Source organism: Homalodisca vitripennis, chromosome 8 (assembly GCF_021130785.1).
Source record: "Homalodisca vitripennis isolate AUS2020 chromosome 8, UT_GWSS_2.1, whole genome shotgun sequence".
Taxonomy (NCBI): domain Eukaryota; kingdom Metazoa; phylum Arthropoda; class Insecta; order Hemiptera; family Cicadellidae; genus Homalodisca; species Homalodisca vitripennis.
The window spans coordinates 25,068,646-25,129,593 of NC_060214.1; the positions used below are offsets into that span (position 1 = coordinate 25,068,646).

The 60,948-nt window shown below is 31.8% G+C and overlaps 3 protein-coding genes across 3 annotated transcripts; all 3 read right to left on the reverse strand.

Annotated features, from left to right (window-relative positions):
* Positions 1-13,721: 13,721 nt before the first annotated feature.
* LOC124368083 (gustatory receptor for sugar taste 43a-like) lies at positions 13,722-17,677 on the reverse strand. Its single transcript, XM_046825358.1, has 5 exons — positions 17,188-17,677; positions 15,003-15,277; positions 14,271-14,339; positions 13,985-14,074; positions 13,722-13,790 (listed from the first exon to the last, which is right to left on the reverse strand). Exons 1-5 carry the CDS (start codon positions 17,675-17,677, stop codon positions 13,722-13,724), a joined length of 993 nt encoding a protein of 330 aa, XP_046681314.1.
* Positions 17,678-28,480: 10,803 nt separating this feature from the next.
* LOC124368084 (putative gustatory receptor 28b) lies at positions 28,481-30,150 on the reverse strand. Its single transcript, XM_046825359.1, has 5 exons — positions 30,084-30,150; positions 29,390-29,664; positions 29,035-29,103; positions 28,752-28,841; positions 28,481-28,549 (listed from the first exon to the last, which is right to left on the reverse strand). Exons 1-5 carry the CDS (start codon positions 30,148-30,150, stop codon positions 28,481-28,483), a joined length of 570 nt encoding a protein of 189 aa, XP_046681315.1.
* A 7,371-nt stretch (positions 30,151-37,521) lies between these two features.
* LOC124368086 (gustatory receptor for sugar taste 43a-like) lies at positions 37,522-43,294 on the reverse strand. Its single transcript, XM_046825360.1, has 6 exons — positions 43,254-43,294; positions 39,602-40,146; positions 38,644-38,912; positions 37,983-38,051; positions 37,720-37,809; positions 37,522-37,590 (listed from the first exon to the last, which is right to left on the reverse strand). The coding sequence occupies exons 1-6, from the start codon at positions 43,292-43,294 to the stop codon at positions 37,522-37,524; spliced, it is 1,083 nt and encodes a 360-aa protein (XP_046681316.1).
* Between the last annotated feature and the right edge of the window lie 17,654 nt (positions 43,295-60,948).

Sequence of the window (60,948 nt, forward strand, 5' to 3'; positions counted from 1 at the left end):
AGGCTAACCTTTGTACTTTTGTAAGTGTAGTCAGTGCTGTCTTTACATTTTATTTGTTCCACCATCCCACTGAGGCGTCAGGTATATTTGGCCTTATTATTATCACGTATGAGCAACAAATCGGTAATAGTTTAAGGAGCCATGTTTCGTCCAGGGCCTACGGCAGATAAATGTTGTTGTCAAAGCCTTCTTCTATATCCACTATAGATGTGGTTTCCATGTGAATTTCTGTTCTAGGAGTACCTTAGACTTAGACATCTTTTGAAAAATTGTGCATGTACCATTGAGCTTTGAGGCAGTAAAAACTACCTTTATTCTTCTGGCGAACGGTGCGATTGCAGATTTCTCTGAATTCATCCAGAGTCTCGTGATGTTGGACCAACTCTAGACGTGGTTCAAGACATTTTGAATGAGGCTTGAAATTCTATTCTATATACCTTTTCTTTACCATGATTTGTAGGTTATGTGCGTTCTCCTGGGCGTAAAACCTCCCGGGTTATGAATTATCAACCAATGGCGACTAGAGGAGAAGTAACAGTTGGGGGCAGCTATACACTCCATATAACTGTTGTTGTTTTAGTTTTATGTAATTCGACCTGAGTAACAACAGTGAAGTGAGAATCTGAAAATCTTTTCATAATATGAACAAAGTAACACTTACATCATGAATGTTCACTTCGCAGAATAAATTAATCACTGAATAAATTGATAAAATATTAACGTTGATATATTACATGTGATATGTCAAACTGTATATATATATATATATATATATATATATATATATATACATATATATATGTATACATATATATGTATATATACATATATATATACATATATATATATAAATATATATATATATCTATCTGGTTCTGTATTTTTACTGAATAATAATGTACCACTTTTGTGTCTTTTACACTTTTACAAGAAAAAAAATTTTTTACGAAATTCAAATTTAGTGCATTAATATAAGTTATTTCCGAATGCCTTGTTTCAATAATTCGTATTGTTAAATTGATTAGTTTAAGGTGAGATACTTTTATAACCCTAAAGGTTGAAGTTTCTTAGAGGAAGCTTATTAAATTAATTTTTTGGAATCCTTTGTCAGTCCATTCGTGAGATTTCCTGCGGACAGATAGACAAACATACAGAAAACAAATGTTCACATTTCCCAATAAGCAATATCGACATTAATCCAGCCTATTGAGTGGTGGTGCTCAGACAACTTCCTCGACTGGACGTGAACTGTAATCGATCTTAATCATGTCTGTAAAAAAAATAATGATTCATGCATAATTTCAAAAACAAATTTTGAGATATCTTACAGATAGGCTAAATGTTTTACTCGTATTTAAAAGTCATATGATTGTACTCGGTTTGTTTAACAACTTATTTAATCTGCGATTTGGTAGTTGCTGTTATGGTCACCCATAGTCCAATATAGAACTGCACGCAAAAATTCATCTAAATCCCATAAGGTGACGTGCACAATTACTCGGTATTATATGTAAAGAAAGTAAGGTTTACGCAAAGTTTCAAGTCTATAGGAACGACCATTCTCGAGATACCGTGAGAGCGGACAGACAGACAGGCATACTGACAAAAACATCGTTCATCCCCTCGAGCGATAGGCTTCACTGAGGTTCAGCCAAAATAGTATTGAGGGCTTCCGTAACATTTTTCTTAATTTGATGCTAACAGTATTTTTTGCTCAGTAAAGTTACCAAAGCACATTTATAAATAGTTCATAATTCTATTAAGGTTTCCTAGTGATAAACAATGATCAACGGTAATATTAAATATTCTTTTATTCAGAACAATACCTTAAAATACTAAATAAATTACAAAAAACTCATAGAAATACAGTTTTCTTTTCATTCTCTAATTAATTAAGCTATAAATCCGACTCTATCACGCATCAGTACAAACCTAATTGTTGATTCTTTCGGGATAATATGATAGATCCAATTAACTTTGGGCAAGGGTGCATGTTCAATGATCATATATTTATGACATTAATGTTGCATTACGACTTTCGGATATTGAACTCTATGCAGGATGACTGATCGTGTTTATGAAGTAGCAATGCCATTTGATTGTCAATTACGTAAAAAATATGATAATTCATATATTAAACCGAACAGACTTAAATTATAAAAATATTAATGCATTAAGTTTATAATTTAATTTCAAATTGTTTAGTATAATGACCTAACTACGTTGTAATTCGTCACTGAAACATCAATATTATTCATTATATGTTAGTATCCAGTTTTGAACATGAAATATTATTTTTTTCTCGGTGAACACGTTTTATAAATCTCAGAACTAAATTATAGCTGAGCGTTAGCGAAGGAATGAAAAGAAAAAAAACTGAAAAATGTGCCTAACAATGCCTAAAATGGCAGATAAAAATGATTAAATAGTTAAATCTATAACAAACTGTTTAGAAAATTAGATGACATAACTTTTTTTACGTTGTCTAGTAACACATGTGTATATATATATAGTTTACATGATTATTATATGAATTTTGCATCTATTTATATATTTAAAATGAATGTATTCAAGTACTGTTATTTGACTGTATATGATATCAGGTTTAGTGGTGAAGAGAGCTTGACAGGCATAACTCCGCCTCTTTAATAAAGACATGTTTACATGTGTTTTCAACGTTCTTAATTTACTTGAAAATAAGATCAAAAATACACATATTCTCAAAATGAAGCAGCTGCTATGAATTACTGCTATTTTGCATTCATGCAAGTACACAGTTTGGAATCAGGAATAATTGCAATTACTATGTATCTCTCTATGATTCTGGTTTTACTCGTCTTTTCAAATCTAGTTACGAAACAGTTTCCAAAAAGCCTTGCATAAATATGTTGTTTAAAAAGGTGGTATTTGGCCGTGCTTTCTGCTGGTCTACTGTGGACAGAGTTAATGAAGGGTAAAAGCGAAATACTGTTGTATAATCGTAATAAGTCGTTAAGGGATCGATTGCTCTTTTCGACAAACTGGAGGATTACCAAGATGGTCAGGTATCTGCTCTGAGGATAATACATGAGTTTCTGACATGAAGGCGAAACTGGCATAAAAGAGGAAAGACAAACATAAAGGAGCTGCACTTTCCCAGTAACATAACTCGTCTCACCTGGGCCACTGAAGATGGTACAACAGGATACTCAATCGTAATGATAACTGCATGTGCTGTATTTCTATTCAACTTCAACAAGGACGGAGTTTTACAATTAGACATGTTTTTATGTTTATTTTTTGTACGTCCACCGATTCCCCCCCCCCCCCCCGAAAGTAATGAGCCGATTCTCAGAGTGGGCCCACATTATTATTTTTTTATCATTGAAAAAAGGAAATCACTTTAAAGTTTTGCATACAAAACCTTTTGGAGAAGCAAAATAATACAATTTTTGAAATTAAAATAGACTTGCACGATATTCGAGCAACTAAAACGTAAAACATAATTATAATTAAAGAAAATAAAAGTTGCTCAAAGCCGATATACGGCATTTTTAACTGTACAATGACGTTTTATTTGTAGTTTATCGATTTCAGTGTATGATTTTTAAATTAGGTTATATATTTAAAAAGTTATATTTATTATTAATTTAAAAGGTCGTTTCCTTATATCTCTCTTCATTCTTATGGTTTCTATCAGTAGTGCAACAGACAATAACGCTAAGTTTGCAGTCAGGAATCACCCTAAGCATTCGTCTACTTCCAAAGACTGAAAACGCTTAACTGTACTGAAAAAGCAGTGACACAATGCATTAGAAATATATTTCATAGTTCTGTTTAAGTTATAGTCCAGTTCGATGAATAATTATTTTTTATCTTATTTTGTACGTAAGAAATATCCAACAAATATTAGATTTGATATTTTATTATAAGATTGAGCCACAATATACTACATAATAAGTGATTTTATTTATCCATATGATGAGTAAATTTACCCAAGAACGTAACCAGGAAATAATTTTGGAGGGGTGCAAAGTTGACTGATATATTTGCATAGTAAGGCAAGTGCTCATTCTCCATTTTGTTTCTTACACAGTTCTTGACCCGTTTCAATGTTGCGAACGATATTGCAGCAGTACATGTCAGTAATAATTATTTAAATAATAATCATTTGCTAAAAACGTTATTTAGGAAAATTAGTCATTTGGGAGGTTCGTACCACTTGGACCCCTTTGCTGGCTACGTCCTTGTATTTGCGCAGCCATTAGAATTTTTTAGAGAAAGTGAGTTGAATGGAAGTTGTTGGGGTGTAAAAGAAGGGAAATTCAATTAGATAAGTGAAAGGGAAGCGTCAGGCCTGTTGGCTTGTTGACAGTTTTGTAACAGTGACCTTCTCGCTGTCAGAGTCAACATCTGGAATACTCAGAGTAAGGATTTTATAACTTTCTACCGTGTCCCTTATGTGGTGCAAAATATCCTTTCGGACATTGACCGTACAAATGTAATACACAATTTCGTTTCTGAATTGGTTTACATGACAGTATCATTTTGTCAACATTCTTCCTGAATAGAGTTTAAAGAGTTGAAAAACTACTAAAATAAAAGAAAATACTACTTTTAACTCGGAACGTTTCTATAACCATCCCATTACTACTACTTTGGGCTATTCTTCGTCATACCAAAATGACTGATGACTACCAATAACATAGCTGGTAAAACAAGGCACGTCTGGGCCCGGCCGCTCGGTCGTTATGTGTTGTTATTTGCTCCGCTAACTGAGATAAATGGATTTCTCGTCGTCAATACATAGTGTATGCCACTGAAGTATCCATTTTTCCTCTTGGATAAAATAAGCAATGTGTTATTTCCAAAATAAATATTAAATTTTATAAAACGTAAAGAACAAGTTTTAATCACTCTATTTGAGAAATAAATTATCGTTTAGTACTTGTTGCTGCCCTCTTATAACAACCTCCACGAAAACTAGCACGGAAGACGATCAATGCCTTACCTAGGTAAAATGGTTTATCTACGTTACAATCCTGATAAGAAGATTTAGTTCGTTTCCTTATAGAATTCAAATTGACTCTCTGCTACTACAATGTTTCATCTCAATGAAGTTTAGAAAAGGCCAACATAATGAACATATCAATGATATTATTTTGTTCTTTCACTGGATTATATTTTGACGTGACAACGTCTTAAATTAGGTTGCGGCTCGGAGTCACTCATGAAAAAGTGTAACGCCCGGTAACGTTACGATGCCCGTCCAGTGGGTCCGCCGCACGGGATCCGCACGGGATAAAGCAGATAACTGTGGGTCCGCCGCACGGGATAAAGCAGATAACTATGTTTATATTCGTGAAAATGTGGAGTGCTTAGATTCGTCATTTACAACAACTACAACAATAAAGGTAAATAATTGTACACTGATATATCATTATCGTAAACTATGATTGATTGATTAATTGTTAGATTGACACAAAAGTTGAGAAACTGAGTTTATAGGTTATGTCATACCATTGACAAATGTTGATAGTGTTAAGTAAATTATTAGTTTAAATCACTCTGCAATCAATCGTAATTCAGTCGATTGATAAGAAACAGCGCGTATTGCTAGTCAAACATTTAAAATAACAAATTATAACCTCTAACCTGTCATAACAGTGCGACCAAACAAACGAACTAAACCGACCAATCACCACGCGCGGAGTTAGAATTTAACTGTGTTTAGCAAGAATTTCAAATTCCAATTTTAGTAAATGTTTTATTCAACTTTACCATTTAAAATAACAAATTTTAATTAATTTCAAATTATGTACAATGTTTTAGTAAACAAAATATATTTCTATAGTTAAAATTTGTGCAATTCTTATTTTCATTCAATTCCTTGTTCCTATTGTGCAATTTAATAATATTCATATCAATAAATATTCTACCGAGAAAAAGACGTTGTCACGTAAAATCTTCGCCCGTAAAACCGACTTTACAGGCAACCATAATTTTTTTTATTTAATTATATACACAGATACTATACAAAGTAAAATTGACCAGAGTGTTAGAGGATTTTTGTAATTTTCACCTATTAACCCATTTTGCAAAATATGTTCGCACATTTTTTAACACTCTGTATATGTGTAAATAAAAAGCACAGTTCTACAATTAAAATAATATTATCTGTAATGTGGTTTGAAATTAAAAATTGTCATTTTAAATGTGTTCGAACGTTTTTGAAGAACAGTAAAATTATTTTTTATCTACTGGAAAAGTTAATATAACTGATAATTTTGTAATGAATAACAAACAAATTTATAGCAGCCAATTAATCAAAAATGCTAGCCAAATAACATTCATCTTGTATTACTAATAACGTAGAATCATACACTACATGTGGCTTCTCAAAGTTTATTGACAAAATATCTCACTTCGCTATTCCTGAGGGTATGTTTGTGAGAGGTTAGATTAAACTCCGTCTTTAATACTGTTCCACAAGAAACATCCCAGGGATATATTACGGTTTTTTTTAGCTTCGATCAGGGCTGAGATTAAAGACGTGCTTTGGTACAAGAGCGGCTAATATATGTACGTACCACATCGTTGTTTTTTGCAATTCGATATCATGTTTTAAATATAATTTTAAATTTTTAAACTCCATTATTTATAAACTAAGAGAAAGATAAAGTGGTCTGGAATGATCATAAAATTTCCAAACATTTAGAAATTTATAATAAAAAAAACTTTATTTTACAATTATTTAGGCCATATTCGATAACTAACGTAAGCTCTCCTGGTAGGTTGACGTTGACCCTCCCGGAGGCCTACACATTCACCGATATTCCTTACAAAACAAGCGAGACTTATCCAAGTGCTCTTAAGTGGAGAAAACTCATTCCCTTAATAACTCTATTGGCCAAACAAAACATAATATGTTGAGGACTGTTTTTCTGAGTCCACATCGCAGTCCTGGCACGGACTTAATCTTCTCCAAGGGCTCAGGTCATGTTAGCGGCAAAAACATTATTTCGTCATTCTCGGTAATAACAGTTAGTTACGTTATATTGCGTTGCTACTTGTAAAATAATCTCCTGTGTTTGTTGAGAAAAGGTTCATCTTATTTTTTAAGAAACCAAACAAATACAATCTGCTCTAATACTTACAATATCAATAAGTGACGGAAGAAGAATGCCAGCTAAATGTATCAATTTCATTATATTCTAAACACCAAATGTCATTACTCTCCTTTCATTTCATGGATTTTCACTCTCCATGGATTCTTACCAATAAGTTTTGGAGTTATCTTCCGACCGAGTTGCCGATAATTAGTAAGGTTTGCATACTAAATCAGTCTATTGTAGTTGTCCGTTACCGAAACTTCTTCAAACACAATTACACACAAAACACGACATCCAGAGCCTAAAACCAGTCCCAAAAAACCTCAGCAAACGTGGTACAAACATTTATCTCATAATATCTCAGCTGTTTATTGGCCAATTAGGTATGTTATTTCGTTTTAATATAGCGGCCGACATAACTGTAAAAACTAAGATCCGTTATTTATAACCACACAAAACACATTTCTAGAATGCATGTATCATTTAATACAATTTCTTTAAGATACAATATTTTGTATTTTTAGCCCTTTCCTAGATACTGATTATATGAAAATCTCATAGCAAACAAAAATAAATGATTTAACAATTACATACAATTTTACAAACTGTTTGAAGAATAACCGTCTCCAATTAGTTATTCTTCAATAGCTCCAATTAGCTTCCAATAACCGTTCGATGCAAATTGGAAACTATTTCTGATTCAGTAGATTTTATTTAATCATAGCTGACTTCATGTTTTCCTTAGATCAGACTTCTTCAACTATCTTAGACCTTCAGCATGTGAACCTGTATACAATATCCTGCCCTTCAGTTCTTTCTTCTCCTTCTCTGGACTCCTGTGAAATATTTGGATTTGAATTTCTTGTATCACCCTATTATTTTTTATAATTACTAATTTTTTGCATTATCATTGTTGATGTTGTGAATATTACATGTTTATTTTTGTTCTTACTGTTTAATTTATTGTTAGAATTACAATATTGTTATCTAAGTTTATATTATTATTATTATTGTTAATATTTATTTAAATTTAGTCACATTTATTTGTTGTCATATTTTACTGTTATTTATCCATAGTCTGTGTAATTGTTAGCGTTTATTCTTATATTATTTACCAATTATGTATCTATGGTTGATAAATGTGATGGGTATCTTTTTGGCGTTTTTAGGCTATAATTCTCTATTTATTGTACATAATATTGTTTTGTTTAAATGGGTGTATGTATTTGTTATTTAAAAAGACATTATTGTTGGTTAAATCATAAATAATAATAATAAATAAGAATTTTTCTATGGCAATAAACTGGTGGTAGAAATGCTGAAACATGTTCAAACTTAGTAAAAACATTGACTTATAAACATCATTGGCCAGCTTGGTACCATTTATTTTCAACAGAGCCACAACTCTGTTATTTATGAAACTAGAAAAAAAAATAGTTCTAAAACACTTATAACCCTTGCCAAATCTATTTTTTACAAACAAGATTTTGTATCTAGATTGGTTTTTGAGATACTAATTATGGCCAGACGGATTACCGTTGTACTCTACAATAATACTCATTTAATTATGAATCGATAAACAGTTTACAGGTCCGATCAGAATTGAAAAGTAATCTTATTTTATCATTAACATGTATTCAATTTAATATCTTATAATCTTCAAAGTATTTATGCGATTGGAAATATATCATTAACCCAAGGTTGTAATACAATCGTTATGTCATGGATATATATATATATATATATATATATATATATATATAATATATATATATATATATATGTCTAATTTAAATTATATCAAGGCTTACCCAACCTTTCTACTGGTGTGCGATCTGTTTTATAGCTCACAAGGTTAGTGGTATCAAATTAAAAATATTCCTGGCTCAGTGGAAAGAAGAAGTTAGATTTCGTGACAGCTAAAATATTACAAATGTAGTTGTCATGAGATTTACATGTAATCTACGATGAAAACTGTTCATAACACAAAAATATTGTTAATGCAAATGTTAAGAAAATTTCACAATACCATTGTTAAGGATACAAGGAAACTGTATTTATTCTATAAATGTATAACTTTGAAAATTAAAAAAAAAAAATAACTGCAGCCATATTTTAATTAACTGGGGTACAGAGCTGGCTAATTAACGTGACAGAAACGTATGCGAACACATTTTGTCCCAAGTATTAGCATTTCCTACGCCAGATCTTTGTTATTGACACATTGTTGTAATATTTACATGTAAATAAGATAGGCATGGAATTCATACAAAACAATGATTTATTCAACAAATTTTGAACATTTTCAAAGGATACCAGAAGAACGCTTATATTTTCATGTAAGTCCAATAACGGAGTAAGTTGAAATCGTTATTTTTTTCGTTTAAATGCCGATATATTGGAATAAAAAGCTCCATAAAATAACGTATGTTAGAGTCGATTAAGGTCCATTTGGTAGCTCAAAATCATTAGCTTAAAAAAGCGTTGTAAAATTTTGAATAACCCATAATTCTAGTAACCCTTTCTAGAATATACTGTCGGTACAACTATTGTGTGAAATTTCCAAACTGTGTCATTACCGTACACCACGTAACCAAGTAGGTTGAGTGTTTATATTTTATAATAACCTTAAGGTGACAGTAGATCTTTTCATATATTAAATTACAACCCGTTATCAACAGTGCCATTGGGCTCACTATACAATAAACATCCATGTGTTTGCCTGTGTTATTGGACGACATCCAAATTATATCTAAGATAGAGTAACTTGAGGTTACAAAGGAGGACATAATTGGCAACTTCACTGGGAAGGCAGAATGCTTCTAATTTGTGTGAGGCAACAATGAAATGAAAGGAGAGCGTGCCTGCATGCAATGTCACAGACAGAAGACAGCTTGTTATAAACTTATAATGTTTGTGATAGCAGTTTAGTGTGGTTCTTGTTATAAATTCTCTTTCAGTTCCATTAGTTCTGCTGACATGTAAAAACAACAATGACTCTTATAAAGAGTAGATAAAAATATTGAAATTAGTCGAAACAGTGCATCCAAGCATGTTACGGACAGTTTGTTTCAATATATGTAATGGTGACAGAAGTTTTATGTGGTAATCGTTGTAAATGTCACAATAGTTACAGATTATGTGGTAGATGATGTTACTCTTAGTTCAGTTATTTATTATGACGATGTTGTTTCGTTAAAATGTATGTTTGTACAATTGACGTGAAGCAATCACCACAAATATACCTGTAGTTTTTACGGCCATGTCTGACTCTGCTCCGAAGGTTATGGACAGCGAATAAAACTCGATAAGACATGTCTCCAAGGAGAAAACATTACAATCAAGTAACATCTTACACCATTAAAACGATCAAAAAGCTAACCACGTGAGCAGCTTTTACTGATGCATACGCCATAGTTCATTCATCCTCTAATATATGAAGAGAAGAAAGAAAAATAAATTCTTGGGTAGCTTGATTTATTGAATATAGCAATAGAAGTAATGTTTTACCATTCCATTTTAAGATCTAAATAACGTTCATCTTTCAAAATAGTGGCCACAACACAATAGATAACGACTGTCCTATATTATTCCTTCAAATCATTAGAAGTTTCGAAAATGCTTACTCGAAAATACTTGAAATCGCTCTAGTAAGAATTTATTGATTTCGCTTGTCAGGTTAGGTTTACAAAAAAGTAACCCACTATTGGTTTTATCACAATGCATCTTTCCGAAACGTTTATGAAAGGTCTAGAATGAAGAGAATATCTGTTTCCACATTTCTAGTTCTTTCCAACATTTGCGACTGTGAGACATTTTGCGGGGACAGTTAGAAACAATTAGCATCCGAGGAATGCAATCATGTTATCTCAAAGACACAGTGCAATGTGTAAAGATGTCAAATGCTCTGCAAGTAAAAATAAAATGACGCTTGGAGTCCCTCAAGGATAGATTCTTGCGCAGTTTTTGTTTCTTTTATAACTAAGTTGACCCTTAGCGGGAAGGTGCTTCAATACACGGCTGAAACGAATATTTATATTGAGCCTTTTTGAAGAGGACTTAGAAATACTTAGGACAGTCACATCCATCACCAAAGGTCGAGAAGGAGGTACAGTTTCAGAATATAACATATATTACCAGCTTTCGAATGAACTATATCGGTTTTACTGGATTATTATGATTCCTTTCCCTTCCAAAGCTTCTAGTTTGCGTGAACGTTGAGTTTGAAAAATAAAATGACGCTTGGAGTCCCTCAAGGATAGATTCTTGCACCGTTTTTGTTTCTTTTATAACTAAGTCAACCCTTAGCGGGAAGGTGCTTCAATACACGGCTGAAACGAATCTTTATATTGAGCCTTTTTGAAGAGGACTTAGAAATACTTAGGACAGTTACATCTATCACCAAAGGTCGAGAAGGAGGTACAGTTTCAGGATATAACATATATTCCCAGCTTTCGATAGAACTATATCGGTTTTACAGGATTTGTATGATTCCTTTCTCTTCCAAAGCTTCTAGTTTGTGTGAATGTTGAGTGAGTTCAGTTACAAATCACCTTTCTCTTAGTGCAGCGACTGGAATCTGACCCTGTCACAGACTTGATTCCTGGAATCTGGTCTTATCACAACTCTTCGAAATACTCTAAATTACTCCATGTGTTATAATCTGAGTGTCTCTGATGTTAAAACTATGTAAGAGTTCATTTTGAGCTTTTCTTCCCAAAATTTTTGGACCTCCTAAGACGGACATGACACTATTTCCAGGACTAAAGCCTGTGACAGCGTCATATGCCAGATGTTATACTAAGAGGAGGGTGAACTGGAGCTAAACTCATCACTCAAATTGAATCATCCCTTTCCTTCATAGCTTTGTTACTTGTGGAAATCTCCAGTTTGAGTAAAAACGTAATTCAATAGAGGAATTAACTGAACGGTGGGAGGATGTACAAAGGTGGAACAATGTATATAATAATACTGATTGGCACAAAGTCTACCCTAGTTTCTGATGTCACACGTGAGTGACAATCACGGTATTCTGTTAGCATTGGAATAAATTTGTAACTGTGTAATTAAATGTTATTTATTTTTCTTAAATTATTAATTATCATTTCAAGAGAAGTTAACTAAGAGAACACGCGCACACGCACACATGCATGTCACAGACAAGATACAGCTTGTTATAACATGTAATGTTGGTGACAGCAGTTGAATGCGGTTATTGTGGTAACTGCCACATCGTAAAATATGATAAATCACCACATGAATCGAGTATTACAACATATTGTTATGTCAGTACAAAAGTAGTGGAGGTTTGTTGTTATGATTAGCGAATTATTTAACAAAATAATTTTTAAAGAATTATGATATTTCTAGAACAATTATATGAAGGAAATCAGTATAATTCGATTTTACTAACAGAATTGTGTACTATTCCTTAATATACAGAAATCTAAGCACATCCTTATAATTAAATGATTGAGTTAATTTAATACACTAATATGATCCATGATACTTTTTTAGTTTACATATTATCAACTTAACAGATTGCAACATCTGGTTTGAAGAGATAAGTGAAATATCCCATTCAAGAAAGCCCATCAGTAGTTTTACCACAATTAATCTCTAAGGCAAAGATAAGTTTTTGCACAAAACTTGTATCTCTTTGGTAAATTTATTCCCATGCAGGGGTTTGAACACGGGTTATTATCTGATATACCCGCAAAAAAGATAATGTTTTATATATATATATATATATATATATATATATATATATATATATATATATATATTGACATAGAGATTTATAAACATGCCAAAAAAGTTTCTACGTGATTTTTGACAAGTTATGGGTACGCCACATCACGTGTCGCACAACAGGCACAAGTTGCACGCAAAATTTCAAGTCAGTAGCTTATCATTCTTGATAAAAAATAAATATTCCAAAATACCACATAATCAAAAATAATGAAAATAAAAGAAGTGATAAGGGCTAATTTATGTATAAGGGTAGGGAATATGCTTTAAAACATATTATTAAATATTGGCCAAAATGCATTTTATTTTCGTCTAATTTTTTTCACGCATTCAAATCTAGTTGTATTTTATTGATCGGTTGTAAACCCAGCTGCCTGAAAAGACAATTAAATAAAACAATTTAGAAAGAAAAAATAAAACCCTAATTTTATGTAAACATTCATTTAAAAATAGTTATTGTAAAAATTTTATGTAAATTTAAATGCAAAACTTATAAAACAAATCTGCAGTATTTATAAATTAAAGAATTATCCATAGATAAAGAGCATTTTAAAAATAATAGGAACAAACATTGAAATAAATATCCAAATTCACAAAATTGAATGGTTAAGGATTACGCAACACGTTATTTTGTACCAATGTATTCTGATATATGAAAGCTCAATTTACTAATTTGAAAAAGCATTAAACACTTATTGAATCATTGAACTCACTGAACATTTTACACAAATCTAATTGTCAGTTTTATTGTGAAGACACAGATAAGTCTTTGAATCAGAGGGTTTACTAACAACATTCAATAATACAACGTGAATGAATGCTGATAGAATTATAAGTTTATATTCAGTGCTTCTGTACTAACTCCTAAGCTTCTTTAGTCTAGGTGGATGATGGTTCAGTCTGGAACTGAATCAGTATCACCAGGTAAGTTGTCACCGCTCCAGCCATCTGTACAGAGAGAACACGCTGTTAATCTTCATGCTATAACATGTTTGGTAAACAGTAAGTTTATCTTGTTACGAAATTTAACTGTAGGTTGAAATTTAACGAAAATTATATGGAGGATAAATAAATGTATACATTATCGTACAATGCTATGAAAGACACTACTAAAAAAATATTACTAAAAAGTAATCACTAACCGCTGTGAGGGTCTTTTTGTTGAGCGGGAAAAATCCACGAGCAGAGAATCTTGCGTTGTGGTGAGGCAACTGCAGGAGAAATCCTTCCAGCTGGAAAACACCCACAAATATAGTTACATATTTTCAACAAGTTTGCACCAAAACGCTGATCAAAAATGCAATACGGGACTTCATACTTTTTAAGTCTTTTAATAACATTCCAAGAAATTATTACAATAAGACTAAGATCATTATTAAACCATACTAAATTGGTCGAGTTAGTGGTTAAATAGCTAAGAGAAATTACCTGTTTTCTCAGATTCTGGTCCAAGTCCTTGTTAATCAACTTGCAGATCATCTGTCCTGTCTCATCAGCCTGGAACAACATTATATATTTAGAAATACAAAAATTGTCACATGTCCAAGAGCAATATCATTGTATAGAAAAAAATCTTGAATAGTTCATAGACTCCAAAAGATGAGTCATCTAGCCTCTTCACCTTCGTGTGGAAAAGTCTTTGAGGATTCCTCCGATCAGTAACAGTTACCAGAAAATTCCCGTACTCGCGCTACACCTTATTATCAGGAGTAGGTATATCCGGCATGTAGGTTCCTGAGGGCCATTGAGGACTATCATGTATGATGAAATATCTCTTGGCATACACGAACTTATTTGGGCATATAGAGGAATGTTTATTCTTACAACTGATTCTGTGTGCTGTTCCAGGTGTGGAATCTCTGATATATGCATTAATAGGAATACGTATCTTAGCGTCAAAACAGGATTTCAGAGACATTGAGGAAATTGTATTATATGTCAGTTACGTGGTTCATTCTAATTGGTTGTTATCATGGCGAATATAACAAAATTTAATGCAATAGCAAGTATTAAGAGCGATTATGGAAGGCTAGGAGATTCGCCCAATACAAGCAATGTTTATAACTATGCTTTTTTGGTCTAACCGTCACTAAACATATACCATGTTACCAGGTAAAAACATGTATAAGTTATGTTAGAATGTCTGAATATAATATTTACCTTGTTGGTGACGTCCGTACTTTTGTTTAGCAACAGAAGTACGTAGCAGATGTTAAGCAGGATCCAAGCTCCTTCATTAGTTATGACGAGCATTTTAGCAGTTTTTAGGAGCAAGAAAAAGTAGTAAGACGTGACAGTGATGTGGAGAAATGAGGAGAAGGTAACGGCCATCAGCTGATCGCAGTAGAAGACATTAGCCTGGTGTACGGCGTCACACAGCATCCAGTAGGTGTTCATCAGAGTCCTCAGTTTCTTCATTTTAGAAAGAATACTGCCTACAAATCACAAAATACTCTTAAATACAAAACAATACCATAGTAGTTAATGGACAGGAAGAAATAATGGAGCTATGAATCTATAAGTTACAAAACTAAACATATAATGGACAAATTTAATATATTAGCAAAACCTTCATTCTATTATACAAAACTAGAAACTAAAAAATAATTAGGACAGTATCTTTAACAAAGGAAATAGCATCAGATTATCATAAACACGGCAATCTGTGATAAAAGAGCCATACACATCGCTGATTAAACATCACCACGAGAATCCCCACCCCTCCATTTACGTGTTGAAATGTATCAGTATAACTATATGTATCAGTATGACTTTATTTACATTTCTGTAAATAAAGTCATTTTTCATTTCATTTCATTTTCATTTTATATATTGTCGGAGTAATTCATTAAATATATCATATAATGGCTCGGTTATCTACGTAATTTAATCCGCGTTGACACTAGGCAAGTACTGTAGATTAACAGGTAATTTGGCACAAGTAGCCTATAACAGTTAACCTCACTAGTAGTAATCACTGTCTCCGGTCCACATATAGCCACGGGCAGTGACGGTCTCTTTGTCAGTTACATAAATGTAACCACTTAATAATAATAATATTCCTTTATACCACTTAATATTTCTTTAAACTATTTAATATTACTTAATACCACTTAATATTATTGTATACCTCTTTTAATATTACGTTATACCACTTAATATTTCTTTATACTACTTAATATTACTTTATACCAGTTAATATTTTTTATACCAGTTAATATTACTTTATACCACTTAATATTTCTTGATACCACTTAATATTACTTTATGCCAATTAATATTACGTTATAAAATTATTATTTCTTTATACTACTTAATATTAGTGTATACCACTTAATATTAATTTATACTACTTATTATTATTTTACCCATTACTTTACTGGGTTAACCATTACGTAGCCTAAATAAAACTTTGAATGTGTTGAATATTTACTGTACTCGAAATTGTTTTTCTTTGAAATTGTGGGACGGCATATTTACAGTAGTTAAAGAAACAAAAATGGAGTTACCGGGCACTAACATGGTTTGTGGAACAATTCACTCTGGAACTACAGTTTGAGGAACCAGGCGGATAGTGACCCATGACTATAGCAATTGGTGTCTCAAAACTATACGGCAGACAATGACATTTTAGTTTTGAGAGAAACATTTTCTTGGGGACATCGCTTCTGTTCTTCACCGACTAGGGATACAATTTTTAGGTATATAAATAATTACATAGTTCCTGGATGTACTAATTTCTCAACTATTCTTATGTACAGTGAAATGATTTATCACTAATATAGCTTTTTGAAGAATAAGGCACAGCCAGAAGTTATACCAAAATTGAAACAAGGATGGACGTTGGTGGAATTTTATTGAAGCATGCTTCTCAGTCCAACGTTTATATGTATATACCAGTAGTAATAATTTACTTCTTTTACCTAATGTTACATTGGCAGAAAATCAGTAATAATTAATAACAGTTGATTAGATATTCTTTCACCGAAATTCTGAGAAAATTAACAGCATATAATATTGAACCCAAAGGGAATTTATCATATAGCAACATATACTAATAAATCTATTTTAGTAAATTTAAGGATGCTTTTATTATACATTAGCTAATATTGAAATTTAAGCTGATCGTCATAATACAAGCAGAATCTCTATTCCTTATTTGTTAAATATTACTTTTTTGTCGACATTTATACGTATATTCTACGTAAAATATGATGTCAAATTTGTTGTTTATAATAGTCACTTGGTCTTTTTATTATTATTGTTTTTATATTTTTTTTGAGTTTGAGTTCTGTATATTTTGCTTTTCAGCAGGAAATTGTCTGTGAATAATCGTTTTGCTTACATCTTGTGTGGGTGCCGTCAACACTGGCAGGGCTTGTGACTTCCATTTTGATCTTAGCGTTGACCATTTCAAAGGACTTTGCGATACTTTGAGCCACATGCGTGAAGTGGACGAGCAGGGCGGCTTGGGAGAAGTACAGCAGTACAATGGTGACGAAGGATATTGTAAAGAAAACTTCTTGTTCCAAACTTGTCCCGCTGTGGTTCATAGGAACAATTCGGTTAAAAATAGTGACTAACATTAGTGCAACAGCGTAGATTCCCAAAAGTTTAACTGCTCGCTTGACATCTGATGTCCTATGCTGGAGTTCTTGGTAGACTCGTTCCAGAGTGTCAAATACGCTGACAAGTTTCGGATACTTCCAGGCGGAGCTGAAGAATGTGACAGCCGCCACCACTTGAAGAGAGACTACATCCACTGTTATTACAATGTCAATGGATTTGTCCAACGAACGCAGTGACTCATCATCCAATCTGTCCATGAAATGCATGTATAAAGTGATGATGGATAGCAATTCTTGCAGTATTACTAAGGTTATGCTCCACAGGAATCCTGTATTGGAAAATGTGAGCGCTTTGATTCCTCTGGCCCAAAAAGAACATTTCACTGGCAGACCTCCAACTATTTGACAATACCTAAGCATCTTATCAGGAAAACTTTGCATTATGTGTTTTTGTTGAAAATAAATTCACTCCTGATTTTGTTGTACGAGATTTCGCAAAAGCGTTACCATATTCTACTTGGTTCACAACTCTATTAAGTGATTGGAGTAAGCTCATTGTTGACTTGTCAATTGCTATTCAACATTAGTCCAAAAAATATTTGATGACAAGAGCACAAAGGAAAGTGATTATCGCGTAATGGATATAAGTATAAATAATTCATTACTCAAATAGTTATGCATTAATGATAACATTTGCAATAATACCACGACAGACCGAGGATGACTCAAGCTATTATAACGATAAATTGTCGAGTCAATACCTTGTATATATATATATATATATATATATATATATATATATATATATATATATATATATATATATATATATACCCTGTACTTGGAAATACCTTTTACCTAATTTAATACTTTCATGGAATACACACCCGGGCGTGTGTGTGTGTGTGTGTGTGTGTGTGTGTGTGTGTGTGTGTGTGTGTGTGTGTGTAATATTACAAACATTTCAAAATTAAAAGACAATTTTCATCTGCTGGTTGAATAATCAATAATGTTTTACTAGACTAATTAATAGAGAATTGATAGTGGGCTCTAATTTTAGATACAAATGTGTGGCTTAAATAACAAAAACTGTATATTACTAATCTTAAGAATGCTGTTAGGTAATTGTTTCATTGTAATGTTGTTTTGGAGGAATATTTGCCTCGGTTATCCCCACTTAGTGTTTGACCAGCCATAGCTGGAAAAATTTTATAAAGTTAAAAAATTTGTCAGCGTAGGTAGCACAAAATATTATAGTACCGGAGACATAGAAGTATTACTGGACCTAACTAGATACCACAATTGACGGTGACTAAGCGAAGCTTTGAAAGGCTGGAAAAAGTCAATTTTTGTCTGTCTGTACAATATGTCGAATCCGAACTGATCTATAGACTTAAAATGAGATTTTTTCTATATAGAAACACCAGTGTAAGTTTGGTGGTGGTGCACGTCACCTTTTTCTTAAACGCAACGAGAAAATAGTGGAACAATTATTAAGTAGGCAATCTGGGAACAATCTGATGATGTTTCTGCATGTCGCGTATTACACATGTAGCTTAACCTACTACGTGCATCATCTCTAGACTGGTTTAGTATGTATACTTTTGTCATTTAAACACTGCTATGAGACGAAATTTAATATACACAAAATTAAATGTATCATGTGGCAAAAATATCTCGAGAAATATTTTATCAGTGGATTTTAAATTTGATTTAAAACTTAATTTTTACAGAAATTAGACGAGTTGTATAATGGGGCATATCCCACCATGGATTGGGCTAAGCTTCATTGAAGCCTATCACAACATCTCTATTATCTACTGAAGGAATTATAAATTTATTTTGAGCATAGAATATATTGCATTGACTGTGTCCGCAGGACGTATTGAGAGTTATATGAGCTAACTACTTGTAATGTTGTATGTAATTCCAATGAAGCCAGTAAGGCGTCACGTGACGTCAGGTACTTCCACCCTGTAAGTGATATACGTTACATTTTTGGTACTGAAAATCTGGAAATTGAGACAAATTCTGGAAGCAGTAGAGATTAATCTTCCAGTGACCAACTATATCTATTTATTATCTAAGGGTGATCTGGTAACCATGGTACTAAGGAATGTGAGACAGCCAATCGCCTACAAACATATGACAATACCAATCGATTAAACGTTATAATCTATTAGTACAGACATTATCTTTAGCAAGTTCTTGGCTTTCGCGGTGTCCATGATTTTCAGAAATAGGAAGTTTTTCGAAGGGGTTTAAACATACCATAGCGTATTGTAAGAAAAATAATAATTACAATAATAAGTTTTGTAGCGTCGGTCACAAATAAAAATGCTTAGGCTCTCAAACAAAAATGGTAATTTTTTAATAATTTTAGTTACGGTAGAGAACAAATTCCCAAACATAGGCAAGTAGTTATTATGTTATTTACGTCAGATTTCTATCTTTTTTAAACGTATTGTAGGTTAAAATTAAACACTAGAATATCAGTTGGCCATTGTAAACATTGGCCTATATTCCTAGTTATAACCATCTTTAAACTTGAAACAAAATTAAACTACGAGTGCTATTTTGAGGTTTTGAGATCACAGTAAAGAGAGTTTTGTTTCTAATTCATAAAATTCTCTGTAACATAACCCTAGAAATATGTTTGGTCAAACAGGTAACAGTTATAACTGACAACCATTAGAATAGTAATGTTTAAATTAAGGAATAAAGAAAGAAATCATAACTTGTTAAGTATCGTGTCGTTGTTTATCCATATATAACTCTTAGAACTCACAGAAAGTTACCAGAGACCTAAAACTTTATATATACGAGTACGGTCCTCTTGGTTCAATGAAATACTTCTGTTTTGAATGTCAGAGTAAAACGAGGTGAAACAATAAAACCTCCTCAGTCAAAAATTTCATGTTTAAACAGCAGTTATTAAAATTGGATGATAAATACGCTCAATATAATGATTTTAAGAACTCCTTAAAAGAGCAATGGCGAATTTATTCAATCTCCCTGTCAATAATAAATGTTAAGACGGTAGCTTCATGATAACCTTTAATCAATAAATTTTATAATTTAAAATTTACTAACTCAAAAATACTATATTTTATCTTGTATAAAAACTTGCTATAAAGTTTTCTTACTAACCACAAAATCTGGAAATTTGTGTTAGTAAATTTTTGTTTCATATGTGTAAATATACAGGTAAACAAACTAAAGTTAAACATAATAACAATAATACTGATTAAAATATGTCCTTTATATCATATCATTTCTAGTTATTTTGCAGCTAACTTTCAAATTCAAATGTCTGTACCTTACTATCTAAGAGAAAGTAATTTACAATAGACTAATGTCTACAAAGATTCTCAAACCCTCTCATGTTTTGTGTAAGTTGGGGAAGAGAGATTTAAAAATTATTAATAAACAGCATGACTCAAAAAATGGTATACATTTTGGAAATGTGCAGTGGAAATCTATCAAATCGAAATTTCAATTCAAGAATAATTGGGGAAATACTAGTATAATGAGATGGAACAAAGATTAGCCTTACTTCAATACAGTTGTTATTTAATTCTAGCAAATAATAACTGAACATTGCAACAAACAGTGAATGGTTCAATTTGTCATCTCAAATCACACTCACAATTATAGACAAAAGTACGCCAGGTCTTCAACTGCTCAGAGAGAATGATAAGTCAGGGAACGTCAACAGTTAATTAGTCTCCGAGCCAAGGTGTGCTGCCGAGTCTCACTACATCCATCATTTAATTTTCTCTCCGTCATCTTGTTCATTCACTCAACTCCGTCCACCAATCAATTAGATGTGGCGGAGGTATTCTCTTTCTAGGTGGGAATTTCATACCGACGTTGCACGATTTATATACCAGAGGCTTATGTTATATTCCGGTAAAGTTCCATCTTTACTTCGAAGACAATGGCTAGGAAAAATATGTAATGATATTGAACCAAAATATAGTAAAGGTATTTTTGTTCTGGTTTTATGAATTTCTGAGACAATGTTTTATACATAAATAAAACGATGTTTTTTAGTTTTAAGCGTTGTCAACTCGCAAAGGGAAATTATATTTATGTTCTTATAATACATTTTATAAATTAATGGTATTTGGCTAATGCTGTTACTTAAATTATGAGCACACTAAGCAAAAGAGTATTTATTAAAAAAAATATCCTTTGTATCTGAAGAAAAACGGACCTATTGACTTGCAGTAGGGAATGAAATAAATTTGATTTCTATAAAGGGTGCATTGATTTTGAAAATGGACTATGTAACTCAATGCAATATGCAATGTTTTTGCAATATGGACCTAACCTTTAAATTGTGTGTTACTGGCTGTTTTTTACTTAACTTACTATCTTACTTAACCTATGTTCGTGCAATATGGAACTAACCTTTAAATTGTGTGTTACTGGCTGTTCTTTACTTAACTCACTATCTTACTTAACCTATGTTCGTGCAATATGGACTTAACCTTTAAATTGTGTGTTACTGTCTCTTCTTTACCTACTTACTTTCTTACTTAACCTATGTTCGTACAATATGGACTTAACCTTTAAATTGTGTGTTACTGTCTCTTCTTTACTCACTTACTTTCTTACTTAACCTATGTTCGTGCAATACGACCTAACCTTTAAATAGTGTATTACTGGCTGTTATTTACTTTACTTACGATCTCACTTAAACTATGTTCGTGCAATATGGACCTAATCTTTAAATTGTGTGTTACTGGCTGTTTTTTACTTAACTTACTATCTTACTTAACCTATGTTCGTGCAACATGGACCTAACCTTTAAATTGTGTGTTATTGGCTGTACTTCACTTAACTCACTATCTTACTTAACCTATGTTCGTGCAATAAGTACCTAACCTTTAAATTGTGTGTTACTGGCTGTTCTTTACTTAACTCACTATCTTACTTAACCTATGTTCATGCAATATGGACCTAATCTTTAAATTGTGTGTTACTGGCTGTTCTTTACTTAACTTACTATCTTACTTAACCTATGTTCGTGCAATATAGACCTAACATTTAAGTTGTGTGTTACTGGCTGTTCTTTACTTAACTTACTATCTTACTTAACCTATGTTCGTGCAATATGGAACTAACCTTTAAATTGTGTGTTACTGGCTGTTCTTTACTTAACTCACTATCTTACTTAAACTATATTCGTGCAATACGGACCTAACCTTTAAATTATGTATTACTGGCTGTTCTTTACTTAACTAACTATCTTACTTAACCTATGTTCGTGCAATAAGTACCTAACCTTTAAATTGTGTGTTACTGGCTGTTCTTTACTTAACTCACTATCTTACTTAACCTATGTTCGTGCAATATGGACCTAATCTTTAAATTGTGTGTTACTGGCTGTTCTTTACTTAACTTACTATCTTACTTAACCTATGTTCCTGCATTACGGACCTAACCTTTAAATTGTGTGTTACTGGCTGTTTTTTTACTTAACTTACTATCTTACTTAACCTATGTTCGTGCAACATGGACCTAACCTTTAAATTGTGTGTTACTGGCTGTTCTTCACTTAACTCACTATCTTACTTAACCTATGTTCGTGCAATAAGTACCTAACCTTTAAATTGTGTGTTACTGGCTGTTCTTTACTTAACTCACTGTCTTACTTAACCTATGTTCGTGCAATATGGACCTAATCTTTAAATTGTGTGTTACTGGTTGTTCTTTACTTAACTTACTATCTTACTTAACCTATGTTCGTGCAATATAGACCTAACATTTAAGTTGTGTGTTACTGGCTGTTCTTTACTTAACTTACTATCTTACTTAACCTATGTTCGTGCAATATGGAACTAACCTTTAAATTGTGTGTTACTGGCTGTTCTTTACTTAACTCACTATCTTACTTAACCTATGTTCGTGCAATACGGACCTAACCTTTAAATTATGTATTACTGGCTGTTCTTTACTTAACTGACTATCTTACTTAACCTATGTTCGTGCAATAAGTACCTAACCTTTAAATTGTGTGTTACTGGCTGTTCTTTACTTAACTCACTATCTTACTTAACCTATGTTCGTGCAATATGGACCTAATCTTTCAATTGTGTATTACTGGCTGTTATTTACTTTACTTACAATCTTACTTAACCTATGTTCGTGCAATATGGACTTAACCTTTAAATTGTGTGTTAATGTCTCTTCTTTACTCACTTACTTTCTTACTTAACCTATGTTCGTGCAATACGGACCTAACCTTTAAATTGTGTATTACTGGCTGTTATTTACTTTACTTACGATCTCACTTAAACTATGTTCGTGCAATATGGACCTAATCTTTAAATAGTGTATTACTGCCTGTTCTTTACTTAACTTACTATCTTACTTAACCTATGTTCCTGCATTACGGACCTAACCTTTAAATTGTGTGTTACTGGCTGTTTTTTACTTAACTTACTATCTTAATTAACCTATGTTCGTGCAACATGGACCTAACCTTTAAATTGTGTGTTACTGGCTGTTCTTCACTTAACTCACTATCTTACTTAACATATGTTCGTGCAATAAGTACCTAACCTTTAAATTGTGTGTTACTGGCTGTTCTTTACTTAACTCACTATCTTACTTAACCTATGTTCGTGCAATATGGACCTAATCTTTAAATTGTGTGTTACTGGCTGTTCTTTACTTAACTTACTATCTTACTTAACCTATGTTCGTGCAATATAGACCTAACATTTAAGTTTTGTGTTACTGGCTGTTCTTTACTTAACTTACTATCTTACTTAACCTATGTTCGTGCAATATGGAACTAACCTTTAAATTGTGTGTTACTGGCTGTTCTTTACTTAACTCACTATCTTACTTAACCTATGTTCGTGCAATACGGACCTAACCTTTAAATTATGTATTACTGGCTGTTCTTTACTTAACTCACTATCTTACTTAACCTATGTTCGTGCAATATGGACCTAATCTTTAAATTGTGTGTTACTGGCTGTTCTTTACTTAACTTACTATCTTACTTAACCTATGTTCGTGCAATATAGACCTAACATTTAAGTTTTGTGTTACTGGCTGTTCTTTACTTAACTTACTATCTTACTTAACGTATGTTCGTGCAATATGGAACTAACCTTTAAATTGTGTGTTACTGGCTGTTCTTTACTTAACTCACTATCTTACTTAACCTATGTTCGTGCAATACGGACCTAACCTTTAAATTATGTATTACTGGCTGTTCTTTACTTAACTGACTATCTTACTTAACCTATGTTCGTGCAATAAGTACCTAACCTTTAAATTGTGTGTTACTGGCTGTTCTTTACTTAACTCACTATCTTACTTAACCTATGTTCGTGCAATATGGACCTAATCTTTAAATTGTGTGTTACTGGCTGTTCTTTACTTAACTCACTATCTTACTTAACCTATGTTCGTGCAATATAGACCTAACATTTAAGTTGTGTGTTACTGGCTGTTCTTTACTTAACTTACTATCTTACTTAACCTATGTTCGTTCAATATGGAACTAACCTTTAAATTGTGTGTTACTGGCTGTTCTTCACTTAACTCACTATCTTACTTAACCTATGTTCGTGCAATAAGTACCTAACCTTTAAATTGTGTGTTACTGGCTGTTCTTTACTTAACTCACTATCTTACTTAACCTATGTTCGTGCAATAAGTACCTAACCATTAAATTGTGTGTTACTGGCTGTTCTTCACTTAACTCACTATCTTACTTAACCTATTTTCGTGCAATAAGTACCTAACCTTTAAATTGTGTGTTACTGGCTGTTCTTTACTTAACTCACTATCTTACTTAACCTATGTTCGTGCAATATGGACCTAATCTTTAAATTGTGTGTTACTGGCTGTTCTTTACTTAACTTACTATCTTACTTAGCCTATGTTCCTGCATTACGGACCTAACCTTTAAATTGCGTATTACTGGCTGTTATTTACTTTACTTACTATCTTGCTTAACCTATGTTTGTGCAGTACGGAGCCAACCTTTAAATTGTGTGCTAGTAGTTCACTTACTTTACTTACTATCTTGCTCACCCTATGTTTGTGCAGTACGGAGCCAACCTTTAAATTGTGTGCTAGTAGTTCACTTACTTTACTTACTATCTTGCTCACCCATTGTTGTGCAGTAAGGAGCCAACCTTTAAATTGTGTGCTAGTAGTTCACTTACTTTACTTACTATCTTGCTCACTCTATGTTTGTGCAGTAAGGAGCCAACCTTTAAATTGTGTGCTAGTAGTTCACTTACTTTACTTACTATCTTGCTCACTCTATGTTTGTGCAGTAAGGAGCCAACCTTTAAATTGTGTGCTAGTAGTTCACTTACTTTACTTACTATCTTGCTCACCCTATGTTTGTGCAGTAAGGAGCCAACCTTTAAATTGTGTGCTAGTAGTTCACTTACTTTACTTACTATCTTGCTTAACCTATGTTTGTGCAGTACGGAGCCAACCTTTAAATTGTGTGCTAGTAGTTCACTTACTTTACTTACTATCTTGCTCACCCTATGTTTGTGCAGTAAGGAGCCAACCTTTAAATTGTGTGCTGGTAGTTCACTTACTTTACTTACTATCTTGCTCAACCTATGTTTGTGCAGTACGGACCTAGCCATTAAATTGGGTATTATTAGTTCCTTACTTTACTTACTACTTACTTAATCTATGTTCGTGCAACACGGACCTAACCTTTAAATTGTGTGCTAGTAGTTCTCTTACTTTACTTACTATCTTGCTTAACCTATGTGTGTGCAGTACGGACCTAACCTTTTAATAGGGTATTATTTGTTCTTTACTTTACTTACTATCTTACTAACCCTATGTTCGTGCAATACGGATCTAACCTTTAAATTGGTTATTGGTTATTGGTATTATTGGTTCTTTTACTTTACTTACTATCTTACTTAATCTTTGTTCGTGCAATACGGACCTTACATATAGATTATTGCTCTAGGTCTATTATTACGTCTCTTACACTCTTACTTAATCTTTTTTCATACGATACTGACCAAACATTATATATTATTCTTAGTGTTGATATTTCTTTAGTTCATACTATTTTACATAACTTTATAGTGTGTTGCAGTTGAGATAGCTTTGATTTAGACAGAGATTTAGGTAGTTACGCTTTTACGTAAAATCCTTTTCGTTAATTGATGATATTAAACATCTTACTCATCGGTATCATTTTATTTCAAATTCTCGATTTTTTCAAGGTCATTTGGGTAATAATGATTTACTTAATAGTTGAACTTTACCACCACCTTATGTGATAGCAATATATCTGAACCCAACTGACATACATAATCCATAAGAATAAAATGTAGACCCCTGGATCGAATCCCTGCTTGATTGGGCTCATCTAGGGTATGCGATACGTGTCATTCTTAACAGTAGCTGGTTGTGTTGAGAAAGGACACGCCACACCGTCTCGAGTGCATTCTTTGCTAATACTCAACTAAACATATGTTATATGTTTGTAATTTCTAAAAGAGCGATGAGGCGTTTGTGAGTGTAACAAATGTAATCTCACATTCACATCGAAATTGAAAGTATGTTTTAATAGTATTGAAGTAGATTTTCTAAAATTGTAAACCTTCAGACAGCTCTAATTGGATTTACCAGCATCAAACATTCCACAGTACCGACGGAGGAGAAATAACCGTTGGTATGTTGTATTACAATACTGAGGTATTATACATTGCATATACATAGGAATACACACCAAGTGTCGCATAACCACGCTTCGCTGGGGCTCAATTCTGCAGTTTATTTATTTAATAACAGATAAAATATACGGGTAAGAAAGTGTTTCAACATCTTCTGGAAAACAAAAGACAAATTATTACACACCCTAATTAATGATGGGTTCAGCCAAATTCTACGGTTGGGCACGCAACATCATATACCTTATTCTTGTGTATGTAGAAATGAAGTTTCATGCAATCAAGTGTACAGTGAAATCTGTCTCGAGATATCCTTTCATTTAAATGTTTACGTATTATTCATTACTTTCGTAACAAAAAGTGATGTTGCATGTGTTTGTATAAGTATGTTAACATGTCACATGTAAAAAGTCTCAGTTTGTTTAAAAATTTATTTATTCAGCCATTTTCTCGATACCCATGAAATAAATGTAAAACTATTTGGTAACGCTCATTTAATCCCATGATGTGACATAAACCATAATTGAACTCAGTAATCCTCATAAAGAAAACAAGCTTAATGGGTAATATTCATCTATAGATAATTTCGAGTTCGAGATATAGTGCGGAGAGACATAGTGAAATAATATTTAGTCCAGTTCCTCGAGCGATAATCTTTGCTAACGCTTAGCCAATAATAATAAATAAGATATTGCAAAATACCAAATATAAACTATTCAAAGTTCAAGAAGTAATGCGTACCGCATTTATGTATTAGGGTAGTGAATATGCCATAAAAAGTAATATACCATATTGGCCACAACGCATTTTATTTTTCTCCAACATTTTTATTTATACACATATAGTTGTATTTTATTGGTCGGTTCTAAGCGCAGTTGCCTAAAACTACATTTTAATTAAAAATAACTTAAAAAAACAATTTAATACCACTTTTCATGTAAAAAATCTTTTGAAATTATTTAATGTAAAACTTGTTATATAAATTTAAATGAAAATCCTATAAAACTGAACATTTATATTTATAAATTTAGAGTAATGCATGGGTAAATAGAGTTTTCAAAATAGAAGAACAAAACCTTATAAGAAATACACAAATTTACAATATTGAATAGTTTAATATTATGCAACCAGTGTAATTTTATATCAGTATATCCTGATATATGAAAGCCCACATTACGAATTTGATCAAACACTTATTGAATTATGGAACTCACTGAAAATTTTACAAAAACCTAATTGCCAGCGTGATTGTGAAGACGCAAACAATTCTTTGAATCAGAGGGTTTATTAAACTACATTCCATACTACCACTGAATGAATGCTAAACAGAAGTCTAAGTTTATATTCAGTGCTTTTGTACTAACTACTAGGCCTTGTAAGACTAGGTGGATGATGGTTCAGTCTGGAACTGGATCAGTATCACCAGGTAAGTTGTCACCGCTCCAGCGATCTGTACAGACAGAACACGCTATTAGTCTACATGCTATAACATGTTTGGTAGCCGTCGGTTTATCTTGTTAAGATGTTAATGTATCTGTAAAAACTAAAACTATATGGAGTATAAATAAATTTATACATGATCGTACCCTGTATATTGCTATCATCGAAATGACTAGAAAATTGATAATTATTAATAAAAAGAAATCACTAACTGCTGTGAGAGTCTCGTTGTTGAGCGGGAAATATCCACGAGCAGAGAATCTTGCGTTGTGGTGAGGCAACTGCAGGAGAAACCCTTCCAGCTGGAAAACACTCAAAAAGGTAATTACATATTTTCATCACGTTTGCACTAAAACGTTAATGAAAAAAGCAAGGTAGAACTTGAATCTTGTTAAGTCTTCCAACAACAATTCAATATATTGTTACAAGACCAAGACCATTACTAAACCATAATACATTGGTCGAGTCAGTGGTTAAATAGCTGTGAGAAATTACCTGTTTTCTCAGGTTTGAGTCCAAGTCCTTATTGATCAACTTGCAGATCGTCTGTCCTGTCTCATCAGCCTAGAACAACATCATATACTTAGAAATTAAAAATTTGTCACATCTCTGAAAGCAATATCATTGTATTGAACAAATCTTGAATAGTTCATAGACTACAAAAGATGTCAACAAGCCTTTTTACCTAATGTGGAAAAAACACTTAAGGATTAAAAAAAACGGTATTTCGAAAACAAGCAATTTTTATAAATATACTTTTTTGATCTCATGGTGATTAAAACATATTCCGTATTATGTTTGAAACAAAACATGTAAAAGTTATAGTAGAATGTTAGAATATAATATTTACCTTGTTGGTAACGACCGTGCTCGAATTTAACAACATAATTACGTAGCAGATGTGAAGCAAGATCCAAGCTCCCTCATTAATCATGACGAACACTTTACTAGTTTTGAGGAGCAGGAAAAAGTAGTAGGAATTGACAGTGATGTGGAGAAATGAGGAGAAGGTAACGACCATCAGCTGATCGCAGTAAAAGTCATTAGCCTGGTGTACGGCGTCACACAGCATCCAGTAGGTATTCATCAGGGTCCTTAGTTTCTTGATTTTAGACTGCATAGTGCCTAAAAATCACAAAATACTCTTACATACAAAACAATTCCTCATAGCAGTTAACTAATGGGAAGAAATAATTGAGCTATTAAACTATAAGTTACAAAACTAAACATGTACTAAACAAATCTAATCAAATAAATTAATGGAATACTTAAAAAATACATTAGCTAATTTTGAAATGTAGGCTAATATTCATTATATATGATGCATCTCTATTCTTGTATTCAAATTTTTGTTGAAATTTGAAATTCATAAAAATATATTCTACGTAACAGATTATGTCAAATTTGTTGTTTAAGATATTCGTATAATTATTTGTATTATTATCGGTTTCCTGATTTGTAGAGTTTTAGTTATGTATAATTTGTTATTCTGTTATATATTATTTGTTATATATAAAACTGCGTCGAATAATCGTTATGCTTACATCTTGTATGAGTGCCGTCAACACTGGCAGGGCTTGTGACTTCCATCTCAATCTTGGCGTTGACCATTTCAAAGGACTCTGCGATACTTTGAGCCACATGTGTGAAGTGGACGAGCAGGACAGCTTTGGAGCAGTACAGCAGTGTGTCATGGTGACGAAGAACGTTGCGAATAAAAATTGTTGTTCGAACGTTGTCCCATCGTAACTCATACGAACCATTCGCTCAGAAGAGGTTACTGACATTAGTGCAGCAGCGCAGACTCCCAAAAAACTTCACTGTGCGCTTGACTTCTGATGTCTTGTGCTGGAGATCTTGGTAGGCTCTTTCCAGAGTCTCAAAGACTTTGAAGAGTCTTGGGTACTTCCAGGCGGAGCTGAAGAATATGACAGCTGCCACCACTTGTAGGGAGACCACATTCAGTGTTATTATAATGGCAATGGATCTGTCTAACGAATACAGTAAAAGATCATCAAATTTTTTAATGAAATACATGGTGGATAGAGATTCTTGGAGTATGACTAAGGTTATGCTCCACAGGTATCCTGTATTGGAAAATGTGAGCTCTTTGATTCCTCTGGCTGAAGAATTACATACCACTGGCAGACCTCCAACTATTCGACAAAATCTAAGCAACTCATCAGGGAAACTTTTCATTTTTTTGAAATACCAGGCAGGATTTTGTAGGAGATTTCGCTAAAACCTTTCTATATTCTACTTTTTTAGAACTTGCGTAAGTAATTGGAGTAAGCGCTTTATTGATTAGTCAATTGCTATTCAATATTATACTAAGTAATAGAAGGCTAGAAGCTTTAAAAGAAAATGCTTATCATGTAATGGAAATAATCATTGCTTGCTCAATGGTTAAGCGTTGACAGTATGAGTTATAAAAGTTTCGCGGTGGCACTACGATTATTAATAAATTGCCTTGAAAAAATTGTCATTTTTAACAACTTTGATCTAATTTAGCACTTTTTTATAATTATATCATTCATTATTCTACAGAGTCCACAAGTAATCCTTAAAAACATACATGCTGGTTACAGAATAAATTCTTTTTCACTAGACTAATTAATTGAATTGATAGTGGGCTCTAATTTTAGGTATAAATTCTTTGCTTAATTCGAGAGAAAGCTGTATATTACTAATTTGAATTATACTCTACTGTTTCGGTAATTTCTTTTTACTTTGGAGGAATATTTATCCTACTTATCTCTACTTCGTCTTCGACCAGCCGTAGCTGGACAATTTTTATCCAATTTAAAACTTTTTAAAGTAAGTACCACAAAATAGTATAGTTATAGAGACATAAAAGTATTACTGGCTATAGCTGGATACCACAGTTGGCGGTAATTTACTAGGCGTTTGCGGAGCTTCTCCTGGGAAAATTTCATTTCTGTCTGTATGTACCGTATCTCGAAACCCAACTTACCGATGGACTTAAAATAAGGTTTATTTTCTATTAGAAACACTAGTGTATGTTTGGTGGTGGTTCACGTTACCTGTTCTTATAGACAACTATGAACGAGAAAATATTGGAATAAATAACTGAGTAAGCAATCTAGGAACAATCGTATGACATTGCAACTCGTATGTCGCGTATTACACATGTATCTCGATCCCACCACATACATCATCTCTAGACTGGTTTAGTATGTATACTTTTGTCATTTAAACACTGCTATGAGACGTAATTTAATATGTACAAAAGTAAATGTACCATGTGGAAAAAATATCTGGAGAAAGTTTTTATTCCTGGATTTTAAATTTAGTTTAACACTTCATTTTTACATAAAGGACCTAAATTACATGATTGCTCATATCTACCCAATACCCCTATTGCCTGCTGAAGGAATGTAGACAATTATTTTGTTTATAATACTTATTACATTAATGTAACCAGCTGTAAAAACACTACACTACTACTACTACTGTACTAGCTGTGGACTTTTATGATTGGCTGTCCCTCCGCAGGACGTCTTGAGAATCATATGACTCATATAATTGAAATGTTACATGTAATCTCAACAAAGCCAGCTACGCCTCGCATACTTCAACCTTGTAACTGATATACTTAAAATTTTCGGTAATTAAAATCTGAAAATTGGGAAAAATTGTGTAAACAGTATTCATCTTCTCATTGCCAATTATATCTCTCCGCCATCCAAGGGTGATCTGGTATCCTCCATGAAACTCTGCCATCTAAGCAATTGGAGGCAGCCAATTTACTACATCACAATAGCGATTTATTAGCAAAGGCATTTTATTTAGAAAGTTTTGTCTCGGGGCAGTCGATGACTCCTTCGGAATGGAAGAGCGTCTCTATAAAGGTATAACATAATAATCTATCGCATCAAGACTTTTTGGCAAAAGTGAATCAATCAGTAAGGCCTAAAGTGTAAAACTCATAAAGTTCAAACTTTGAGAAACTTTTATTTATTTTTCTCTTGTACTACCAAGTATTTTGTGGGTTATAATAAAACACGGAGCCCAAAATGAGGGTATTTCGAGCTTTCCCTCTGTTACGACCCCTGCTTATAATTGATTTCTCGAGGCCAAATAATCCGAAGGGACACAACAAAGAAAAAAAACTGGTGTTATTTAAAATATCGTTGACAGATCAAACACTGTTCGTTTTAGTTAATATGTCAGTTTAGCGCACACATTACTTTGGCAGAAAAAAATGATCTGCTGTAATATCTAACAGAATTTATAGTGTACTGTAACTTTAAATGGAAATATGTGGCTTGGTGAGCAAATAAGTTCTAAATGACAGGTGTCAGCCATATTGTTTTAGAGAAACAAGTATTACAAGAGCTAACTGAAGGAACTGCGTGGAATCTGGCAGTTTATTAATTAGATACATTTTACGGGTTTTATATAAAAATATGGGTTAATATTGAAAATTTTATTTTAAAAATTAATGCCAGTTCATAATAAAGTGTCATAAAATTATATTGCGCTTCTATATAAAAAAACACTGTGTGAAGTTTTCCACTGTCAGAAATCTATATACAACTGGTGATCTTTCCAAACTATGAGACTAAAAGACAACAAAGGACATCTGCACTGGAAGGTGTTCAAACTCAATTTGCTAACATTACATGTCAAAAAAGGATAACTATGTCAGAAGCTATTCTTAAACTTTAAAAAGCTTGTTAAATTATTTTCCTCAAAGCTCAGTTGTTCGAGCTTTACAATTGACAACGTATACGTAAACGGCACTTCAGTCCAATAAAAGACTTGTTATTCTGCTTTGTATATTGTAATAGTCTATTACTTTTTTCACAATTCAAATTACACATTACTTACCAATAAAGTAACATATTTGAAACCTGGCACTTGTTTTAAATTACAAATACATGCTTGTGTTACTTATTGCTTGATTAAACTCCAATAATTCAATATTTAAGATTCAGCAGTAGTACAATGAAGTAGTTCATATAAATGATGATTTACAATTTAATTGTTAAATTGAGGTATAAAAGTTACATTAATACAATCGTAATTTATTAATGGTGTGACAGCTCCTCATTTATGCCCGGGGATAAATCTTTATATAAAGGTACCAGAGACATAAAACTTGACACATACAAGTACGTTTCCTCTTGATCTAAGACAAAATAATACTGATTAGGACGTCAAAGATCAAAGGGCAGAGAAGTTTGTCGATTTGGTAATAGCTGTTGTTACGTTCTGTCAGGTCCTTCCATGACCTTGTAGTAAATAATTATTATTATCAGCAGTAGCCTAGTCTCTACCGTCAAAACCTCGATAACTACGCACATGACTAAAATAGTGTTCGAGGAAGAAAATTTACTCTCGGGTGAAAAGGAAAGACAAGAGAGTTTAAAAGTTCACCGTAAGCTTACGGTTAGAGCAGCAATCACGGGAGTTATATTAAAAGTTAGCGCGTATATTGTAGTGTGGGCGGTTTTGCTTTGAAACTACAGTCACCTGGTGTGGTAAAACAAAAAAACCTGCCCAGTTAAAAATTACACGTTTTAAATGGCATTTTTTTAAATTTTCACTCTCAAGATAATAATTGAGAAAACCTAAACGAGACCAATGACGAATTTTTTAATTTGTCCGGTCAATAACAAATGTTAACTTTTATTCGTAAAACTTTTGAATTTATAATTTACACAGTCAAAAAGTTGTACGTATTTTGTACAAAAAAGTGATCTTAACATTTTTGTTACTATTCAAAAATATCTGGAAATGTTTGTTTGTAAATAACTTGTTTACATATATGTCTAAGAGCATAAATATACACATTAAATTGTAATGTAATAACAGTAATATTGATTAAAAGCTGTCCGTATATCGTAGCGTTTTTTGTTAAATTGAAGTTAACTTTCAAACTCGGCTGTCTGAACTTTTAGATATGAGTAAGTTCTCTACAGTTACGAAAGAAATACATTTCGAAAGACTTTCAGCCCGTAATTCTCTCATGTTCAGTATGAGCTGGAGAAGAGAGATTTTAAAATTTTAATAAACAATATGAGTCATTAAACAGGTAAAAATGTTGGGACTGTGCAGTTGGGAATCCATCAAATCGAAATTTGTATTCAAGAATTTGAAAATACGTTTATAATGAAATGTAACAAAAATTAGCCTTGCTGTCGATGCTGTTGTTATTCATTTCTAGCGAACAATAACTCAATCTTCCAAAAATAGTGAATGTTTCAATTTGTCATAGAATAGCAATCTTACAATTTTACACAAAATTACGGCAGGTGGAGTGATTTGCCGGAGTGAAATTACGGCAGGTGGAAACTGCTCAGAGTGAGTGATAAGTCACAGAATGTCAACAGTTAATTAGTCTCCGAGCTAAGGTGTGCTGCCGAGTCTCTCTACATTCATCATTTAATTCTCTCTCCGACATCGTGTTCATTCACTCAATTCCGTCTATCAATCAATTAGGAGTGACGGAAGTATTCTCTTACTAGATGGAAACTGAATACCAGCGTTGCACTGTTTATAATTCAAAGGTTTATATTATATTCCGGCAAACTTCCGTCATTCCAACCAAGAAGATGAGTCAAACTAGGAATCATATAAAATAATTACAGGAACAAAAATATAGTATAAATATTTTATTGCGGGCTTCAAGAATTTCTGAGATAATGTGTCAAGTAAGCATAACTTTTTCAGTTGTAAGTATCGTCAACACACAAGGAAAAATTATATATTTGCTTTTGTATTTGACTAATGTTACTTTTTAACAAACTACGCAAATAACACCTTTTTATGTGCATAATTTGGTCTATTAAATGATTGTTTTCCTTACGTTATAAGATATATCTGAAAATCGGTTGTTATTGAATTCAAGATTTTTATTACTCTAAACGCTAAAATTTTTATTGTAAATTCAAACAGAGTTTCTTTATATTTTTATAGAGGTTTTATATTAAGTCCTGATAAGATTTATAACATGGTTATAAATATTATGAATATCTTTTTGTTTTTCTTTACCTATTGTGAGTTGTGACTATAAACGGACGCTAAATTGGAACGAAATGGTGACCAAGCTGGCCAATGTCTATCCAAAATCCCTGTGATGTCATTTTTCCAAGATAGGGTACCTTGCGGATGGGAAGAAGGATATAACTGGCTCCTTCAATGGGAAGGCAGAATGTTTCTAGTTTGTTTAAGACCACAAAGAAATGAAAGGAGAGCGTGCACACACGCAATATCACAGATAGAAGATACCTTGTTATAAACTTATAATGTTTGTGACAGAGTTTTAGCGTGGTCCTTGTTATAAATACCACTCTTTCTGTTCCACTATTATAAAGAGTAGATAAAAAGAGTGAATTAAGCGGAAACCTTGTATCTGACCATGTTAGGGCAGTTTGTTTAAATTTACGTAATTAAATTTCTTTCCAAATTTCCTAGGAATACACCTTGATTGAGGGCTGACTTGGAATGAGCATATTGACTATGTTTGTGCCAAAGTCTGCTCAGTACTTTTTGTATTGAGATCTTTAGCCAAATACTGCCCTAGTCACGTACTGATAAAGGCGTATTATGGACTGATTTACCCCGATCTGGCTTACGGAGTAGTCCTTTGGGGAGGTTGCGCAAAGACACAATTTCAAAGAGTGTTCACAATCAAAAAAAAAAAAAAAAAAAAAAAAAAAATCGAATAATCGACACAATAAAATTTTGAGAGTCGTGCAGGGAAGATTTCAAGAAATTGTAGCTGTTGAATCTACCGTTGTAAACAAATTTTATTATGAGTAAATGTGCCATGACCAAAGGCTGAAACATATACATGTATGAGACACGTGGGAGAGCAACATACCGAAATATGAGACAAAGTACTGTGGTTTATGAACACCTGCCCTTGCGGGCGGATGTTCATTTCCTCGCCAGACTTCAATTTAAAATGGTCCAACGCCTAAGGCCTTAATTAAAGACTCGCCTTAAACGCTTCTTGGTGTCAAATGCATTCTATAAAGCACGTGAGTTTTTTTGCATTCGACTGGTTGACCGTTCAATTAGAGTAAATTGTATGTGTGACTGTGTATGGTTGTATGAATGTCAGAAATGATAAAAGTACATGACGTATGCCATACAATGTAAACATTGTTGCTGCAATAAAAAGATTTAATTTGATTTGATAATATTGACATAATATGTGGTTCTTGTTATAAATTTCACAACAGTTACGGATTATGAGGTATATGTTAGATCCTCGGTTTAGTTACTAAGGTTTAGAAAGAAGGGAACATCTGATAAGCACATTTCTAGAACTACCCCATCCTTCCAATTGTGAGCCTCGTGAGACAGTGTTATTGCTGTTACATATCATTAGTATGTGACTAAAAGAACCTTATTTGTGTGTAGAAAGCAAACTAATAGTTTGATATTGAAATCATATTTTCCTAATCTATATATTTTATGTAAATGTGCTCAATTTGGAAAAGTCACTCATTTGTTTTAATCATGTAAATTTATGTAAATATTTAGATATTTTAAAAGAAAGTTTTCTCACGTTTTGTTCATGAATACATATTTATTGAAACACTTTAAAATTTATTATGATGTTTAAGTAATCAATGTTATAAAATATCAATGAAACATAACTTGCAATAAATAACTGAATATAAAACGTAATTCATGATTGGTATTAAAGTGTTGTGTTCAATATCTCTATTGACGATATCCATTGTTATTTAAGAATTAAATCAATATAATGAGATGCTACTATAAATAAAACAAGTGTTTGTTCATTTGAGTGTACAGTTTTGCCAATCGAACCTACTATTTAAATCCTCTCACAACAGCCATTGCTCATAATACATTTTAATATTTCACAAACTTACAATTTAAATCCTAATCTAACGTCTAATTATACCATAGGAATGTATGCTAAAAAGAAGTCCACATTTAAATTAAGTGTTTTTGTACTAAATTATACGCTTCTTTATTCTAGGTGGATGATGCTTCAGTCTGGAACTGGATCAGGATCACCAGGTAAGTTGTCACCGCTCCAGCCATCTGTACAGACAGAACACGCTACAACTTTGGATAGAAGAACGTTGTGTTGGAGAAATAGATTTATATAATATTCAGTATTTGTTACTACAGACATTACTACGAGAGTTTTACTAAAAAGTATTTACTAACCACTGTGAGTGTTTCATTGTGGATTTGGAAACATCCAAAAGCAGAGAATCTTGCGTTGTGGTGACGCCACTGCAGGAGAAAACCCTCAAGCTGAAACAGAAAACACTGATCTTAACTCTATGGGAATAACAATTAAAGGTAGAAACAGATTTTTTCACGTTAAGACGATGTTTAAAAAATGTGTATGAAAATTTCCAAATTAAGTTTCAGTATGGACATGACAATAAGTAATGTAAGTAAAAAAGCGTCAAAAGTGAAATTACCAATTTTCTCAGGCTTGGTTCCAGGCCGTTGTTGATCATCCGGCAGATCATTGGTCCTGTATCGTCAGCCTAGAATAACATACATTGAGAAATGAAGATGTTTTCACATCTTTAAAACCAATTATATTTCACTCCCGTAGGATCGAAAATCCATAGACTACTAATATAAATCCTCATATACGCGTCAGATCTCATCTAGATATACCCGTCTTAAGATTTCTGACCTCTAATAGGGTCATCAAGCATTATCAAAGGGCGATGAAATAATATTTAAGTTTATGAAGTTACTTACGGGCATATAATATTTAGCCCATCCTCTATTGAACTTTTAAACGCCTACTGTAGAGTGGAACCTTATAGGAACACTTACATTTAAAAGAATTTAGATATTAGAGACACTAACTTGTCAGGAACCACAAGTTTATTGTATTTGCTTAATTATTTGAAACTAGTTGGCATCTTGTTGTGGAAAATAACATAATAAAACATTAAATTCGTTAAAAAGACAAGGATAGAAGTATTTATCCCTAGGGATTCCAAATAGACATGGAAATAAGCCGTTTTAGCTCATGCATTTTCAGCTTAATAGTTTTGAATTCAATGTAATTACATTCCGAGTTTTCTCAGGCAACTAAACTGTAAATATTAATATCTAACTTGCCTTGCTGGTGACGTCAGTGCTTGAGTTTAGTAACATAAATATATAGCACATTAGAATCAAGATCCAAGCTCCCTCATTAGTCGCAATGAACACCTTACGAGCTCTGACATGCAGAAAAAAGAAGTAGGATTTGATAGTGATGTGGAGAAATAAGGAGAACATAACGGCCATCAGCTGATCGCAGTAGAAGTCATTAGCCTGGTGTACGGCGTCACACAGCATCCAGTAGGTGTTCACCAGAGTCCTCAGTTTCTTGATTTTAGTAGAGCCTAAACATTACAAATAATCTGTAACAAAAAATAAATTTGCTAGTTCGTCGTGGACTATCCATAAGAAGTGTCAATCTTACAGTTTTGGGTTTAATACCAGCCTTTTGGTTTTGAAAATAGAATTATATTGTAATGAATTTAATGTTCATGGTTTTTGTAGCAGTCAGGTTCATTTAAGTTATGAATATTTCTCATAGTATGCGTATAATACCCATTGTTTTATTATTCATTAATCATTTAAGAATTTTGAAAACAATTAAATGCCTAAAACGGTTTGGAGTACCGATTATGTATATGTATACATTATTATATTATTAATATTAAAAGTCGACACTAATATAACACTAATGTGACAATAGATTTGTAGACGTTTACTCCTTATATTATGTTGTGGTTTAATTGTATTTTTATTTGTAATGTAAATCGTAATATTCAATTACGTTAAGTATTAAGCATTTTGGACTAGGAAACGTCTTACATATGTACGGTTTTTAAATGGATGCATCGAGTTTTAACATCCGTATACATTTATTATAGAGTACATATATAAAAGAACATCAATTTCAAAATAAATCGATTTGAAGTTTTTTTGACTCTGTGAGGCTCAAAATAGAGTTGCCGTACCCATTTGTCTTTAATTATTTAAAAAAGGTATGTAAAATTTTACATCTGATATTCACTACACTTACATGTTGCATGTGTGTCATCAACATTGATACGACTGGTGATTCCCGACTCGATCTTGGCGTTGACTATTCTGAAGGACTTTGCAATAGTTTGGGTTACGTGTGTGAATTGGACTAACAAAGCAGCGTGGGAGCAGTACAACATTAATATGGGGATGGGGGCCGTCACGTATGGAAGTGTTCGTTCGCCTGACACCCATTCGTGAATAACAGTGAAAATATTCTCAGCGGTGGTGGCTAATGTTACTGCAACAGTGCAGATTCCCAAAACCTTCAGTGTGGCCTTGATCTCTGATGTTAATTCGAAATCCTGGTAGACTTTTTCCAGAATGTCAAAGATGCTGACGAGTTTTTGGTACTTCCAGGCAGAGCTGAAGAACATGACAGCAGCCACGACTTGCAGAGAGACTAGGTCTAGTGATATTACAATATCAGTGATCATACAAAATCGATACGGTGATTGATGGTTCAGTCTGAACATGAAGTAGATGTACAGAGTGGTGATGGAGAGCAATATCTGCAGAGTAAGGCTGAGCTCCACAGGAATCCTGTGTAAGAAAACTTTAATGCTTTGATTCCTCCGGTCTCAGAAGTGTATTCCACTGGGTGACATCCGAATATTCGGCAAAACCTAAGTACGTTAACAGGAAAACTTTTCATTTTTGTTAAATATTTTTAGCAGACTTCGCGAAAGCCCTACAACACTCTACTAGGTTCACAGCTTGTGTAAGTGATTAGTTTGAACGTTTACTGGACTAAACTGCTATTCAATATTAGACCAAGTAATAGGTGGCGTGAAGCGTACAAACGAAAATACATAACTCTTAATGGAATAAGTGTAATTCATTGTTTACTTGATGGCCTAACATCAAAATCAATATCTTTAACGGATTTGTGACGTAAAAGAGTTAACCGCTGAGTTCGGGACATTAAAGTTATGAAATAACTCTAATAAATTGATCTTTTTATAAACCACCAGTAACAGGCGTACATATATATTTAGAGAAATATAAGAAATATTATATGTAAATCAAAATGTATTTTAAATCGGATTTTAACGTATGGTATGACAAATAAACTTAGGAAAATCTAGTAATTTCTTCCATTGCCATAACCAATAACTAACTGTAACTCTAATAAACGTGTTCTGTGAATTACAAAATTAGCGGTTTCATTATATACATTTTTATAAACTCAAAATTTCCTTCCATGTATTGTTAGAGCAACTATAAGGAAAACCTAAAAAAATTAAATAATGAGAGTTTAAATTAAAATGAGTGTTAGTTCTATTAAGCTTAAGTTTTACAGACATTTTGCATTGAAATAGTTCATGTTTCTTGGCTTATTGAACAGCAAAAAATAATTATATATGTATTTAAGTGTTATTGTAGCTGACAAATAGATTTTACATCTAAAAACGTAGTATTGATGTATTGTATTACACAACAATAATTAATATTCAGAAACATCCTGTTACGTTTTTTTCACAAATCTTAAGTAAAAGTCCAATAAAAAATATATTTAGTTATTAGTGAAAGTGATGTTGAAATTTCATTATGATTTTAATTAGGCTATGGTATATGAAACATATAAGATCCAAAATTTGTTATATCGAATGATGGTACTATATTTCAGTTTTATATAGCAAATGTTTATTGAGTTTCAGCTAAATATCTTACAATATTATTGAAACTATTTGATATATATAATAAATGTTAGGCTATTGGTATATGAAACATCTGAGATGCAAAATTTGGTATATCGTATGATGGTACTTTATTTCAGTCTTATATAGCAAATGTTTATTGAGTTTCAGCTAAATATCTTACAATATTATTGAAACTATTTGATATATATTATAAGTGTTTGGAGTGACTTACAAATGGCATATATAATTTGTTATAAAATAATATGAATTTTGATAACCGCGCTAGATGGTACATGTAGGCCCTAAAATAAAAATATTCCTAGGTATATTAATTATTGTGTTAAATGTCTTGTTATATGTTATGTTATTATGTTATTGAAAAAAATAATAAAAAAAATGAAAGGCATATCCATTCTTTCTGTGGAAACAGTTTCTTTATATGCATGGAATTGTATTATCCATTCCCACATTATGGTAGTATCCATAATAAATTATGTTTTCTTCGAGAAAAAATATTATTATTTAATAGATAGAAGATGATTTGAAATTTTTTTAATTAGTAATTTTATACATGAAATGTTTTTTTTAAAATTTGGTTACATGAGCAATTTTACGAAATTAAATCCGTTCCATTTAAATTACGAAATAATTTTAACTTGCTTAAATTCAACAAAAGTGTGTTTTGAAAAAAAAATTATTAAGATCAAGCAGTATGTGACTTTGTTGTTAAGCGTTTCACGACCTTTACGTATGAACGTCTGATTATTTTTTTAAAACCTACATTTTTACTACTAGATGGTCCTATAGCGGACATTTCTTTTGAAAAAAAAACATTGCAACTCTTAGAGCAGTAAAAATTTTAAGGAGCCGTTTCTCATAATTTAAGGGGTGTAAAAAACAGACTAAACAGGCAAAAACTTGGTAATTTATCTTGGCCTAAAACCTCGTTCTAGGATGTCAAAAACTGGTTTAATGTTTCCAAGATACTTAAAAGTAATAGATTAACTCTTCTGTAGTTATTAATCAACCGTGTCAATTGAAGGTCTGATGAAACAAACGACCTTGTTTCAAACGGCGCACTATTAATCTTTCCGCTTAATGTCCTTATTATGGAATATCTATTTAATGTCTCTTTATGCACTAGACTCCACATTGATTTAATATTGATTTACATTTTCAAACGATGATTTATGATAAATGATTTAATAATAAATATTGTTGGTTTAAACATTAGCGAAGACTATCATTGAGGGGCATGAAAAATTAATTTCTCTCTGCCCATCTGTGTATCTGTCTGTCTGTCAGTCCGCATAATATCACAAAATTAAACTGACCTATTTTTTGAGATTTTGCAAGATGCTTCATATAAGCAACATAGTTAAATATAAGGGTTCAGCGGTCGAATCATGAAACTTATATTGGCTGAACTAAGAAAAAAAGAAAGAAACTTTATTTCTTACAAATAAAAATGAATGATACGATTTTTATAATATTGTACAGACTGACCAAAAAAACATTACATTTACTTACATATAAACAATACGTATATATGCAACTACAACTACCACGACACTATACATCACTATGAGAAATAAAGAGAAAAAACTCCAAGGCAATGCCTGTTTGGAGTGATAAATATCATAAAGTTAACAGAAAACTAGCAGCTTTACAAACAATACAGTAATATTTTAACAAAACTTAATTATTTTTAATATGAATGAAGTTTATGAGAAACTCTACTAAATTGATAAAAAAATGTTAACTATACATAAAATAATCAACTAAGCCTATATGTGGAAATTAAACCAATAAACATGGAGAACATAACTAGAACATACTACCTAAAGTTCTACGGATTAAACATTTTAATTGAGAAATAACCAATGCCACTTATCTACATTTACATTCGTGTACAAATCCATAATAAGAATCTATGGAAGAATTTATAAACACTAAATTTTTCAAACCAAACTCAAAATTTATGACCTATTTATTACAATAGCTCACCAGGCGGCCAGTCTGGACAAACAACGGTCAGGGATACACATATGTAGTTGTCTGTAAACGTTAAAAAATTTCCAGGTCACACCATTTCTTTTAACGGACACATCTATGATGTTCCATTTGTGTTATTGTGTGTTAAAAATATGGGTAAAGGCATCTTTATAGACTTTATGCATTAGTACGATGTTATTCTATGTAAGAATTTCTTATATTTTATATCAATCATCAAGGTACATTTATTTAATGTATGAAAGTGTGATATGACTTATTGCATCACATATGCTATCCTGTTGTAATGCAGAGTTAAAACTGGTTGATGTGTTTAGGAGTTACAAGTGGGAAACTGTATTAATCTTCAAACGTGAAATGTAAATTAAATCTGGGCTTAGACTCAAATTGACGTAAAATATCAAACCTATCAATTTTATATTCAATTATCATTATCCCTATATAGGTAGATTATAAGAGTCAAAGATAAATATTTTTAACAAAAATGCAAATCCTAAGGATATGTTTCAATATTATATATTAAACAAAAGATGAACGATTAATGACATCTTATTTGCCAAATATTCTATTATATTAGTGTAAATTCCAAAAAATTTTATATATAATTACAGTTGGAAATTAATTTGTATACAAATTACAATTCAAATTTAATAAAAATTTGGCAAAATATCCACAATTTAAAATTTTTACTATTTCATTTATTATTACTTCGATGGTTGTGAACTTAAACAGAGTCAATCAGCTGCAAGGGTTGAGACTTTGATTGCATTGCATAACACTCCGGAGTTATGAAAATTTAGTGCTAAATGCCTTTAAACTTGAAAAGGACAATATTTAGAGCTGCCACTCATGTGATAGAGTCACATCATACTTCATAATGATATATAGGAGGCAGTGGATACAACGTAATCTCATAATGGTTGGAATGAGAAACACTTACAATTGGATGTGAACAAAAAGAACGTTTATAGCCTGATATTGTCTTTAAAACCGGATGACGACTTTGTGTCATTGATACTCAATATATAAACGAAATTGTCTCGTTAAGTTGTTTGATACTATGAAATTTGAGTTATAAAAAAATTTAATATCTCTGAGGCTTGCATTGTTTCAACGGTACAACGTCAAGGCAAATGACTTGGCCTTATCGTACACATGATAACTTGGCGAGGTCTTTTGTCGATACGAGTGCAGCTCTTCATGAGACTCAACATCGCAAAAGTATCTTAAAAGGTTCTCCAAGGTATCCATAACAATTGCTCAGTTAGAACAATGAAACTACCAGAGCTGTGGAGGCATTTCTGGACCAGGTAGTCCAGTTATCTCAATTATTACAGTTAACTACTAAAATTAAACTTTTTTAACTAGTGAATTTTCTACAAAATATTTTCTCCTTCATTGTCCTTCCACTTTTCCTTACCCTTTTTTCTGTTGACACCGTTCTTCAAAGAAAAAAAAGCAAAATTATACCTCAGGTTCGTCTAACGTTTCAAGTTTATATAAAATAGTTGTGTGTGTTATAAGGAACCAACTATAGGGGATAGATAGTCAATGTACTTAGTGACATTTTAGTTCAGTATTCATGCACAGGTTATTGGATATTCAACACTGGTATGAGCTGCGCAGCTGCTTATTAACTGACAGACCAGTCCGAGTATAGGTGTATTGAATATTACGGCAGCCGGAAGTTTAGTTTTCCATTCTATCGGAAGTATAGGCTACACTTTTTGATCGAAGTATGCATCTTAAACATAAGTACGTATACATTTCCTTGATAGCTGGCATAGAAGCAAACACAATTATGGCAGAGAGAACAGAATTATACTTTATTCGAACAGAAGTGCTCTAATACTCGTTACCCAAAAATTTTCTGTAAAGTACGCAAATCGATTAACTTATCTAGTCCTAATTCAGAAATAATTTATTTACTCATATTTAAGTAAAAGATATTATAGACAATATACAAGGTGTATTTGTACACTTTCTTGCAATTATACATAATATAAGCTTATACATTAACATATCATAAGGGGTTACGAAGGTAATATTGTAATTCGATTACTATGCAATATATTCTCTAAGCTATCCCTTAGAGATATGGAGACTTTGAGGATGCGGAATTGTGCTTCAGGCAACTGGAAAGTATGTGAGATACAACCAACCTTATATTAGGAAGGATATTGAGAGAAAGAGGCTGTCCCCTTGAGCCTTTTGAGAGATTTATGTTCCCTTGTATGTATGCATGAGATCTGGGGAAGTTTCGAGGCTTTGTGATTTTTCTATTTAAGTACTATAGGGGAATGAAGATAGGTATGAAGTATACATCAGTTAGTTTTAACGTTGATAACGTATGTTACAATGAAGCTATGCAGTGGAAGAGACTCTGTTATTAGGATATTGTGTAATCAACGATTACTGATTTATCGAAGAGTTAAACGATATAATCAAAGCTGAATAAATAATGCGTTATGTGAGTTTTTAAGTTAAAATGTGATAAAGATGATTTCTTAGCATATTCATGTGGTGGTACAGTATTAATAAATTAGAAAGTTGTCACGTATATTTAGCATTTTTATATGCTACTAGGAGACAACCCTGCTCGCTACTCAGCACGGCTTTGAATAGGTTAGTTCCGACTTTGCCATTGCTTTGTAACATACAGCATGATGGAATATTTGCTCGTATATCAAAGAGTTGTTGAGACCTGAATCTGAAACTTCCGTACGTCTTATGCTGACTTGCGAATAAACCACGAGACACTGAAGTTGATTGATTACCACATTTTTGTATAAGTAGAATGGAAACGTCCAAATATGCTGTATTAAAATAATCAGCATTGGTGGATGTATTTTTTGATAATTTAGGGGCTTCAGTAGATGCAGCAGTATGTGCAAATTCAGTAGTTATAGTTTATTTCATTGTGTATACCTTACTTAGCCAGACTACTACAGACTGTAAGGTGGTTTACTGTTTGTAAGTAAAGAAAAATATTTAAAACTTGGATAGCTATCGCCTAAAATGATTAATTTAAGTAAGTATCATGCTTACAATTAATTAAATAAATTTTAATACATTGAGAGTGATAAATACGTAATAAAAGATTCAATTAATATCTTCATTGCTGTTTCCTGTATATACCTTGGAAAATTATTGTATCTTACAGAACAAATAATCATTAAATTATTAATTAGATTTTTTTTAAAGGACCAGTACAGTAAATATAAAATAGTGAAATAGAAACTAATTTTTCATGCTTTATTTTAAGTCGATCCATTAAAACTGTCAATGGCGCAGTGTAGTGGGTACGGTGATCACCGCTAGATAACCAAATCAAGGAACGTCGAGAGTGGCCGTTGCTTGCATGAATGACCGCCGAGCAATCTTGCCCTTGCAAGCAATCCGCCTGACAGGAAAAACTGTTGGCTTCCTCAGATTTTAAGGAATATAAACTGATATTTCTGAATCTTTTGTAATAATACTCATAATAAACTTCTGAAGATAAAGTTACAAAAATGTTACACTATTTATATTAAGAATGACAGATGTAAATTAAACATTTTTACTAAATGTAATTTCATAATAATGTTCTATGGACGGTTTGGCTTCCTCGTCTCCTTCGTGGGGAATACCGTCTCCATAAAAGTGAGGAGCGTAGTATCCAGAAGGTGAAAATTGTTGAACTGTGGCTTTATTGATACTGAAAGTTACTGAACACTTCGTTACTTCTTACAATCTTCACGCGGTAGTTAGTTTTCAAGTAAACTAAAACACCAAAACTATATGGAATCTGGGAGTGTTTCTACTACATTTACGGTTTCCCATAACACATATGTGCAATATAAAAATTCATTATTGTAGAAGAATTAGTGGCAAGTCATTGTAATCACCATAAAAACAAATGCACTGTGGTCTTATTATCTGAGCTGTAACGAAGCCTATCACTCGAAGCAATGGAGAGATTTAATTTCTGTCTGTCTGTCCTCCGTTTGACATCTCAAGAATAAATCTATTTACAGAGCGGAAATCTTCCTTTCTATAAAGCAGAAGAGATTTTATTCAGCATTATCGAACATTTTTCCCATCGATGTCAACGAGAAAATCCCATAGTAAACCATTTTGAAAACAAAACGAGTACGTCATATGACGTTATAACGCGTAAAATAGTAACACATGCAACCTAATTATCATATTAAAATTAATTATATACTTGAAATCTTCCATGCAACCTCCGTGAAGCCTGATACCTCAGACGCGGTGTGTTGTTCTCCTAATTTCTAGCCTGCTATAAAACATCGTGTAAAATTTGTAATTTCTAGAGTCAATACGCTATAATCATCTACACTACATTGAAATGATCCACTCAATTATTTGTTGTTTAACTGCAGAGTTTACATCACGATTCTAAGTTGAAAATTAGAATTAGTATGGGAGAATTTACTACCACAACATAAATAACTATTCTAAGTCAAGTAAAGTGAGTATTGTACTTTGCCGCGACACAGTGCATTCAGTAGAAGGATAACTACGTTTAAAGCTGTTTCTAAACTTGAAGCAAAGATATTAAAGTACTTTCTTTGAGGCTCAGTTGCTTTCATAACTTGCATCTTTCCTTAGTCTGAAACTTTGAATTTGTATCCATAAATGACACTTTAAGACATTTAAAGATTGTTAGTTATTACCTGAAATAATTCGTGATATTCCACTGAACATCAGATTTGCTAAAATCCTAATTACTCATTACTTATCGTTAAAGTTATTAGTCACTTGTTAACATATTTTAAAAAGTAGTTTTTATTTAAACAAAGAAATAAATCAATGTTTTTACGGATTCATTAACTGAATTTTCACCGTATGATAATTTTAATCCTAAATACTAATTTATCCAATGCGCAAAATAAAGTAAAGTTAAAACTTCCTGTTTTACCAGGCGAAGTTAGGACTAAGAACTCTGGCTCTCAAGCTCCATCAACTACCCGAGAAAAAAATATGCTTTGTATGTCGCTCTGGCTAAGATACAACTTGGTATAAAGTCAAATTTCACAATACAACACACAACGAATTTTCAATGTAATATTGCAAGATGGTAGCCTCACATTACACTTTTCTTCAACTGCTTATACTTTTACACTGTTAATACTGAATACATATAAAATAACGTTATGTAAATTGTGTTCAAAAATGTGATTAAACTAGGAACTAAAATTAATAAATTGTGGAAATATAAAGAAACTTGTGGAGCAAATCTTGTAAATAATTAAAAATTAAATACTTGTCATGACTTCATTTATACAACTAAATAGATTAACTAAGATAAATTAAAAATTATTTATCATGAGCATACCATTTGGATAGAAATATTGATAGGACCCACACATGTATGTATGAAAACATGTACATAAAATAGATTCTTGAATTATTAGCATATTTTCAAGCATTTCGTTACTCCAATTATATTTTAGTAAAACCATAAGTACGGTTAGACAATATACAATTTAATATTTATTACAGGAAATTGGTCTAGCTGAGATGTGTTTATTATAGAAAGTACCATACCCATGCAGAATTATTTTTCTGTTTGAAGTTAGTTAAAGACAATGGATTATTTGAAAAGATGGTATGATTTTGGTAATTTTCCATCATTATATGTTTCCGAAATTAAAATCATGACGTATATCAAAATAAATGTTAGAAATCCTACTGTCTTGTACTCTATAAAATATTTCTTGCAAGAAAGATACAAGGTTGTTTTTGAATTCTACAAACCAATCATTCTTTTTGTAACACGTTTTAGGGAATTTGATAATATAAGAAAATTATAAGAAATATAAAAGGGTGACTTTGTGAGTTTTGATATTGAAGACGATATGGACACCCATTGCTGTATTCGTAAAAATAATTTTTGAAAGATTTTATGCGAGTTGAATTCGATTTATAAATTAAACAAATTTTAAAGTTTCTAAAATTTCGAGTTCTGCCGGAGTATTCGTGTGATCTGATAAAAGACAAGTGAAAGACGTGTGATCTGATCGTGTGAAAACTACTTCGAAAGCATTTATTATTTAAAGAACGAAATTCAGGTACGTTTTTGTTAAGTAAATGGCGAATCCCTGTCTACAACCTGCAGTCGCAGAATAATTATAGATGGAGTAATATTCAGGTACGTTTTTGTTAAGTAAAGGGTGAATCCCTGTCTACAACCTTCAGTCGCAGAATAATTATAGATGGAGTAATATTCAGGTAAGTTTTTGTTAAGTAAAGGGTGAATCCCTGTCTACAACCTTCAGTCGCAGAATAATTATAGATGGAGTAATATTCAGGTAAGTTTTTGTTAAGTAAAGGGTGAATCCCTGTCTACAACCTTCAGTCGCAGAATAATTATAGATGGAGTAATATTCAGGTAAGTTTTTGTTAAGTAAAGGGTGAATCCCTGTCTACAACCTTCAGTCGCAGAATAATTATAGATGTAGTAATATTCAGGTAAGTTTTTGTTAAGTAAAGGGTGAATCCCTGTCTACAACCTTCAGTCGCAGAATAATTATAGATGTAGTAATATTCAGGTACGTTTTTGTTAAGTAAAGGTTGAATCCCTGTCTACAACCTTCAGTCGCAGAAAAATGATAGGTGCAATAATATTCAGAACTTCTTGTAAATACACAATTCAGTTCAACGGTTTTACGTGATTCAAATAAAAGGCAAAGAATTGAGATGAGTGGAAATTTCCGTTTAAATATCACCACTCTACCATTGATTCTATGATTTTTATATTTACTTTCCTCGGAAAGATATAATTATTCTTAGTAAATACTCAAAGATATATATTGGCAACATACATTTACGTGGATGAAGGTGGTCAAAATAAAGTGATAATTTACAAGATGAGATTGATACATAATTTACGTAGCAGAGCATTTTTTGGACGTTGCTAAAACCTATAGTTGTATTTTAGCGCATTTCAATCTTACGTGGAATTGCGGTAAATTAATTGTTTGTCTTGATGAAAATAGAGGTTTCTTCTTACCTAACAATCTTAGGGATATTATTTTCTTTAGTATGATTGAATGCATGATAAAGTATTGGATTTAAACTGAACAATAAGTGAGAAAAGTAAAAAATTTTAAACTGGTTTGCATTAAATCCAAATCAGTTCAATCAAACGGCCACTCTATTTTACAGACTATTGCTCTCTGCCAGTTGCAAAAACATTCGCGAACTCTTCATTACGTCGAAGTTTACGTCCCACCTAAAGTGTCAAGGACCTCAAGTGCATAGACCTGACCAGAGGACAATCGTAAATAGCGATCTTAACATCTAAAACAAAATTGTAGCAGAACAGGGATCAGGAGTGGGCCTATTTTATTATTGGTTTATTTTAAATGTACTTCTCAAAATAATATTATGACTCTGCATTGGTTTATTATAATTATTATTTGTTTTATACGATAGGTTATCTTGTTAGATCTTTTTCAGAATTGCCAACCAAAGCAGCCTTATGTAGACACAATTTGGGAATCATTACCAATATATGGATATACTGCAATAATCATTACAAATCTCAACGGTTCTTGTAGTGCTCCTTAAAAACCTGACGTCTTTGCATCTAACTTTTAAACAAGTTTAGAAAAATGCACAAACCATGTCACAAATAAACGAAGAACATGAATGTAGTTCGAAACAAAATGTTTGAAACACATTGCGATAAAAATTCCAAGAGTATATTCGAAGTAAATAATAGTTTTCAATATATTGCAAAGGATGTATTATATAAGTTACAACATATGCAGTATAATAGCAATTAATTTGCATACACTAGTACTTTTACTCTCTTGAAGAGCATACAGTCTAAATTTATAAATGTAAGTAAACACAGATTAAAAGTTAAAATACTTTTAAATTAACCCAATTTGAATTCAATAAGAATGTTTCATTGGATATAAAAAAACAAAAGAACCAACTTTGACAGCTTTTTTTCATTATTACATTTGTTTTACAAACTGACAATATAAATCAATCAGTGTTCGGTAACTGACTGTTCAGTGATTTAATGTGAAATGCTTGTCAGATGCAGAACGCCCTTTGATCTTCATCAACTCGATCAGCTAATAACTAAACTCAGTCAATAGATAAAGTCGTTTACATAATATATATTCTATATTCAAATAACGATATATTATGACACCTTAATGTTTCAGATTTTCGTTTTAATTTAGTATAAACATTAAATTAAACTATCGGTAAGTTATATCATTGCACTGTGTAGCAACCGCTATGTAATGCATGAGAGTATTTTATAGTGCATGTGAAGACATATCAATGCAGGCCAGGGTTGTGACACGATATTGCCAGCTGTAACAAAATAACAACGATAATGATGGGATAATCGATTGAATTTGAAAATTAATTGAGCGATCGTTACTCCTCATATTTACTTTTCCTTTATGTTTTCGAATCCTTTACCTTACGATTTAAATTAAACATGATTCAATTACAACACAAATAATGACAGTTATATACAAATATGCAGAATAAATTAACGCGGAAGAAAAAACCGGATTTAAACAACCGGAACGAAGTGAGACATCGCGTCGTCGACTCTCCTCATACTGACAATCGAATGATATAGCAAAGTGGCATCTCCGATAGTGAGGGGGATGTATTAGATGTCCATACTGCCATAGGCTAGTAATGAAGAGTCGCGTAAAATAGGATTGAAAGTCTGAGAGCGATAAAATCCTCAAGAACTGTTTTATAAGATGCCACCAGAAGACCAAGCGAGAAAGGCCCTTTAGGTGATTAATAGGACTTTATATATATATATATATATATATATATATATATATATATATATATATATATATATATATTTGAAATGTTTGAAATGTCTGGGTACGGCTTAATATTTTACAAACCATAACAGATAACATCTATCAACTTTGCACAGTGTTATATGGCTATGTAAACTATTTTTCCTTGCTATTACCATGACATGCCAACCATGGGGGGACGGCCCACAGAGGAAAACATGGAAATCTTAAATTAAAGCATGGGCCGAGTGATACCTCATTTGAAAGAGCTCACTTAGTAGAGTTGAATGCCGCAAACCGCATCTCTCAAGGTTCATCCATACAGAAATGGCGGGTTGTATTAGGTACACATTGTGAAGTACATTATGCGCTGCCATTTCTGACTGGATCGTTGTATTCTGTTGCGGTAGGCGGCGTTTCACTCTACTAACCAATGGTTTCACTGATTAGTATTTATAAAAAATAACAAAAATATTTAATTCAATAATTAAGTGGTAAGTTAACTATTTCCCCAACAAAGAACAATGGTAGAACTTAAGTATTGACATTGTTTGTTTTAACAATGTTTAAACTAATTTATTTAAGAGGAACTTGGATGTGTACTATTTTAAAAATTTCCATTAATGGTTCCATTTCCCAGACTTTTCAAACACTTTTTGTATAATATGAATATGGCGGTCCTAGGACACTTTTGGGACAGTCAGAAAATCAATGTAAAATACTGTCCATTGAACCATAAACAAATCTGAGAAATCAAACAGTAACTCACGAATGAAAGATTACCGAATCTATAGCTGTTTGCTTCTACTTTCTGAAGCTGTTTTATAAAAAAATTAAATCTAAAATTTTACTGGATTTCTCTAATATCGTTCTTAATCACATCATATGATAAAAGTTTCTCAGAAACAACAACAACATAACAAATCGCGTTTGTAACAGCATTTTGAAAATCCATATTGATAATTATATCGTTCTTTGAAGCAGAAATATTTGTCAAACTCTTTGTGGTATCAATGACATAAATAGGTCTATTCGCTAAAAATTCTTTAGGATTATAATACATTTCCATATTTTTGTAGTAAACTTTCTTAAAATCTTGATACATCTGATACATGATTCTGAAAAGACCTCCTGAAATGTTTAAATTTTGTAATTCATCTGGATAATAAGAACCGTTCAATTTTACTCTGATATTTTTTACATTCAAACTATCAAACTTTGAAGGATTTTTTCTCTTGATTATTCTGTCTATCTGTTTGAAAACCTATAATAACAAACTTAGGATTGAAGATATTTCTATAAATATTTGTGATATCGAACGAATAAGTTGTTCCGGAAATACCTTTTTGCTCAATACATTGCCAATCTAGAAAATTAAACATAATGTTTTGAGATTTTGTAATTTCATCAATCAACTGAATTTTACTCGTGGTTTTGTAATAAATCATCGGAACTCTAATGAAAAACTCGTTAATTGTAATTTTGCCATCAACAGGCATAACATTTCCAGTTGCAGTCTTCAGAATCACATCATCGTCTTCAGCTCTTATGAAACTAATGTAAAATCCACCTTTATAGATTGGAAAATTTACATTTTCAAAGAATCCTAAGCCGAAATGTGCTAAATCACCGACCGCTTCAAATTGTCCAAATTTAAAAGTTGATTCAAAACTGTTTGAAAATACATCACTTTTGGAATAACAAATGGTTCCTTTAATAGTGCTTAATTGGCCACAGTTTTCGACTTCTTCTATCAATTTATTGTGTTTTCTTACTTCAATCTTAGAAAATAAAAACGGTATAAAATTATCGATTAATCTAACATTATCAGTTCCAAGATATGCTTGACCATCTTGTTTTGTTAAAGTTCCAGAAATATAAAACTGGAAGTTAGACGAGCAAAAGTTTATCTCCAAAATCAATATTAAACTCAGTTCTTTTATTCGGTTCATTCAAATGTTGTTTACTAATTGGATAGAAATTTTTAAACTCCGCCCTTTCAATATCACTAGCATATTTTCTGTAGTCCGCCATTTAATAAGAGAAAATTTAGAAATTTTAAACATCATGTATAAGAAAGATATCATTTTTCATCGATCTAATGTACGTTTTTATAAGAAAAGATATAAATTTTAGTCATTTTTAATGATCTACTTCGTCATATTCAGGATTATCTTCCTTAAATTTTGCAATTTCGGCCACATATTTCAATAAAATCTGCACAGGATATTAACCGCTATCTATAATATTGTTCCAATCAACTGTATCTTTATTTTCATCCAAAAATTTTATACTCAAGTGTTGATAGAGACAAAGAACAGACATATGATCTTTTAATTGATAATGTATATTTTCTTGAATGAACTATGGGGACAGATTTTGATATTTAGCAATGTTATACCAATTCAATTTGTTTACGTATAATCTCATCATATCTTCGGATAATTCATATTTTTGAGAAATATCATCCCAATGTTCTTTTTTCAAATCTCTTTCGTGTTGCATTATAAAAAGATCGAAAGCACTGTAATGTCCCGCCATCTCTATTTATTAAGAAAAAATTTCAAGTTTTTATAAATTGGCTCTTTTTAGCGTTACATTCAGCACATTTTCCAGAAACTCTTTTAACTCCATTGATATTTGCATAGTATTTTATATCACTTGTTGCAGTTTTTTCTTTACATCTCACACAGTATATGAGCGCCATTTATATAAGGAAATTTTATCATGCATAAAACCCTGCGAGAATACCTATTTCAGTAAGATCTTCCTCGAACTTATTAATTTTTTCTTCTAATTTTTGAAATTTGACAGCATAAGAATCATTGTATTCAACAAATTTATGACCAATATTCTCAAAAGTTTTCGTAGCATCTAAACTAAACTTATCAAAAGACTCTTTAAATCTAGTAAGTTTTTCATTAATTTCACCAACATCGTCTACTGATCTTTTACTTCTTTCATCAAGTTTTTCATAGACTTCTGTTGTAAAATCTTTAACATGCTGTTTATGATTCTCATAATTTTGTTTTAGTTCATTAAACATTTTAATAGGATCTTCTAATTGAATCATTACAACAACATCAAATGGATTAATTCCTTTACTAACACTGCTAATTCTTTTTCCTTTAAAATCTAAGGCATTTTTAACATTCGGATCATGTAAATCAACAATATCGATGTTTTCTGATAATTTTAGAGGTTTTAAAATTTGTTCTTTAACAACAACATCATGTTTGTCAATACCAGGTCGAACACCGACAATTCTTTTTTTATTAGCCAAACTAACATAATTCTTTTCAACTTTGATCGCTTCAGTAATTTTATCAGCTTTTTCGATATGAGACATTAAATTGGTAAATATTTTTTTTGCACCATCTTCAAATTCTTTTTTCAATGTTTTTATTTTATCAGCAACTTCATTTGAACTCATGAAATTTGCAAGTTTGTTATCATATTCTGCTTTAAAATCTTCAATCTCGACAGCAAACATATCTGAATCTGGAAGGTTTTGTAATAAATTTTCTAACTTGTTATCAAACTCATTTCTCAAACTATCAAAATTCAAACTATTATCTACATTTTGAATAATTTGTGTTCCAAATACGTCAAAAATATTTTGTGAATCCATATTTATTAAGTAATAATTTGTTAACAACTTCTTTAAAATCTTTACCAGTACTCAGTTCATTCAAAACAAAAACACATAAATGACCACAAATTGGGGGATCTTTATAGTCTTGAATCTGAGAATCATTGTAGTAGACGCTTGATTTTTTCAAATATTTAATCAATTCTATCGGCGGTTTGTCCTCAATTCTTCCATACGAATCAAAATAACAGGCATTCTTATCATTCTTATAATAACAAACCCAATGCGTTCCACTTCCCATAATCGAGTCTAAATTCACAATTCCACATTCAAATTTCTTAACTTTTTCAGGTAATGTATCTCTCATGAAGATTCCTCTAAAATGTTTAATATTTTTGCAGATTTCTTCCAATTCCCCGAATGTTAAAGGTTTAAATTTTTTTTCAATGTTTGATTTCACGTAATTCAAAGTTTTTTCATCTAATCCAGATCCTGTAACATCTTCCAACTCTTTATCTAACCAATTTAAAATGTTTCGAACAATAGGAATCACATCCTTTTTAACGATTGGAGCAGCTTTACGAACATAAGGAACAACATTTTTAACAACTGGAATATTTTCTCCAAAATCTAATAAATCTTTCAAAAGTCCACCATTTTTGAGTTCTTTCAACTGATTATAAGAAAATTCTATTCTGGTTCCTTTATTGTTTTTCTTATGTTTTTCGAGTTTATTGTATTGTCTATTTGTTAAAAATATCTTATCTTCACCATTTTTTAGTTGATCTATTTTAAATTGAATACTAACGGGTATTTTTTTCTTAAAAGCGGATTTTATTTTTTCTTTCTGATTTTTGCTGAAATTTACATTCACCTCCATTTATATAGTTAAAATTTCATGTTCTCTTCGATTCCCATTCCTAGTTTTCTCTTCAAAAACATTGCTCCAGCTGTTGGAAGCGCAACAAATCTTTCACCTAAACTAGCATCTTTTGATAAAAATCTATCCATTGCCTTATCTTGCAAAACTTTATCTGCTATATGTCTGGAATTTGTGTCTCTATGTTTTGCATAAAAAATATCGTGTTCCATAGCAGCTTGATCTAATTTATTCACACCAGGATCTCCTCTTTTTAGTCTTTTTTCGAGTTTTGTGCCAGGCCCCAGATACTGATAAGTTGGTACGTGTAATTCAAAAGGTAAATTGTTGATAAAATCATTCAAAAGTCCACTACCCTCAATCATAGATGAACTTATTGCCGGCAAAATTCGTTTTAAATATTTAATTCCATCAGGTTTTTCAATCATTTCGTCAAGTTTGTTCGAAATAAAATCTTTAATTGCTTTCTTTTCATTCAAAAAATTGTTATTTCCAGCCTTCTCTTGAGCATAAATATAATTAATAATTCCATCGAGTTTTGTCAAATCGTCGATATATCTGTATTCAATCTTATTATCACTGTATTTTCTCACACCTGATCCTTCGATTCGTTTTTCCCAAATTGGTTTAATCAAATTGAGATATTTTTTACCTTTACTTGACTTTGGTTTCTTAGTTGATGGATCATTATTTTTGTAAATTGAATCAGATTTCCATAAACTTTCTGTATACTTTTTCAAGTCTTCTTCAGAATATAAACCGTCTTTTGGAACATCAGTGCCTGTTAGTAATCTCCATAAACCCTGAGTACCTTCGTACATTTTTTCATTAATAACTATGTCATTATGCTCAAAATTCACGGGCAAATTTCCAATCATAAAACTTTTCTTTTTTCTGTCCCAATACAAACCAAATTTATCATCCTTTGCTCTAGGAAGAAATTTTTTACCAATTTCACCAATTATTATATCCGTTGTTCCAGGACTTATTGGTTCAACTATGGTAGAGTCTTCAATGATTCTAGGTCTAAATGGTGTTGACGATGGTAATTTTGGCAATTCAAACTCAGATTCTGGAATTGAAATATCGGCAAATTGTCGTACAACTGGAACCAAATTCATCAAATTTTGATTATCACTTAAAACATTTTCAATTTTGCCCTCAACATTTTTTATTGCAGATGTTACAGGTTGATTGATTTTTTGAATAAATTCTTGTTCTTTTTCATCCATTCGAATCTGTTCTTTAAATTCTTTGATTAATTTCTTTTCTATTTGATCAAGTTTTTTTGCTTCTTCTGAAGTTACGTTCGCCATTTATTTAGGAAAATTTTGAAACGTGAACGTGAACGAGAACGAGAACGTGAACGAGAACGAGAACGTGAACGTGAACACGAAGCGTGAAAACGTGAACGTGTAACGTAAAACGTGAACACGAAGCGTGAAAACGTGAACAGATTTACCGTTTTTCAGTTGTTTTCATAATGTAAATAAAAAGTAAAGATAATGTAAAAATAATTGTAACAAATATTTTATCGAGTAAATTTGTCAGACCACTAAGCAGCATTTATATTAGAAAATTTATTCAAATATTTACCATTTTTAGGCTTCAAAGTTAGATTAATTGTTAAAAATCCGTAGTCTTCCTTCCAAATTTTATCACACAACTCAATAAAGTGGTTAAAACTCATATCAGAACCAACATAATTGTTGTAAATCTTTCTCGAATAGTGATCGTCTTGCTTAAAAAACACACAACATATTCAAATTATTTCTAATAACTTGTTTATCAACCTTTGAAAAGCATTGGGAAAGATAGATACAAGATATGTTTTTGTGACGAGACATTACGAAATATTCCTTAATAACGTCCTGATTTTCCAAAATACAATCATCAAAAACGATTAACGAATTGGGTTTACATTTGCTTAACGGAACTATGTCCTCAGAAGCATTATAAAAATGTGATATTTTTTTGTTTAAGTTTTTCTCAATATTTTCAAATCTTTCTTGTAATTTTTTATAGGCGTCTTGTTCTAAAGATTTACTAAAAACATACAAATTGGAATAAGGAATCAACCTATTGTAGATAAAATTCAATAATAAAGTTGTTTTTCCACATCCACTTGAACCAACAATTAACAATCTGATTGGTTGATCTTTCTTATTTTCTTCAAACGTTTGAAGTTTTATCTGATCTTTTTTCTTTAAAAATTTCTCCATTTAAATAGCGAAAATGAAGCTGTTCAAGTTGACTTCAGAAAGCTCTAAATTAGTTTTAAACTTGGAACATCCTATTCATTTAGAGGAAGAATCAAATTATTTTATCGGTTTAAGCGGTTTTTATTCTGACAATTTTGTAATAAATATTAGTGAAAGTTCTCCTTATTGTATAGGATTTAGTGAGAAGAACATAACAAAATATTATGGTTTAAACAAAGGATATTATACCTTCGATCAAATAAAAAATTCCCTTAAAAATTATCTGAAAACATTCAAACAATCAGATAAATCTTTAAACTTTGACGAAAACAAGTTTGAAATGCAAAAAAATTATCTCTCTAATAAAATTCAAATAAAATCACCAGTAAGAATAATGTTTTCAGCAATTATAGTAGATTTATTAGGGTTTGTTCAAGAAACTATTGAGCCAAATCAGGTATATTTAGGAAATAAAACGCCAAAATTTAGACCGTTTGATGTAATTGAAGTACATTGTAATCTCGTTGAACCTAGTTTTGAAAATCATACCGAACATCTTCACAAAGAATCGGAAATTTTGTACACTTTCTTTCCAAATGTTGCTTATGGATCAAAAATCAGTGAAAAACCGAATGAAATTGATTATATTCCAATTAGAAAAAATATTAAAAGAATTCAAAAAATCGTTCTAACTATACAAGACTCTGAGGGAAATTTATTAAATAATGAGAGGAAAACAACAATATATTTAAGATTGTTGAAGCAACGGACATGAATCATGGGGAGCTATTGAATAGCTTACCTTTAAACTTTCAAGAAAAGACTAGAAGATATACATTTTCAAGGGTATCGAATCGCGACTCTTACAAAAATTACAATCCAGACACTATTTTCGACCTTTAAACTCAAAATAATAATTGCTTGTTAAATTTTTTTCTATCTAAATGGAGTCAGTCATAGATCTAAGAAATAATCAACTTACATTCGATAACACGAATATCTTAACGATTGTAGACGAAAACAATGTGATCTGGTTTAAGGCTAAAGATGTTGCAGAAATTTTACAATATGAAAATACTAGACAAGCTATCATAAATAATATTGATAATGACGAGAAAATAGCCTTTAAATATATAAATTACAAGAGTCTATGCCATAGACCCTTTCAAAATCTTCATCCTGACACTATTTTCGTTAATGAATCTGGCCTTTATTCTCGAAATAAAAATTACTAGTTAAATTTCTTTTCTATCTAAATGGAGTCAGTTGTGAATCTACTCAAATTCAATAATAAAGAAATTTTAACATTTGTTGACGAAAATAATGAATTTTGGTTTAAAGCAAAAGATATTGCAGAAATATTGGAATTTAAAAATACGATGAAAGCGATTAGAGATCACGTTAAAGACAAATATAAAAAAAACTACGATAACATAGATTCAGAAGGGGGGAACGAATCGTTCTTACCTTCAAACTTTCAAAAAAACACTATTTTCATTAATGAACCGGGCATATATTCTTTAATACTGAAATCAAAAACGAAGATAGCAGAAATGTTTCAAGATTGGGTTTTAGAAGAAGTTTTGCCAAGTATTCGTAAATTTTGTGAGTACAAACTTGAAAACAAGATTAAATATTTAGAGGACGAAGTTAAACACTTGCAAATTAAAGATGAAATCAAAACGGAAATAATCGCAAAACAAAGTGTAAAAATTGACTTAATGAAACCAGACCTTGTTTGTAAAGATTTTGATAAGAAAAAACACCATGTTTTTGTGTTAATTAAGAAGAATCACATGTGGGAATGGCCTTATTACGTTATCAGAGCTCAGAAACGAGAAATACCAAACCGATTAAAACATCTAAAAATAAATTATCCTGAATTAGAGATTTTGTTCATTGATGACGAACCAAATTCTATCAATCTGTATAACCAAATGAAAGAATCTTTGAATATTTTATACAACGGAAATCATTTTACTACAAATATGGCAGAATCTCGACTGATTTATAGAATATCTAAATTACACGATGAAAATGTTAAACTCTCGAATTATGATATTTTGTCTGTAAATGTTTTTGAAGATGAGGTAACCATTGAATGATTCGTCCACACTCGCAAAGAGTCGGTTTCTTTTGACTTTTTTGAATAATTCTTTTAGCACAATCTTTACAATGTGCATGTTTTTTATTTTTACTATAATGCCAATCGTAA

What these genes read in the sequence shown, in the direction of transcription:
- LOC124368084 (XM_046825359.1), bottom strand. Translation starts at nt 30,150, where the DNA reads ATGGTCAACGCCAAGATTGAGATGGAAGTCACAAGCCCTGCCAGTGTT. An exon ending in ACTCAAACCTGAGAAAACAG is followed by an intron (nt 28,842 to 29,034) that starts GTAATTTCTCAC and finishes AGTGTTTTCCAG; the next exon opens with CTGGAAGGGTTTCTCCTGCA. An exon ending in ACAACGAGACTCTCACAGCA is followed by an intron (nt 28,550 to 28,751) that starts GTTAGTGATTTC and finishes CTGTCTGTACAG; the next exon opens with ATCGCTGGAGCGGTGACAAC.
- LOC124368083 (XM_046825358.1), bottom strand. Translation starts at nt 17,677, where the DNA reads ATGCATTTCATGGACAGATTGGATGATGAGTCACTGCGTTCGTTGGAC. An exon ending in TGACGGCACCCACACAAGAT is followed by an intron (nt 15,278 to 17,187) that starts GTAAGCAAAACG and finishes TGTGATTTGTAG; the next exon opens with GCAGTATTCTTTCTAAAATG. An exon ending in ACAAAAAGACCCTCACAGCG is followed by an intron (nt 13,791 to 13,984) that starts GTTAGTGATTAC and finishes CTCTCTGTACAG; the next exon opens with ATGGCTGGAGCGGTGACAAC.
- LOC124368086 (XM_046825360.1), bottom strand. Translation starts at nt 43,294, where the DNA reads ATGTGTATCCCTGACCGTTGTTTGTCCAGACTGGCCGCCTG. An exon ending in TGATGACACACATGCAACAT is followed by an intron (nt 38,913 to 39,601) that starts GTAAGTGTAGTG and finishes TGTAATGTTTAG; the next exon opens with GCTCTACTAAAATCAAGAAA. An exon ending in AACCAAGCCTGAGAAAATTG is followed by an intron (nt 37,810 to 37,982) that starts GTAATTTCACTT and finishes TTTCTGTTTCAG; the next exon opens with CTTGAGGGTTTTCTCCTGCA.